Source organism: Nerophis lumbriciformis, linkage group LG34 (genome assembly GCF_033978685.3).
Source record: "Nerophis lumbriciformis linkage group LG34, RoL_Nlum_v2.1, whole genome shotgun sequence".
Taxonomy (NCBI): domain Eukaryota; kingdom Metazoa; phylum Chordata; class Actinopteri; order Syngnathiformes; family Syngnathidae; genus Nerophis; species Nerophis lumbriciformis.
This window is the reverse complement of record NC_084581.2, coordinates 9,381,717-9,447,500: the sequence shown is the minus strand read 5'-3', so window position 1 is coordinate 9,447,500 and position 65,784 is coordinate 9,381,717. Positions and strand designations below refer to the sequence as shown.

General features: G+C 40.6%; 3 protein-coding genes across 4 annotated transcripts in view; 1 reads left to right on the top strand and 2 right to left on the bottom strand.

The window, feature by feature from the left end:
• The window catches only part of chgb (chromogranin B), a 16,477-nt gene extending 14,403 nt beyond the window's left edge, over positions 1–2,074 (top strand). The window contains exon 8 of the mRNA XM_061929587.1: positions 1,756–2,074. Within this exon, the coding sequence (XP_061785571.1) occupies positions 1,756–1,836 (81 nt within the window). The 3' untranslated portion in view covers positions 1,837–2,074. The remainder of the gene's footprint in view (positions 1–1,755) is intronic.
• A 3,529-nt stretch (positions 2,075–5,603) lies between these two features.
• On the bottom strand, positions 5,604–21,587 carry trmt6 (tRNA methyltransferase 6 non-catalytic subunit). Its single transcript, XM_061929186.1, has 12 exons — positions 21,267–21,587; positions 20,864–20,994; positions 20,671–20,780; positions 11,730–11,821; positions 11,570–11,653; positions 11,364–11,488; positions 11,091–11,261; positions 10,281–10,429; positions 10,115–10,200; positions 9,686–9,788; positions 6,156–6,242; positions 5,604–6,070 (listed from the first exon to the last, which is right to left on the bottom strand). Exons 1-12 carry the CDS (start codon positions 21,374–21,376, stop codon positions 5,909–5,911), a joined length of 1,410 nt encoding a protein of 469 aa, XP_061785170.1. The 5' UTR covers positions 21,377–21,587; the 3' UTR covers positions 5,604–5,908.
• A 458-nt stretch (positions 21,588–22,045) lies between these two features.
• On the bottom strand, positions 22,046–50,685 carry fermt1 (FERM domain containing kindlin 1). Of its 2 annotated transcripts, XM_061929185.1 has the most exons (16): positions 50,547–50,685; positions 48,009–48,163; positions 47,550–47,647; positions 41,928–42,063; positions 41,719–41,856; positions 40,490–40,673; positions 40,270–40,372; positions 40,091–40,198; positions 33,973–34,104; positions 33,731–33,780; positions 32,848–32,972; positions 32,638–32,744; positions 24,553–24,777; positions 24,362–24,486; positions 24,148–24,289; positions 22,046–22,498 (listed from the first exon to the last, which is right to left on the bottom strand). In XM_061929185.1, the coding sequence occupies exons 2-16, from the start codon at positions 48,157–48,159 to the stop codon at positions 22,325–22,327; spliced, it is 1,998 nt and encodes a 665-aa protein (XP_061785169.1). In that variant the 5' UTR covers positions 48,160–48,163; positions 50,547–50,685; the 3' UTR covers positions 22,046–22,324. The 2 variants fall into 2 exon arrangements, with proteins under 2 accessions (XP_061785169.1, XP_061785168.1); XM_061929184.1 differs by having other exon boundaries at positions 24,362–24,777.
• Between the last annotated feature and the right edge of the window lie 15,099 nt (positions 50,686–65,784).

Here is a 65,784-nt window from a genome sequence, read left to right as displayed (position 1 = left end):
TTAAACACTTCGGAAAATAATAGCCCTCCATCCATCCATCTTCTTCCGCTTATCCAAGGTTGGGTCACGGGGGCAGCAGCCTAAACAGGGAAGCCCAGACTTCCCTTTCGCCAGCCACTTCGTCCAGCTCCTCTCGGGGGATCCTGAGGCGTTCCCAGGCCAGCCGGCCGACATAGTCTTCCCAACGTGTCCTGGGTCTTCCCTGTGGCCTCCTACCGGTCGGACGTGCCCTAAACACCTCCCGAGGGAGGCGTTCGGGTGGCATCCTGACCAGATGCCCGAACCACCTCATCTGGCTCCTCTCGATGTGGAGGAGCAGCGGCTTTACTTTGAGCTCCTCCCGGATGACAGAGCTTTTCACCCTATCTCTAAGGGAGAGCCCCGCAACCCAGTAGAGAAAGCTCATTTCGGCCGCTTGTACCCGTGATCTTGTCCTTTCAGTCGTAACCCAAAGCTCATGACCATAGGTGAGGATAGGAACGTAGATCGACCGGTAAATTGAGAGCTTTGCCTTCCGGCTCAGCTCCTTCTTCACCACAACGGATCGATACAGCGTCCGCATTACTGAAGACGCCGCACCGATCCGCCTGTCGATCTCACGATCCACTCTTCCCTCACTCGTGAACAAGACTCCGAGGTACTTGAACTCCTGTTATGCAAAACACAAATGCCCACTGCAGAGGGAACTGTTTCTTAGGAGAATATTTATTACTGTTGGAAATAGGGATTCGCCAATCAATTGGCCATCAATTGCCATCGGCCGATTTCCACGGAAAAGTGCCAGTGCTGATTAATGCCGGTCACAGAAGCCGATTCCCTCTGCCTGATACTCTACTTACTTTAGGCCCCACGGCTGCCAGGAGGCTAGCAGTTAACTATGTACTTACTGTATCGCTATACACAATGTAGATCCACTGCCCTAAGTTAGTAATCATCACCTCCAGATATTGGTCCGATATTAGCAAAAGAACAAGGATCGGATAATATAAGCTTGCATCTACAATCTTCGCTATAAGCAACAAAGTGTCTAAGAAAATGTTGTTAATGTGATCGGTATTGGCGGATCTCACTCATGATCGGTATCGCAATCGGCAGCACACATCTTTTTTAGAACATTTAAAAAAAAATAGTTTTTGCTTAATAGAGAACCTTTAAAGACACTTTTAAGCAAGGTTGAAGCAACAGAAGCTAAGCAAAAACCGTTTCATAACATGTTGTTCTGAGGGCAGGCCTGTAAACTATGTTCCATCTCTTGCTCGCTGACCCGGGAAGCCACAAAGCACATCCAGCGGCTCCACCGTGGATTCACTGGGGGAGAAAATGCAGCAGCTCATTATGGAAATGTCCAGTATACTACTACTAAATGTCAGGCCATGTGCATCTGTGCGTATCACGACTTGGCCCCAGAACCTGCACAAGAACACTTGTACTATTTGTGTGTACGAGCACATTTTTGCATGGAAATGTTTTCTCGCTTCGCTTTGGGCACAACAGCTTTTTTCTAATTTTTTTTTATGTCTGCCGCAGCCTTTGCACACCAAGATCACCACATGCTTACGACCTCCCGGGGCCATCAAAGTCATAACGCGGCCATTAAAAGACAAACTGTGGCTCACTTTGAGGCGGCACGGCGGAGCATGTTGCTAGTTGAACAATTAAAAAACAGGAGGCAACGGCTATCGTGACCATATGTAGAAGCCATCTGACAAATATAACACGCTTCATGTTTTATTTGCTGACTTGTATCTGTTGCAGGAGAAAGCGCTGGGAAACCTGGCGGCCATGGACGCAGAGTTAAAGAAAATCGCTGCCAAGTTGCACGACAACAGCAAATAATGAGCTTTAAAAGAAGAACAAAAGAAGAAACTGCTGTCTAAATGTATTGTCTGCCGTGTTAAAAAGAGCCTTGCTTGTTTTGTCGTATTTGTGCTATTTCAACGTGACCTCCTGCAACGAGCATGGGAATGTTTTTTGATGTTTATATATATATATATATATGAAAATGTATTCGTTGACCACATTGTGTTTTGAATAAGTATGCCATGTTTGTGATCAATAAAATGTTATTCTGGGACCCAACACAAACGTTTTTAACATTCCCCACAAAAAAACAGTAGGATATAGCCGTTCAACCAACTCAATTAAAGCACATTTGAACAGAAATGGTGAAAAAAAAGATTCATTGTTTTTTAGTCTCTTTTCCCAATTTTTTAACCAAGAAAATGAGGGCATTGAACTTCCAGACACTTCACAGTATTCGTTGGGTGTTTACCACACTAAGGGGCGCCACAGGACATCACGTGAATCTAGGCAGCGTCAGAAAAATAACGATTTGGTTTTTATCGGATAAAAAGCTAACAAATTAGGCTACATGTTGAATAAACCATGGAGAGTTCTCAGTAGAAAGAGGGGATGGAGACTAGAGTGAAGCTCCCGGCAATGGCAAAGTTAGCACATAAAATACATCTGTATGACATCCTTTGTAAATATTACTATAGTGTACATTGCTTTAGACTCAGACAGACTATTGGAGGTGAATTGAATGAGGTTTTGTTCATTTTATAAAGCCTACTAACTAAAGCTATTAACTTGAACAACACGTCAAAAGAAACATGGAATGAGTTGTAGTTTCCACTGTGCGATTTTTTTTTTTGTCCCAATATGTCGTCTTTAAATGCTACACTTAAGGAATGTCTTCCCTATTTTTTTTGCTGTTAATTGATTCCAGACCACAATTATTTTCATAGTATAAAAAACGGTTTACGGCCTTCTAAACACAATGTTTTTAGAGCCCTCTGTAGACATGAAATACCACCCCTATACTACAGTCACCTTTACACTCGTACCCAATATAGTAGACTTAATAAAAAACCAGACAAGCACTCTTGAGAGCGCAGACCTCTGCCAGGCCCTAAACCTCCCAATAGTAAAAAAGTAATGAATCTAGACTGGAACTTTTTGAGTTATCTACAGTGGAATGAAAGAAACGGAGTAAACCCTCTTTGTCAATCAGGTGCTGTCTTTGTCTCGGTGGGTGGAGGCAGGCACCTAAGCATACACAGAATATGAGGCATGTGATGTAAATGTAAGGTAACACAGTAGAAATTATGCGGATCAACCACAAAATCTAATCACTTGTTCTGATTTGTGACATTTCCTGAAAAGTTTGATTAAAAATCCACCCATAACTTTTTGTGTTACATTGCTAGCTGACGAATGAACAAACATAACGATAACATAACGCCCTGGTAGAGGTAAAAAGAACATCTAGGGTACAGTGATACTTATAAGACAGACATACTGCACAGTAATATAGTTTCTCACAAAGCTTTTAAAGATAACCACTAACCTGTGATAATACTGCAACATGTTTGATGATCTTCAGTGCAATAAAGTACAGCATCTAGAGATTTGTTCATTTGAGATAATTTAGCCATTTTTATGTTAGAAAATGCTTAATTTAGGCCAAACATACATAAAATGTGGTTTATAATACATATTTTTGACTAATCACAGGCCATAGCGAAGAACTGTGACATGACTTTTTTAAAACACATTTTCAAAAAACGTAATCGAACGAAGCCGCAAAATTTGTAGCATTGGGGGGCCGAGAGATGACTGTAAGCCTCATTTTAAGCATGAACAATAATATGTATTTTATCAATTGTTTTAAGCATGTGTGTGTGTAAGGTACAAGGTACATTTGTGGCAGTGAGTGTTTACAACAGCACTTTTTGCACTTAAACCTTGGAATTGCACATTTTAATATTCTTAATCTGTGTACTGTGTTTTGAATGAGTGTTAGTGTTAATTTTAACATTAATTTGCCGAGGGACTAGCGATGGAAATTAGCCATTGGCTATAGTATCACATATTAAAATGTAAAATATTCAACAACAGGTATTGTCCTTTTTCAATAAACTACAAATCCTGTTTTCATGAGTTGGGAAATTTTGTTAGATGTAAATATAAACAGAATACAATGATTTGCAAATCATTTTCAACCCATATTCAGTTAAATATGCTACAAAGACAACATATTTGATGTTCAAACTGATAAACATTTTTTTTTTTGCAAATAATCATTAACTTTAGAATTTGATGCCAGCAACACGTGACAAAGAAGTTGGGAAAGGTGGCAATAAATACTGATAAAGTTGATGAATGCTCATCAAACACTTATTTGGAACATCCCACAGGTGTGCAGGTTAATTGGGAACAGGTGGGTGCCATGATTGGGTATAAAAACAGCTTCCCAAAAAATGCTCAGTCTTTCACAGGAAAGGATGGGGCAAGGTACACCCCTTTGTCCACAACTGCGTGAGCAAATAGTCAAACAGTTTAAGAACAACGTTTCTCAAAGTGCAATTGCAAGAAATTTTGGGATTTCAACATCTACAGTCCATCATATCATCAAAAGGTTCAGAGAATCTGGAGAAATCACTCCACGTAAGCGGCATGGCCGGAAACCAACATTGAATGACCGTGACCTTCGATCCCTCAGACGGCACTGTATCAAAAACAGACATCAATCTCTAAAGGATATCACCACATGGGCTCAGGAACACTTCAGAAAACCACTGTCACGAAATACAGTTTGTCGCTACATCTGTAAGTGCAAGTTAAAGCTCTACTATGCAAAGCGAAAGCCATTTATCAACAACATCCAGAAACGCCGCCGGCTTCTCTGGGCCTGAGATCATCTAAGATGGACTGATGCAAAGTGGAAAAGTGTTCTGTGGTCTGACGAGTCCACATTTCAAATTGTTTTTGGAAATATTCGACATCATGTCATCCGGACCAAAGGGGAAGCGAACCATCCCGACTGTTATCAACGCAAAGTTCAAAAGCCAGCATCTGTGATGGTATGGGGGTGCATTAGTGCCCAAGGCATGGGTAACTTACACATCTGTGTAAGTTACCATTAATGCTGAAAGGTACATACAGGTTTTGGAACAACATATGCTGCCATCTAAGCACCGTCTTTTTCATGCAAGACAATGCCAAGCCACATTCAGCACGTGTTACAACAGCGTGGCTTCGTAAAAAAAGAGTGTGGGTACTTTCCTGGCCCGCCTGCAGTCCAGACCTGTCTTTCATCGAAAATGTGTGCCGCATTATGAACCGTAAAATACGACAGCGGAGACCCCGGACTGTTGAACGACTTAAGTTCTACATTAAACAAGAATGGGAAAGAATTCCACTTTCAAAGCTTCAACAATTAGTTCCCTCAGTTCCCAATCGTTTATTGAGTGTTGTTAAAAGAAAAGGTGATGTAACACAGTGGTGAACATGCCCTTTTCCAACTACTTTGGCATGTGTTGCAGCCATGAAATTCTAAGTTAATTATTATTTGCAAAAAAAAAAAATAAAGTTTATGAGTTTGAACATCAAATATCTTGTCTTTGTAGTGCATTCAATTGAATATGGATTGAAAAGGATTTGCAAATCATTGTATTCCGTTTATATTTACATCTAACACAATTTCCCAACTCATATGGAAACAGGGTTTGTAAATCTAATCTAAATAGGGCAACGGGTAGATTGCAATACTCATCAGCACTACCGTACATTGTGAATTCACTGCTGTTGAGGAAGCAAACTCTTATAAAAAATCTTTTTAATTCTGGGAGGTTTTAGTCAGGATGCAAAAACAAACAGATCACAGAAATAAAAATGACATAAAATTCCACCCTAGAAATAAAATACTAAGTAGCTGCATCTGTTTTTTTGGACATTTCTTACGTAATATTACAAACTGAAAATAAACTGGTTTGCGGCAGACCAGCTCCGTGATGAATCTGAACAGACTCTGCTTGCCTGCACTGCTTCACGCGTGTCCACCAGGCAGCTCCGCCGAGGCGATCACTAACGTGCCCTGACGAAAAAGTCGGGTCCTTTAGGTCGTTCAACTTTCCGTAATTTTCTGTCTTTTTGGCGCCGGCTCCTCCAAGAGCTTGGTGGAGCTTGTGGTAGGAGCAGACCTCTCCGTGGCCACCGTGATGCCTGAGAGGAGGAAGCCCCCGCCACCACTCATCAGCAGCACCGGGTGTGTCCTGTTAGGCAGCACCTAGGGGGGGGGGGGGAAAACTGTTTGTCACAAGTGTACTTATTCTACCCCAGTAGCAGAGTTGGGAAGTGCTCCAAATAATCACCTGATAGTGCCTTAGCCAAGTGTCAGTGAGTCGGAGGTTGACAGTTCCGCCTTGCTCCTTGAGTTTGGTGAAGCACTCCACCAGGGGCTGCAGAAACAACATCATGTTTATTTAAAGGGATGGTCTTACTGTTACTTTGCTTATGCAAAGTAACAGTAATAGTAACTTACTATCACTTTGCTTATGCAAAGTAATAGTAACTATGCTAAAGAATGATGTCACAGTGAATTTGATGACTTGGCAGCAACCAGCAGAGGTATATATATATATATATATATATATATATATAATCTCTCCACTCTTTCCTCCACCACCCTCTGCTGGTTGCTGCCAAGTTGTCAAATTATATATATATATATATATATATATATATATATATATATATATATATATATATATATATACATACACACACGGTATATAAATATATATACATAACCTGCTCAGTGGCCTTGTGGTTTGTCCGCCCTAAGATCGGTAGGTCGTGAGTTCAAACCCCGACCGATAGATGGATAGATGTTGATAGTAATTGAACATAAATTGTATTAATTGTAATTATATTTACTACTGCCTCTACAGTGGACATCTTTTCTATCAGTTTGGAAAATGCAGTTTCTCATTAAAGTTAAGTCCCATTTTAACTTTTAATATGTAAATACCTCACAAAATTGACGTTTAGCTTCATTTTTTCCGGGTGATGGTAGTTTATTAAGTACAGTAGCTTCGGTGTGCATCAGGTGATTTCTTTCGGCATGGCGCGCCTTGACCGAGTCTGTTTTGGCTTGGAACGCCGGAGATGAATGTGGCGCACTTTATTACCTCTGCCTCAATTGTTATGTTTTCACCAGGGTTTGTTTGTCTGTTTCTTAGCAACATAAACATTTATATTAGGATTTTCTTGCTTCCTCTTTCTTTCTCCTGTGCGAAGCTGCACAGAAGATTCCGGGAGATGTAGTTTATTTTAGATCCGCCAAAGCAAAAGTGCTGAATGCCAGGAAGATTAACCAACTAGGTATAGTGGATTTTATTTTGTATGCCCAATTTTGTAGCGACCTGTATGTTAAAGTTAAAAAGTTTTGTGATTTCAAACTGAGTGCACCACAGGGCTAGTGACTGTATGTGTGTATCGGCAGGGCAGCGACTAATGAGGACAGTTAAGCTTGTTGTTGTTGTTTTGCCTTTGTTATTAAATAGAAAGTTAATCCATCTACCTTGTTATATTTTTTTGATATAAAGTATTGTATAGCGCTTCATATTGTGTTAAAAAATGTACAAACTTTTTATAATATACGGACCTTATTCATATTTACATTGTTTCTGATGGAGAAATGTGTTTAAATACACAAGCTTTTCTATTTAGGTAGTCTGTTCAAGAACCATCTTCCACTGTATCTTTATTTAATTACAATTGGCTTGTGTATCTTAATGTAACCATGTGTAGCACTAAACTTCAGGGTTCAACACTGAATTGTTACAATAATTGTTTGCTTTTAATTTCCTTGTGGAATAAAGCCTACAGTGTGAAAAAAAACAACATGTTTTTTTTAGTGTTTCCAGCTAAAGGAAGGTCATTTCCCACACGGCAAGCTGTGGTGGTAATAAGACCTACCCTAAATAATGACCCTCATTTGACAAGGACATACCTGCCAACTTTTGAAATCAGAAAAACCTAGTAGCCAGGGTCCAGGGGCCGCAGGCCCCGGTAGGTCCAGGACAAAGTCCTGGTGGGGGGTTCAGGCTTCGCCCCCCGACGCAAAATGATTATTAGCATTCAGACAGGTTAAAATGTTGCTAAAACCATCACTTTTCTATCAGTCACAGTGACTTTTCAAAACAAAAATATTACAGCAAAAATCATATGGGTTGATTGACATGTTTATTCTGTAAGATAACTTCAATAGTTTGAAATTATTTTGACAGTTAATGCCAGTTATCCTGTCAACTTTTCACAAGACTTTAATTTGTTAATTGAAAGTATAAACAGTATAAACACTTTTTACAGTAAACAAATGGTAAAACAGTACTAAACAATTCCATTAAAAAAAAAATTGGTGTCATTATTAACTTTCTGTCCAAGCTTGTATAATCTACTGCCTTGTTCAATTGTAAAAAATATTCTGTGCCTAAAAGTCACATTTCTATCACAATTATCATACTGTAAACATGGTAAGCTAACTTCATTAAAATTAATAGTCCTGTCAATAGCATGGAATTACAATTCAAATGTAGTTTTTTTGTAAGCCTTTCAAAAGAATTCAAAATATGAAAAATTAATGAAAATTAATTTAAGCCATCAGACACTTGAAAAGTGGAACATCACATCTCTAATGTAATCATTTTAACTTTTCGACAGAAATAGCACTGCAAAAATATTAAGGACATACTTCTGTATTTTGGTAGTTATGCTGTCAACATTTAACAAGATTTCTTCAACTTGGACTTGAAATCATAAATAGTATAAACACTTTTAACAGTATAACAGTACTAAACAATTCCAATAGATAACATTGGTGTCATTACCTTTTTGTGGCTAAAATCCAAATTTATTCTATCAGATTGATCATACTGTAAAAATGATATGGTAACTTTATGATAAGTTTACTTCATTAAAATGTAATTCAATAGCATCATAGAATTAAGAAGTAATAGAATAGTATGATAGTTATATGTTACTTGTTTTGAACATGTTATCGTTATCACAAATAAAAAGATATACTGTACACAGAAATTATTTTTGATTTGATTTATTGTTTATGTAATAAAAGATTTACTTAAAATGTTATGTTTTGTGAGTTTTGTTATGCTACGAACTGTACTTACCGGCGATGTAAACCGAAGGAGACATTTCCGTAATGAAAACTGCAACACCCTTTTTAGATCCCATCATCACTGCAGCATTATCGGCAGCAAAGCAAACCAAATTCTGCCAAGGAATTTCGTTTGAGTCTATTTCTTCCGCGAGTATTTTGTAAATGTTTTCGCCTGTGGAAGCCGTATTGCATTCCCTCAAAGACAGAAGTACTGACAATACTTTTCCAATGTCGTCATCGAAATATCGAACACAAGGTGCAATTCGCGTAGTTTTCACACTTTTTGGAACGGATAATTATTCCCGGATAGGCTTTTGAATATTCTTCACGGAATGACTGCAGTTTTCTTTTCGGTTTAAGACTCGTTTGCGATTTTTCTCCGGCTGATTCCATGATCGTTCGCTCGTTTGGAAACAATGACAACTGCATGGTGCCTCGTGCTTTGCAGCGGTGCTATAAATAGCCTCGCGCATGGCATTCGAAATGGCTCGATAGGAAGTTACGGGAAGCAGTGTCGATTGTCATTGTTGTTACGCGATTTCGTGAATAAAACTTTTTAAAAAATATTTTTTTTAATGAATGAAAAACCGTATTTTTTATCACTGCAACCGTAACCCGGAATAGGTTGATGAAAACCGTACTATTTACGGGAAAACCAGAGTAGTTGGCAGGTATGCAAGGAGATGGGCGGTCGTTGTAAAACACTTATCCTGAGCTCACCTCTTTGTATTGGGAGTAGACCACAAAGGGCCTGGAGGGAGCCAAGAACCTGAGCAAGCCCATCAGGGTGGGACACGGGTGGAAGCGAGAGGCGATGACCAACCTGCGCATAAAACACATGATCACAGCAAATTAGTCCAGAATGAAATACACCAACATTGTTATTGGAAATGTGCAGTTATGCTGTAATTCACCCTCAAGTCTTTACTATCTAAGCGAGGGATACGATTTAAGAAGGGACATTATGATGAAGCTGCTATGATGGGGTAGAATCAATAAGCTCCATTAATCACAAAGAGCCTTTAGAGCAACACGTCTTCAAGTTGATGTCTGCAGATTTGTCCACCTGGCAGGACACTGACTGCATTCCTCAATCAATTTTTTATTTCTGCAGAACTAATTGAATTAACTGCGACTCATCAGACCAACCCGTCTGCGTTCCTGCCCTGAAGCTGGGCCGCCGCTGCTGCCAGTCGCTTGCGCTTCTCCTCCTGCCTCACCCTTTTCAGCTCAGCCTACAAACACAACATTTGACTTGTCCTTATTAAAAAATAAATTAAAAAAAACAAACAATTTTGGAGCGGCATCTCCTTACCTTGGCCTCTTTGCCTCGCTGAAGCTCTTCTTGTAGACTTTGTTCCCTGGTCTCGTTCGTCACCATGCTGGGGTCTTCTGGACTGTCCCTCTCTTGTGTCTCCAGCTGCGTTGTTGTCTTCTGTGCCGCCACATCGGGTTGCGTTGCATCTGTGGTGTTGCAGCAGGGAAGACATTTAAACTGCTTTAGTGGAAAAATTTAATTACTTTACTACTTAAAAAAAGTTTGAATAAAAGGTGTCCGAAGTGTTTCAACAACAGCTTGTTTTTTGTCGGCCCTCTGTGTATTTTCTAAAATAAAAATGTATTAATTTTGAATGAGATTTTACACTAACTTGCACACACCACATACAGTGTAATCTAAAGCTTTGCCCAAGTGTTTTTTTTTGGCCATTTTACAAAACAATTCTAGTTTTGCTAGGTCAGTATGAGTTTAGAGAAAGCAATGGGTGGTTTGCAACATTTATGAAGTATTCACAGCTTTGTACAACAGTACATTCCTCACCACCCCTCCCTCCTGCTGAACAACAAGAAAATCAACAGACAAGGTGAATTAGATTTTATTTTTAATTACTGTAGCAACCGGCTGTTAAAGTTAAAGAGTTTGTGAGGGGTGACACCAACACCATTACCGCCACCCAAAGGACTGGAGTGGAACAACAACTACCTGGCAGGCCAATTAAAAGAATCAGACACATCATTTGTACTCCATCATTAGATTTTGTAGGTGTAATAGAGATGACCAAAATGTATATCTTTTATGTATTTTACTTTCATGGTGCATGCCCTCACTCTGTCCTCCAGATCTTACCAGTGCTGGGGTCCTTGGCGCTGGTGTCGAGCGTGCCTGCCAGCAAAGCGTTGACGTGGCAGATGGGGAAGTCATGCAGCGTGTCGTGGAAATGAGCGGGGAAGCCAAAGCTCTCCACTCCCGCCCTGACCGGCCCACCCCCCGGGTACATTTGGATCACTGAGCCGTAACCTGGATGGAATTAAATGTTAAATCAAAGGTTGTAAAAAGACAGCACATTCTGTATTATATAAAAATAATAGCCGCAGTCTATTGGAAGAACACTGCACTTGCCTCCCATTCTTTCCATAACGGCTCCCAGCACGAGGCCAGCGCACGTTTCAAACACCAACACTTTGCTACCTGCGTGGATGTTGGCCAGGGTCAACATCTGGGCCAGTGTGTCGTATCGCAGGTGACTACATCGCACAAACGCATAACACACTATATGTCACACCACTGTATGTCATGCAAACCTCGTCACAACAAGCTAAACTCACCAGATCTTTCCCGGCTCTCGTCCATGATACATGAGCGCCAGGATGCGGCATGTTGGCTTCAGAATGGTCACAGTACTTTCATACCTGCGATAAATACAAAACCAGTATATAACATCATATTGCATCATTATTATCACCATTTATAACATGTGAGCTTTACTTTTTCTTTTTCTTCTTAATGTACTTGTCCTGAGCGTATTCCGTCTTATCCCTGAAGGTGGAGCTGTTGTCTATAAGCTGTTGAATGATTTCCTGTGAAGCAAAATACACATACGAAATAATTAAATGTATGACGATGATGCATGTCTAAAAAGCAGAAAAATGTAGTAAAATGAAATGAAAACAGTCAGAACAGTTAATAGTCAATTGTTGACTGTATGTTGATTAAATAACTGTGTTGTCCCCTAATTATAGTGAACATAGTAAAGTGTACCCAAAGTTTTGACTGGTACTTATCAACTTCAATGTATTAAACATGTATTGGGTTTTTTTTTTACAAGAAGGGGGAATTTGGGCCACACTGCCAAAATGTTTTCCCCAAATCCTAAAATTACAATTAAAACATACTAGAATTATGGGAATACAATTGTAATACAATAGGAACAAACATGCAATATTAAAAAAAAGAAAGTATTTATTTCGAGAAAATTATAGTGATTTTAGAAATAAAATTGTTGTAATTTTAGCAAGTAAATGTCAGAAACAATTTAAATATTTTTGGCTGTACACCTTGCGGGGCGGCAGCTTTACACACACAGGAAGCACAGACAAACACTGACTCTTGAGACTCACTAGTAAGAAGTGCCGCAAAGTATAAAAAATTAGGAGGAAGAAAATATGATTACAAAGCCAACTGTCCCGTTGTAGTAATATTTTAGCTTCAAATTGTATGGGTATTACATGCCCATCAACAGAGACGATGGTTATGATCACATGATGGCAATAAACAAAGACAATCTCCGACCTAGATTTTCCAACTGGAAAATAAATGCACTTTTAAGATGTTCAATATTTAAGTACAATGTATGCTTACAGAAATTAGTGTCCATTTTATTTTTTTGTTTGTTTATTTATTTATTTAGGATAAAGTTATTCACCTTCCAATGGCAGTACAATGGTACATTCTATAGTAATGACAATTAAAAGTTTGTATATTTTAAAATGGTGACTTGCATTATTTTATATTATAATTACATTACAATATGAACAACTATAGTTTTTTATCAATTATTTATTCAGTTTAAGAGCATGATGTACACAAAAGCTCTAAGTCTCTCTTAGGGATGACACTCGAAACCGATTTTCCCGGTTGTTCGATAAGAAAAGAACCGAGTCTTCGGACTCGAATCCCTTTTTGAGAACCGGTACCCGTTATCGAGACCACTATAGTAAAGAAAAAGAGTTGGTTCTTTAATCGAATCCCTGGGAACGAATCTCGTCCCGACCAGAAAAGCCCCGTGGAACATCACAAGAAATGATGTCACATAGCTCAGTCATTAGGCGCAGATAGGGAAAGCAGGAAAAAGCGCTCCAAGGTGTAATAAAGTTTAAAACAAAAAGGTATAATCCAATGAATAACTTTACTGAGAGATTTGAGCAGGGTACAAACATATGACCAACACTTTTACGACCAACCGGAAACATAGCAACCAGGCTAGCAATGCACCTTCTTTACGACAGCTGTCGCAACTTTCTTAAAGCAACCGCAGCACATACATATATATACACACAACATATATGACATGATCTCCCTTTTTTAACTTTTGTTTTTCTTTCCTTGTAAACAAAACAAAATCACACTGTATATGTGTTGTCTGTCTAATTATAAATAATGCAGACGAGGCGTGTTGGCTGAGTTCTTGACGTTTACTTTCACAGCGTGCTCATAACCTCATTCTTAGCTGCCGGGTGGCGACATGCAACAACACTTTTCGGGGCTACCGCGCATGCTCGTCACTCCCGTTGCATGCTGGGTAGTGTAGTTGTTATATTCCCTAGCTCATAACATCACATATTTCCCCCTATAAAGAAATAATGTTAACTCAATAAAGCGTATTTCTTTTTTTAGCTTTAACTTTTCATTTTTTAGCATTGTAACCACATTTGCAAACAACTTTTCACTTCATAGAATTTTCTTTCAATAAAGAAATAAAGTGCAAAAATGTCAAAGCATCATAACAAACAGTTATGTCAACTAGCAGCAGAAGTGCACTTTTTGGAGAGCTGTATTATTTTCAGTTTTGTGCCCAAGGGACTGATTTTATTTAACACTATATTATTATTTATACACCTATAGTGATCACAGAGACAGGTTGTTTTTGTGTTACTGTATATATATGTTTTTCTGAAAAATCCCACTTAATATACTTTGGGTAACAACAGTCAATATTTATTTTATTTTTTTAGGGGGGTAACAGTCAATATTTATTTATTTATTAGATTTAATTTTTTTCTTATATAATAAAGTGAGCTTTTGTTAAACCAAATATAGTGTGTTTTTTTCCATATACAACAACCTATCTGGACTCGATAAGAGAATCAATAAGGAATCGGTTCGATAATAGGATTCGATAATAGGCTCGAACTCGATAATTTCTTATCAAACATCATCCCTAGTCTCTGTCTGCAAAAAGCCAAATATTTTAAAGTGAATTATAGCATTTTCTAATTTGTGGCACCTTGAGATGAGAATATGTTGATTGACAGTTATTTTTTGCATTTGTATGTATGAAATATTTTAAAAATCTCTAATCGGATCTCAATTGCAATTTTTTGGGAAAGAAAGTTCGCAATTACGTTTTTCCTCAAAAGTGATTAGATAAAACATTTTTTGTTGGTTTTTTTTGTTTACAAAGTCCAGCAGTAAGTCTCTGGATACAGGAAGGCTTTGAGGGCAAAACCAAAATGATTTAAATGGGCTTTTGTTGATTTATTGTGCACTGGCCACTTTAATTTGTTTAAAAAATGTATGTAGAATTCAATACAAAATCTGATTTACAACAATCCTAGCAAATTCTGAATTTAATAAGCTGAAACAATCAATTAACACACAATTAATTACCAAAGGGTTTTTAGATACAGGTTTGTTTTTTTAACCACTTTTAATATCCATGTTTTTTGTTATTAAGTTTTACCCCATTCCTGTTTTTAACTTGTTTGTCCTGTAAAGAACCTTTGGCATCATTGTGATGTTGTAAGGTGTTGTAAAAATAAAACTTTATTCATAAGCGTTATAAAAATGTATCATCCCTGGTAAAGAAAATCATTTCACAACAGTTGTCCAGATTGAGAACAATCTCCAGGAAGTAAGTGGTGTGTGTCAAAGTCAACAATCAAAAGATGATACTTCACCAGAGTGAATACAGAAGGTTCACCACAAGATGTAAACCACAAGTGAGCAAATAAAAAACATGGAGGCCAGATTAGAGTTTGCAAAACAAATTTTGGAACAACATCCTATGGACGGATGAAACACAAATCAATTTGTACCAGAGTACAGTATGAAGAAGGGAAAAAAAATATTCAAAACATTGCAGCTGCTCATGGGTGAAGCATGGTGGTAGTAGTGTCATGACGTGGGCATGTATGGCTGCCAATGGAACTAGTTCCTCTGTATTCATTGATGATGTGACTGCTGACAAAAGCAGCAGGATGGATTCTGAAGTGTTTTGGGCGATTTTATCTACTCATACTCAGCCAAATGCTTAAAAACTTACTAGACGGTACTTCACAATGCAGATGGACAATAACCCAAAGCATTCGGTAAAAGCAAAAAATTAGTCTGTTAAGAGAACGAAGTGGGATGTTGTGCAATGGCCAAGTCAATCACTTGATGAGCATGCATTTTACTTGCTGAAGACAAAACTGAAAGTAAAATGTCCCAAGAACAAGGAGGAAGAAAAGACATTAGCAGTAAAAGCATGGCAGAGTGTCAGCAGGGACTGCAAAGGATTTGCAATCAAAGTGAAAGTTTCGATTTATGATTTTGTACTATTACTTTTGGTCCCTTAAAAATTTTGAGTCACATTTACAAACTTTCTACACAATTCAGCTTATTTGAATAACAATACTCCCAAATTAAAGCCGAAAGTCAGCAGTTAAAGAACATCTAATCTAGTTTTACTTCAATTCCATTGTGGTGGTAAGTAGAGCCAAAAAGAATAATATTGTCTTCATCCATCCATCCATCCATCTTCTTCCGCTTATCCGAGGTCGGGTCGCGGGGGCAGCAGCCTAAGCAGGAAAGCCCAGACTTTCCTCTCCCCAGCCACTTCGTCCAGCTCCTCCCGGGGGATCCCGAGGCGTTCCCAGGCCAGCCGGGAGACATAGTCTTCCCAACGTGTCCTGGGTCTTCCCCGTGGCCTCCTACCGGTCGGACGTGCCCGAAACACCTCCCGAGGGAGGCGTTCGGGTGGCATCCTGACCAGATGCCCGAACCACCTCATCTGGCTCCTCTCGATATGGAGGAGCAGCGGCTTTACTTTGAGCTCCCCCCGGATGACAGAGCTTCTCACCCTATCTCTAAGGGAGAGCCCCGCCACCCGGCGGAGGAAACTCATTTCGGCCGCTTGTACCCGTGATCTTGTCCTTTCGGTCATGACCCAAAGCTCATGACCATAGGTGAGGATGGGAACGTAGATCGACCGGTAAATCGAGAGCTTTGCCTTCTGGCTCAGCTCCTTCTTCACCACAACGGATCGATACAGCGTCCGCATTACTGAAGATGCCGCACCGATCCGCCTGTCGATCTCACGATCCACTCTTCCCTCACTCGTGAACAAGACTCCGAGGTACTTGAACTCCTCCACTTGGGGCAAGATCTCCTCCCCAACCCGGAGATGGCACTCCACCCTTTTCCGGGCGAGAACCATGGACTCGGATTTGGAGGTGCTGATTCCCATCCCAGTCGCTTCACACTCAGCTGCGAACCGATCCAGTGAGAGCTGAAGATCTTGGCCAGATGAAGCCATCAGGACCACATCATCTGCAAAAAGCAGAGACCTAATCCTGCAGCCACCAAACCAGATACCCTCAACGCCCTGACTGCGCCTAGAAATTCTGTCCATAAAGGTTATGAACAGAATCGGTGACAAAGGGCAGCCCTGGCGGAGTCCAACCCTCACTGGAAACGTGTCCGACTTACTGCCGGCAATGCGGACCAAGCTCTGACACCGATTATACAGGGAGCGAACCGCCACAATAAGACAGTCCGTTACCCCATACTCTCTGAGCACTCCCCACAGGACTTCCCGGGGTACACGGTCGAATGCCTTCTCCAAGTCCACAAAGCACATGTAGACTGGTTGGGCAAACTCCCATGCACCCTCAAGGACCCTGCCGAGAGTATAGAGCTGGTCCACAGTTCCACGACCAGGACGAAAACCACACTGTTCCTCCTGAATCCGAGGTTCGACTATCCGGCGTAGCCTCCTCTCCAGTACACCTGAATAGACCTTACCGGGAAGGCTGAGGAGTGTGATCCCATGATAGTTGGAACACACCCTCCGGTTCCCCTTCTTAAAGAGAGGAACCACCACCCCGATCTGCCAATCCAGAGGTACCGCCCCCGATGTCCACGAGATGTTGCAGAGTCTTGTCAACCAAGACAGCCCCACAACATCCAGAGCCTTAAGGAACTCCGGGCGGATCTCATCCACCCCCGGAGCCTTGCCACCGAGGAGCTTTTTAACTACCTCGGCAACCTCAGCCCCAGAAATAGGAGAGCCCACCACAGATTCCCCAGGCCCTGCTTCCTCATAGGAAGACGTGCTGGTAGGATTGAGGAGGTCTTCGAAGTATTCTCTCCACCGACCCACAACATCCGCAGTCGAGGTCAACAGAGCACCATCCCCACCATACACGGTGTTGACACTGCACTGCTTCCCCTTCCTGAGGCGGCGGATGGTGGTCCAGAATTGCTTCGAAGCCGTCCGGAAGTCTTTTTCCATGGCCTCACCGAACTCCTCCCATGTCCGAGTTTTTGCCTCCGCGACCGCTGAAGCCGCACACCGCTTGGCCTGTCGGTACCTGTCTGCTGCGTCAGGAGTCCCATGAGCCAAAAGAACCCGATAGGACTCCTTCTTCAGCTTGACGGCATCCCTCACCGCCGGTGTCCACCAACGGGTTCTAGGATTACCGCCACGACAGGCACCAACTACCTTGCGGCCACAGCTCCAATCGGCCGCCTCGACAACAGAGGTACGGAACATCGTCCACTCGGACTCAATGTCCAGCGCCTCCCTCGGGACATGTTCAAAGTTCTTCCGGAGGTGGGAATTGAAACTCTCTCTGACAGGAGACTCTGCCAGGCGTTCCCAGCAAACCCTCACAATGCGTTTGGCCTGCCAGGTCTGTCCGGCATCCTCCCCCACCATCGCAGCCAACTCACCACCAGGTGGGGATCGGTAGAAAGCTCCGCCCCTCTCTTCACCCGGGTGTCCAAAACATGAGACCGCAAATCCGATGACACAACTACAAAGTCGATCATGGAACTGCGGCCTAGGGTGTCCTGGTGCCAAGTGCACATATGGACACCCTTATGTTTGAACATGGTGTTTGTTATTGACAATCCGTGACGAGCACAAAAGTCCAATAAAACACCACTCGGGTTCAGATCCGGGCGGCCATTCTTCCCAATCACGCCTCTCCAGGTTTCACTGTCGTTGCCAACATGAGCGTTGAAGTCCCCCAGTAGAACGAGAGAATCACCCGGGGGAGCACTCTCCAGTACTCCCTCAAGTGAATCCAAAAAGGGTGGGTAATCTGAACTGCCGTTGGGCGCGTAAGCGCAAACAACAGTCAGGACCCGTCCCCCCACCCGAAGGCGGAGGGAGGCTACCCTCTCGTCCACCGGGTTGAACTCCAACGTGCAGGCTTTGAGCCGAGGGGAAACAAGAATTGCCACCCCAGCCCGTCGCCTCTCATTGCCGGCAACGCCAGAGTGGAAGAGAGTCCAGCCCCTGTCAAGGGAACTGGTTCCAGAGCCTTTGCTGTGCGTCGAAGTGAGTCCGACTATATCTAGCCGGAACTTCTCCACCTCACGCACTAGCTCAGGCTCCTTCCCCCCCAGCGAGGTGACGTTCCACGTCCCAAGAGCTAGCTTATGTAGCCGAGGATCGGACCGCCAAGTGCCCTGCCCTCGGCTGCCGCCCAGCTCACATTGCACCCGACCTCTATGGCCCCTGCTATGGGTGGTGAGCCCATTGGAGGGGGGACCCACGTTGCCTCTTCGGGCTGTGCCCGGCCGGGCCCCATGGGGACAGGCCCGGCCACCAGGCGCTCGCCATCGTGCCACACCTCCGGGCCTGGCTCCAGAGGAGGGCCCCGGTGACCCGCGTCCGGGCGAGGGAAATCTGGGTTCCTTGTTCGTGTTCTTCATAGAGGTCTTCGAGCTGCTCTTTGTCTGATCCCTCACCTAGGACCAGTTTGCCTTGGGAGACCCTACCAGGGGGCATAGAAGCCCCCGGACAACATAGCTCCTAGGATCATTGGGACACGCAAACTCCTCTACCACGTTAAGGTGGCAGCTCAGAGAGGAGTAATATTGTGTTGATGTCCCAATATGTATGGACCTGACTATACATGAGACGCCTCAAGGATTGCCCGAATCACACGTCAAGCTGTCTGCCATCTTTGCATTAGTCATTTGTCAATACTTCAGCAACAAGACTGCATCACTGCAAGCCGCATAATTTATATAAATTAATAAATTTTCATATTTTTGATAGAACTACATCATGTAACCGCTCCAAATGGAGACTATATGCAAGCGTCACCATTTAAGTAAAAAAAAACGAAATCCTCCCCATAATTGCTACAATAAGTGTGCTACATCGATAACTATGAATTGAGGTCTAATATGATTATTGACAGCCAAGCAAATGTGTGATTTCTTCATAAAACATATTGTTGTCACATTAGCCACGTGTACATGGACAACATTTATTTATTCTGTTTAGAATGTTACTGTGTACATGGAACCTGAAAAAAATGATCCGATTATGACGTGCATTTTCATGCATCCTTAAATTGGAATACTTTGACACGCGCAGAACCTAACAAATGGAAAGGTGTGTCATTGTTTGTGCTATGGCACCATCTTTTGTACTAATTCGCTCACTGCAGGTGCTGTAGAAGCAGGAGACTTCCACTGTAAACAAACATAAATTTACCATTTTTCCTTCAGTTCACTACTTTTGTTTTACCCTTTCTTTTTTAAATGGAGCTGTTCTGTGCCTTTAACGTTGTGAAATGTACGGGTTGCGGCGCCTCTTCATGTTACGACATTCTGTGTGTGTGTTTGAGGCTAGCAGTTAGCACTTGGAGTAGCTGTAATGTTGTGGATAAAACAGCTTGTTAAGACGACAACTGGATCCCTTCTTTTATTGTTACATCGACACATGACACTCCAGACCAAAGCAACAACCTCAACAGCATATAATGCTACGTTTGTATATGTTGAATGGGATGAGATAGCAGCAAGATAATTCCTTCATTCCGAGACTATTTAATTTAGTCCCCCTTCCACCACCAAAGTATAGCTGACATCAAAGACATTCGCAGTAAGGATAACTTCAACCCGATTTTCGGAAGAAAGTGTTTTCATGCGCTACAATCCAAATGACTATTGGCATAAACCACCCGTCTCAATCGGAATGAAATACTGATTGCAGGGGCAATCCTGACTGCCATTAGATGGCGGCCGCGGGATCTAGCAAAGCAATGGGGGGACACAGGCGTCGCTGGCTCTACAGATGTCTATGGTCCTGACACTACATTTATTTTTGGTAAAGACATCACATTATGCCTTTCTTCCATCATGTTTTGAAAACTACAGCAGTTAGGGCCTGAAGTAATGGCTCCCTCAGCTGTTCACCACCAAGTAATGTCCATCACTCAGTTACCATTTGCTTCAAGACTACACAATGTAACATTTAATTGTGAGAGCAATCGAATTGCACACGATGGGAAATAATGATTAATCACCTATACATATCTTAACCCAGTTTGACTTTTAAATAAAGGCTACTGCCACCTACAGGTAAGGAGTCTTTCCTGGTGGTGCAGTTACATGTAAGGATTAGCAACAGTTCCATCCGTACCTGACCCTTTAGACCTTTCTCCTTCAGCGTCTCAATGTCGTCCCTCGTCAGTTTTTGGGATTTACCATCATCTACTATGTTCCTGTTGTCCATGCCCGCCTCCTTTGCATCTGAAAGGAAACGTAATAAAAACGTTGGTTTCATAAATAAAACAAAAAACATACTGGGGGTTTCTAGTCAGATCCAAACACACCATTAGAACTTTGAGTGTCCTTTTTTGTTGGAAGCTGAAGATTTCCTCCAGGCAAGATTTCAAAAGAGGTGTTGTACAAATGTCCCACAGCGCTGTCCAGGAAGAACCACTGCTTCTCAAACACCACCTTCCTTTGTTTGAAAGACATACACAGGTTTAGTTTTTTATGTTGATTTGCAGTCATTACCATTTATAATCATTTTAGACCTAAACTGGTAAAAATGTATTAGCAGGTCTCCAGCACAGAAAGTTCTCATTCATAACTCTCACTGGAAAACAGGTAGATTGCATAAACCCCCTACTATACTAAGAAGGTTTTATCCTACATAGCGAATACTAACGCCGACCGTGTTGTCTTTTCCAGCGGACAAAAACGGCATACAGTGGATAACTTTGGACTTACTTTCTGGACTGTATTTGCACAGCTTTGAAGATATCTCCTCGCTTCAGCACAACATGGTCGCCCTCGTTAATCGTATGCATGGCATCATCATCATCCTGCTTGTCCGTCATAATTAAGCCAACCGGGCGGCTAAATGAACGGCTGAACGCTCAGTGTTGAAAATGGGTAGATAAAGGCGTGAAGTGTGTCTCAAGGAAGAGCACAGACGTGTATACTAGTACCCCCACGTGTTTTAGCTCATACCGTACTTCCTTAGCTTTCCAGAAAGGCGACTGTTCGAATGATGACGGGTCACACTTCCGCGTTTCAGTATAACCAACTGTGATTGGTCCATTTTGACAAATTTTCGGTTGGCCAGCCAATAGCAGCCAAATGCGATGGTCTGCCTTGGAAAATGTAGATTTCAGAATATTTAAGGGACATGGACGTCGTTTCAAGGAAAGTACAGCTAAAACTATTTATTTGGTGAACTTAATATATGGTTAATTAATAATTGTTTAAAATGTATATGTAACATTTCGCTTTCACCTTTTTTGTTTATTTCTTAAATTATTGATTTCACTATATATATATATATATATATATATATATATATATATATATATATATATATATATATATATATATATATATATATATATATATATATATATGTAACCTGAATACTTATTCTGAGATAAATTAAAATTAAAGAGCAAAATGTACAACAACTTTAAAATCCATATCTTTATATATGCAGAAAACTATAGAATCCTGTGAATGTAACAATGGACAACAAGGTAATTACAGAAAAAGATTTATTCTTACAACAATCTCTTCATACACAGTTTGAGGCTGAGATCATATTTACATAAACAACAATGGCTTTTGAGTGTACATTAAAATGCTTGAATTAGATAAATAACAATTCATGACACTGCTGTTCTGTTGACTGTAAAACATTCTGACTTTATCCCTATGTTTAATACAAAAATACTTTGATATCATACATCGTGTTGTTTCCTGGTCCATATTTGGATGATTTAAAAACTACATAAAAGAACAGAACGTTGTCTTTCTTATTCTTGGCCTCCAGTCAGTTTGTGGAATAGTTCTTCGTCTAGCGTCTCGTTCTGGTCTTTGGAGCGTGTCGATAGGAAGATGTAGCCTCCGATGAACTCGTGCACCACTTTGCAGTCGCAACTCAGACAACAGAATGCTATCGTAACGTTCTGGTCAAACTCGATGGTCACCTGCAATCACACACAACCTCAGAGGTTCGTACATACTGAAATCCAATGTTCCCTCTAATGTAAGATCCTGCGCATTTGCGCATTGCTCACGCGTCCTCTGCTTACAGCTGTTCAAAATAAAATATAATAATAATAAACACATTATTTATTCTGTACGATTTTGCAATGCAACAATGCTAGTGACATGTGACAATAAGTGGCCATAACAGATAAAATAATGTTTGCCAACACTGTTCAATTATTCTAACGTCCGTCGAGACGCTTTAAGGAGGACAGGCAGTCCACAATCACTTTATTGAGCAAAACTGAAACAGAAAGTTACAGTAACGTGCACTTTGTCCCATGCTTGTACTACAGCACACATTTCATTGCGCAACATGTGAATGTTTTACAGAGACCTAAGGCGCAATTCAAATACCCCTCCTCCACCCTTGTTTTTGCCCTGCCTCCATGGTTTTGCGCGTTTACGCCAATCAAGAGGTGTTCCAATCATCCACCAGGTAGGGGGGAAGGGCGAAGTACCTACCTCACAGCGATGTGAGCTCGCAGACCTCCCTACACTATCCAGTGCGAGGAAAAAGAAAGCAGACCAGAAACCCAAAGAAGTGTACAAATGTAAGTAATAAGCATAATTAATTTTTTTTTTATAATAATGACACTGTTGGTTTAGTCAGACTTCAAACCTTTGCCACTGCACATAAATATTGGCGTAAGACACTACACAATGAAACACCTATTGCATACCGCAAGCTGATGCGCCAGATCTTGCATATTAAGCCGAAAACAATGTCTTCAAAACAGTCTTCTTCTTAATAAAGACAGGCGAAATAAATTAAAAAGAGCACAAACTGAGCCGAACATCACGAGTGACAGCCTCTTGTAAGTAAACAAAGATTTGTCGCATCTGCCTTACGTCACTGCTGGCAAACAGCGAGGGTTAATGACGTAGCAAGACTCGATTGACGTCCGTACGCCCCTACTTCGCCATGGCACTAGATGCAAGAGCCAAGGGGCTCTTGAAGTAGAAGAGGGTAGGGGGAGGAGGGAGGATTTAAATTATTTCCAAAGCAGGACCCCCACCCACACACACACAATACTAGTACATAGCTCTTGAAATCAAAATTATTTTGTTGTTTTCATTGTTAGTAGGCAAAATCACCTATAGCAGAAAAAATATGTAATGGAAATGACTGCTGTCAATTAATTATAATAATAAGACATTTAACTTGTAATTATTCAGGTTTGGGACAAGTGTGCTGCTGGTGTGGCCACATTGTGCACCTCTGATGTTGCTCTCATGTGGTTTCCTGAATGCTCTCACGCACAAAAAATTAAAGGGGAAAATTGCAGATGTGGGAGGCACTTTGATGAATTTTGTACATGAAAGATGCTGAAACTAATCCAATGTGGGTCAACACAGCTAAGATATCTGAACAAATCATTCACATTGTTGTTTTATAACTGTAAAGCACATTAGTGTAAGATCTAATAACTATTCAATCAATAATCACTGTTAATTAATTACATTAAATACATTTAATATAAAATGTTGCAAAGGGGCAATAAATTAAAAAAAAGACCTCTGTGCAGAAAATGGCCCATAAGTCAAACTTATGTCTACATTGTTGTTTACTGTGTACATCACTCACTTGTTTTATCTCCCAGTTGACGTTCCACTGCTTCATGTTGGCGAACCTCCACGTGGTGATGGGCAAGCCGGTGGACATGTCAAAACGGATCAGGCGATTGTATGAAATGCCGAGGATCTCATCCTTCTTGCTCCCCTTGAACCTGGCACACATTGCAAAAAGAACATCCTCAAGTGATGTCATGTTGAGTAAAGCGGGTTGTGTCGCAACCTACCTGACAATGTAGTAGTTGATGCCAAACTCTGGCAGCGACTGCCAGGCCTGGATAAAACGCATCTTGGCCTCCACGAGGGAGAGCCGCTCTATGTTCTGATGGGCCTCCAGGATACGCGCGGTTAGCTTGAAATAACAGTTATGGTTGTTACAATGACAACAATGACGCGACATTGACTGACTTTTGCCAACCTGTTTGGTCTTGTGCTTCTTGGCGTAGCGCGGCGAGACAAAGCACTCTGCGTTCATCTTCATGGCATTAAGGTCAGGGGCTGCCTGGCCAGGAGGGGGCGCCAGGCTCTTCATTTGCAGAAAAGACTGGATGTTCCTCACCTCTGACTTGTACGAGCTGTAGGCCATCGTCTTGCCTTTGGAGGCCAGGATGCACGCCGCTTTCCACTTGGCGTACTGTGTCTCCTGCAACGCCACACATTCATTTTAAGGGTTAAAATTGTTCTGGAAATTACATGTTTTAACTAGGGGTGTCATCCATCCATCCATCCATCTTCTTCCGCTTATCCGAGGTCGGGTCGCGGGGGCAGCAGCCTAAGCAGGGAAGCCCAGACTTCCCTCTCCCCAGCCACTTCGTCCAGCTCTTCCCGGGGGATCCCGAGGCGTTCCCAGGCCAGCCGGGAGACATAGTCTTCCCAACGTGTCCTGGGTGTTCCCCGTGGCCTCCTACCGGTCGGACGTGCCCTAAACACCTCTCGAGGGAGGCGATCGGGTGGCATCCTGACCAGATGCCCGAACCACCTCATCTGGCTCCTCTCGATGTGGAGGAGCAGCGGCTTTACTTTGAGCTCCCCCCGGATGACAGAGCTTCTCACCCTATCTCTAAGGGAGAGCCCTGCCACCCGGCGGAGGAAACTCATTTCGGACGCTTTTACTCGTGATCTTGTCCTTTCGGTCATAACCCAAAGCTCATGACCATAGGTGAGAATGGGAACGTAGATCGACCGGTAAATTGAGAGCTTTGCCTTCCGGCTCAGCTCCTTCTTCACCACAACGGATCGATACAGCGTCCGCATTACTGAAGATGCCGCACCGAACCGCCTGTCGATCTCACGATCCACTCTTCCCTCACTCGTGAACAAGACTCCGAGGTACTTGAACTCCTCCACTTGGGGCAGGGTCTCCTCCCCAACCCGGAGATGGCACTCCACCCTTTTCCGGGCGAGAACCATGGACTCGGACTTGGAGGTGCTGATTCTCATCCCAGTTGCTTCACACTCGGCTGCGAACCGATCCAGCGAGAGCTGAAGATCCTGGCCAGATGAAACCATCAGGACCACATCATCTGCAAAAAGCAGAGACCTAATCCTGCAGCCACCAAACCGGATCCCCTCAACGCCTTGACTGCGCCTAGAAATTCTGTCCATAAAAGTTATGAACAGAATCGGTGACAAAGGGCAGCCTTGGCAGAGTCCAACCCTCACTGGAAACGTGTCCGACTTACTGCCGGCAATGCGGACCAAGCTCTGACACTGATCATACAGGGAGCGGACCGCCAAAATCAGACAGTCCGATACCCCATACTCTCTGAGCACTCCCCACAGGACTTCCCGAGGGACACGGTCGAATGCCTTCTCCAAGTCCACAAAGCACATGTAGACTGGTTGGGCAAACTCCCATGCACCCTCAAGGACCCTGCCGAGAGTATAGAGCTGGTCCACAGTTCCACGACCAGGACGAAAACCACACTGTTCCTCCTGAATCCGAGGTTCGACTATCCGGCGTAGCCTCCTCTCCAGTACACCCGAATAGACCTTACCGGGAAGGCTGAGGAGTGTGATCCCATGATAGTTAGAACACACCCTCCGGTTCCCCTTCTTAAAGAGAGGAACCACCACCCCGGTCTGCCAATCCAGAGGTACCGCCCCCGATGTCCACGCGATGCTGCAGAGTCTTGTCAACCAAGACAGCCCCACAGCATCCAGAGCCTTAAGGAACTCCGGGCGGATCTCATCCACCCCCGGGGTCTTGCCACCGAGGAGCTTTTTAACTACGTCAGCAACCTCAGCCCCAGAAATAGAAGAGCCCACCACTGCTTCCTCATAGGAAGACGTGTTGGTGGGATTGAGGAGGTCTTCGAAGTATTCTCTCCACCGATCCACAACATCCGCAGTCGAGGTCAGCAGAACACCATTCTCACCATACACGGTGTTGATAGTGCACTGCTTCCCATTCCTGAGGCGGCGGATGGTGGTCCAGAATCGCTTCGAAGCCGTCCGGAAGTCGTTTTCCATGGCTTCCCCGAACTCCTCCCATGTCCGAGTTTTTGCCTACGCAACCGCTGAAGCCGCACACCGCTTGGCCTGTCGGTACCTGTCCGCTGCCTCAGGAGTCCTATGAGCCAAAAGAACCCGATAGGACTCCTTCTTCAGCTTGACGGCATCCCTCACCGCCGGTGTCCACCAACGGGTTCTAGGACTACCGCCACGACAGGCACCAACTACCTTGCGGCCACAGCTCCAATCAGCTGCCTCGACAATAGAGGCGCGGAACATGGTCCACTCGGAGAGTGTCCAGCACCTCCCTCGTGACATGTTCAAAGTTCTTCCGGAGGTGGGAATTGAAACTCTCTCTGACAGGAGACTCTGCCAGACGTTCCCAGCAAACCCTCACAATGCGTTTGGGCCTGCCAGGTCTGTCCGGCATCCTCCCCCACCATCGCAGCCAACTCACCACCAGGTGGTGATCGGTTGAAAGCTCCGCCCCTCTCTTCACCCGAGTGTCCAAAACATGAGGCCGCAAATCCGATGACACAACTACAAAGTCAATCATGGAACTGCGGCCTAGGGTGTCCTGTTGTCAAGTGCACATATGGACACCCTTATGTTTGAACATGGTGTTTGTTATGGACAATCTGTGACGGGCACAAAAGTCCAATAACAAAACACCACTCGGGTTCAGATCCGGGCGGCCATTCTTCCCAATCACGCCTCTCGAGGTTTCACTGTCGCTGCCAACATGAGCATTGAAGTCCCCCAGTAGAACGAGGGAATCACCCGGGGGAGCACTCTCAAGTACTCCCTCCAGCGAATCCAAAAAGGGTGGGTACTCTGAGCTGCCGTTTGGCGCATAAGCGCAAACCACAGTCAGGACCCGTCCCCCCACCCGAAGGCGGAGGGAAGCTACCCTCTCGTCCACCGGGTTGAACTCCAACGTGCAGGCTCTCAGCCGGGGGGCAACAAGAATTGCCACCCCAGCCCGTCGCCTCTCATTGCCGGCAACGCCAGGGTGGAAGAGAGTCCAGCCCCTCTCGAGAGAACTGGTTCCAGAGCCCTTGCTGTACGTCGAAGTGAGTCCGACTATATCTAGCCGGAACTTCTCGACCTCGCGCACTAGCTCAGGCTCCTTCCCCCCCAGCGAGGTGACGTTCCACGTCCCAAGAGCTAGCTTCTGTAGCCGAGGATCGGACCGCCAAGTGCCCTGCCTTCGGCTTCCGCCCAGCTCACACTGCACCCGACCTTTATGGCCCCTGCTATGGGTGGTGAGCCCATTGGAGGGGGGACCCACGTTGCCTCTTCGGGCTGTGCCCGGCCGGGCCCCATGGGTACAGGCCCGGCCACCAGGCGCTCGCCATCGTGCCCCGCCTCCGGGCCTGGCTCCAGAGGGGGGCCCCGGTGACCCGCGTACGGGCGAGGGAAATCTGGGTCCTTTATTTTTATTCTTCATGGAGGTCTTCGAGCTGCACTTTGTCTGATCCCTCACCGCCACACATTCATTTTAAGGGTTAAAATTGTTCTGGAAATTACATGTTTTAACTAGGGGTGTCCAAATCCAATATTGGTATCTGATAAAATCAGGTATCAGATTATAGCGGCCTTCATCTAAAATGTCCAATACAAAAACTACGATACAAGAAGTCTGTTTTGCCCCTCCTAACGTTTCTTCTTGCTAATTGAGAAGACATGTTGTCATGAGAGCTTCTAAGAGACTTCAAAACACTGAAAAATTGAACACACAGAAATAAAGTACCGTATTTTCCCCACCATTAGCCGCACCTAAAAACCACAAATTTACTCAAAAGCTGACAGTGCGGCTTTTAACCCGGTGCGCTTTATATATGGATAAATATTAAGATTCATTTTCATAAAGTTTCGGTCTCGTAACTACGGTAAACAGCCGCCATCTTTTTTCCCGGTAGAACAGGAAGCGCTTCTTCTTCTACGCAAGCAACCGCCAAGGTAAGCACCCGCCCCCATAGAACAGGAAGCGCTTCTTCTTCTACTGTAAGCAACCCGCATAGAAGAAGAAAAAGCGCGCGGATATTACCGTACGTTTCATTTCCTGTTTACATCTGTAAAGACCACAAAATGGCTCCTACTAAGCGACAAGGATCCGGTTCATGAAAAGACGCAATCTCTCCATCCTCACACGGATTACTATTTCACAGCAACTGATATTCCTGTGAACCGCACTGTGGATACTGTGGATACAACGGGAGCACGTACGGTGAATATTCGCACCACAGGGAATGAGAAGTCGTCCTTCACTGTGGTTCTAGCTTGCCATGCTAATGGCCTGAAACTTCCTCCCATGGTGATATTCAAAAGGAAGACCTTGCCAAAAGAGAACTTTCCAGCCGGCGTCATCATAAAAGCTAACTCGAAGGGATGGATGGATGAAGAAAAGATGAGCGAGTGGTTAAGGGAAGTTTACGCGAAGAGGCCGGGTGGCTTTTTTCACACAGCTCCGTCCATGTTGATATACGACTCTATGCGCGCCCACATCACAGATGGTGTCAAAAAACAAGTGAAGCACACAAATACAACACTCGCCGTCATTCCGGGTGGATTAACCAAAGAACTCCAACCGCTGGATATTGGTGTCAACAGGGCATTCAAATCACGACTGCGAACGGCGTGGGAACAATGGATGACCGAAGGCGAACACACCTTCACTAAGACAGGCAGACAGCGCCGGACGACATACGCCAACATTTGCCAGTGGATCGTAAATGCCTGGGCAGATATTTCGGTCACAACTGTGGTCCTAGCTTTCCGGAAGGCAGGATTCACTGAACTGCTGAACAGTGACACTGACTCCGATGACTTCGACGAGACGGAACCGGCCATTTTGGATCTCACATTTGCCCAACTTTTCAATTCGGACACCGAAGACGAAGAATTCGAAGGATTTACGAATGAAGAATAACTTCAGAAGGTGAGCGCTATGTTTATTTTGTGTGTTGTGACATTAACGTTCAAGCAACATTATGTTGCTATTGCTCTGCACTATTTTGAATTTTACTATGTTTGTGATTGCACATTTGCGTACATTTTGGGACAGAGTTGTTAGAACGCTGGTTTTTAATATATTATTAAAGTTTGTCTGACCTATCTGACTGTTTTTTTGACATTCCCTTTAGCGCAGCGTAGGCGCGGCTTATAGTCCGGGGCGGCTTATAGGTGGACAAAGTTTTGAAATATGCCATTCATTGAAGGTGCGCCTAATAATCCGGTGCGCCTTATAGTGCGGAAAATACGGTATGTCAATGTACCTTACATGAGATACCAAAGAACTTCCATGTGACCTTCCACCATTAAAAAAAATGCATTTATAACCAATACACTAGCTCTATGCTAATTTACATTGGATATACCATATAAATGCTATTAACCAGTAGAAGTGTCCCGACATGATATTAATATCAGATATTGGTTGGATATCAGCAAAAAAACGGATTATATCGGCTTGCAGCGTGCTCACTTGTGCAAAGCTGGACAACCAGTTAACATTTCCTTCAATAAGCACACAAGGTTAGTCTTTTCTTGTATATTAGTCAAGTCATTTACAAAAGGTAAACATGGTAGGCTTTGGCTACTAGGAGCTAGCAGCTACACACAAGCTAAACATACATAATGAGTAGGGCTGTGAATCTTTGGGTGTCTCACGATTCGATTCAATATCGATTCTTTGGGTCACGATACGATTCAAAATCGATTTTTTTTTTCCAATTCAACACGATTCTCGATTCAAAAACGATTTTTTTCCCGATTCAAAACGATTCTTTATTCATTCAATACATAGGATTTCAGCAGGATCTACCCCTGTCTGCTGACATGCAAGCAGAGTAGTAGATTTTTGTAAAAAGCTTTTATAATTGTAAAAGACAATGTTTTATCAACTGATTGCAATAATGTAAATTTGTTTTAACTATTAAATGAACCAAAAATATGACTTATTTTATCTTTGTGAAAATATTGGACACAGTGTGTTGTCAAGCTTATGAGATGCGATGCAAGTGTAAGCCACTGTGACACTATTGTTAATTTATTTAATTTTTTTTTATAAATGTCTAATGATAATGTCAATGAGGGATTTTTAATCACTGCTATGTTGAAATTGTAACTAATATTGATACTGTTGGTGATAATATTCATTTTTGTTTCACTACTTTTGGTTTGTTTTGTGTCGTGTTTGTGTCTCCTCTCAATTGCTCTGTTTATTGCAGTTATGAGTGTTGCTGGGTCGGGTTTGGTTTTGGAATTGGATTGCATTGTTATGGTATTGCTGTGTATTGTTTTGTTGGATTGATTAATTTAAAAAAAAAACAAAAAAAACCGATTTTTTTTAAATGAGAATCGATTCTGAATCGCACAACGTGAGAATCGCGATTCGAATTCGAAGCGATTTTTTCCCACACCCCTAATAGTAATAATAATAATAAGTGTCCTTAATTGAACAATATTGCTGCCTAAAATAATGACATTTGTCAATATAAACAAGTTAAAATAATTATAGTTGCATTATTACTTACACATACAGTCTCCAAGGCAGAAGCGTAGTGGAAAGTATCCAGTAAAAAACGTGTCTGCATCATTCAACTTACTGCGTCATGAGCTTAATTTAATGAATTATTGTGGTCACTCGGTGACAAAAAACAATTACTACTGTAATTCAACTTAAAGACAGCATACCTCCATTCCAGATTGGTAATAATAACTAGGTTAGTGTTTTTCATACAGCACCTACCATTGTTCTCTGTTTGCCAAATTTCACTTGATCAAGCCTTTTCTAACGTTCCACACTACAAAATAATGAAATATGTATTATTTTTGCTGATATTGTATTGGACCAATATTGGTATCAGCCAATAGTCAGGGATGCAATATTAGTATCGTACACCTCTAGTTTGAACTCAAAGACAACATCTCCAGGTGGCCCAGACGCTTGAACACGAGCATTTAACATACCTATTTGCTTAACTGCAGAGAGTACCAAGCTTTTCTTTAGGACTAGCATTATTCCACCTTTTTCCAGGTCGCTTTTCCATATGCAAGACTCTGACACAGAAAAAGTCGTCCTGCGCATATTCGGCCTTCTGAGGCAGTATTTGAGCCTTAACAGAGGCTGGATGCTGCCTGTATGCAAGTAAAGGCCGGAACAGGGGCATTTTAATCCATTTTCTAGATTGGAGTTCTAAAAAAGCAGCATCAACAAGGAATGAGAGAATACATATGATAAATATTCTGTCTTTAGAGGTAGTATCAAAGTCATAACTGACACGGAGTGATGTGTACACGTATACACGTATTTCTGGGCACAGACAAAAAAATGCCTTAATTTACTGTATGAAGTTAATATTGAATATTATATACATGCAGCATTTTTCCACGAATAATACGGAATTTAAGTAATAATAAAAAAAATTATAATATTAAAGTCCTTTTTTATACATGTTCCATGCTGCACTTTCTTTCAACTTGAGCTTTATGTATGCCATCTTGCCTGTGCAGGTGGTGTGTGTTGTTGTGTCTACTGTAAAACCCATGACACAGTTGTGAAGTGAAGTGAATTATATTTATATAGCGCTTTTCTCTAGTGACTCAAAGCGCTTTTACATAGTGAAACCCAATATCTAAGTTACATTTAAAACAGTGTGGGTGGCACTGGGAGCAGGTGGGTAAAGTGTCTTGCCCAAGGACACAACGGCAGTGACTAGGATGGCGGAAGCGGGGATCGAACCTGGAACCCTGAAGTTGCTAGCACTGCCACTCTACCAACCTAACTATACCGCCCCGTTGTAGTAAGAAGTTAAAAAAAAATCTATTCAGGGTGAGGCCATTATACAAGTGGACAACACCCCCCAAGATTAATAGGGGAACGGCGTCTATCAGAGCAGATAATAATACATTACAGTAAACCCTTGTTTAACGTTGTTCTGTGGTAAATAAATTTATAATAAAGTAGAAATGATTAATTATAAATTGGATATTTTTATAGATACAGCATAAAAAAATGTCTAATTGTACGCCCCGAAGGACTTACGGTGTCACAGCGGATGTACACCTCGTTCATGCCGTCGGCCACTGGGAGGAGCAGCTTGATACCAAACTTCTTGTCCGTGACGTTGACGTCAGGCACGATCTCGCAGCCTGTCAGACAAACACCAGGATAACATACAGACTTACATATACTGCACTGTACATACACACAGATGCATTATTTCCATTACTGATAGTTTCTCGTGTCTCTGACCTCGAAGATGAAACTGCTCAATGGGTTCTCCACTGGCGGCCTCCTTGTTCTTGTAGTAGGAGATGGTGGTGTCCTTGAATACAAACCAGTACTCTTTATAAGGCCGGAGCGTCAGTCTTCTTGGTCTGAGTTAAGAGACACACAATAACTAAAATGCACAAAATGTTACATTCAGGCATAAGCAATTAAATCCTGTGAATTGTTTGCACTACTACTTTTAAAAAAGGTTTCTAGGCCATTCCACCAAATCGCTGCCATTTGCTTGCCATGTAACATTCTCAAAATAATGATAATATTAATAATCTGTCCTTTTTCAACTCTAAATCTAAACAAAACACATATTAAACTACTCAAAAATAATGACTTTATTTCCTTTTCTTACAAAGGAGGATGAAGATGGTTTATTTAATTAGCAGGAGTAAATTGTAGCAGAATTGAATGGCTCCCATAGGCTCCATTGTAAGCAGACTTTTGATCGCATTTATTTAATATTTAGAATGCATTAAAAATAATTACATCCATTGTCATGTCTTTCATAATGGTTGTGAATGACAGCCAAAATTCCAAATAAAAGTGCAGTTCCCCTTAAAACATGTGATCACATCAATGTGCCAAACACTTTGCTTCATAAAAATGTATTTTAAAGTACACTTTTATCATGCATTTATATATTTTATTTCCTAGGGATGCAAATGTCTCTGATTCTGTGGAATGGCTCTTGCATTGTAAAGTGTTTCTATCAGTGGTAAACGACTAATAACAATAAAAAAATAACTGGGATTTATATAGCGCTTTTCTAAGTACCCAAAGTCGCTTTACATGTAGAACCCATCAATCATTCACACCACAATAGACGCAGCATACAGGATCCAGGTGGATTTACCTAAAAAGCCGCAAAGAATCTGCCAGTTCTGGAATGTCTGTAATGTCTTCCTGGAGGTGGAACAAACAACTGTGAATTATCCTATATCCTCTTGAGGCAAAGCCATGTCAAGACATGCAATCAATAAACGCGTACCAATCACCTCTTGGGCAAAAACAGCTGTTTTTTCCTACTCTCAAAGCGCCAATGACAACAACAAAAAATATTTGAAAGGATAGTCACAGTGTGTGAAGTATGTCTACCAGGAGTCTGTCTGTGTGTCCGCCTTCCAGCGTCACCTCCAGGTTGGAGAGGGCGGCTTCTACTTCGTCCATTTCTGGCTCGTTGGAGTGGTCCAGCGGTTCAGTGGACATGGTTAGTTTACAGATGTGATACTGGATAGATGAGAGAAAGCACATTTTAAAAATGCTGCTTGTACAGTTCATGCAGGTGATATGATGGCTGCAGTTGACCCTAGAACAGATTATTTTGTCTGTCCTACTTTTTTAATTATTATGATATTTTTTATACAGTCTTGGTTATCATACGGCCAAACTTTGCACGTAACAAATTAGCCTGTTTACCTGTATATGACTCTGCAGTATAGAATGCCCAAACAAAAAATCCCATGCCTTGGTGACTCAGGCTCTGTGAAATGTTTATGTAGTATGACTGTAAAATAAGTGACAGCACTTCGATAAAGAAAGTGAGAACCACTATTGAATTCAATGAAAAAGAGTATGTGGGTTTTGGAATGGGTACGGAATTGGTACAAACCGAATTTGGGGTACCGATTCGCGTAAAATCAAACTGGAGTAATATTTCAATACCTTTGTTATTCATGACCTCACTTCCGGTTGCAGACTCGTCACCAGCTCAAGCACTCGGTGGGCAAACAGGCATATTTGTTGCAGACTTCCTCTTGGTAATGTTATGCTTTTCCATGCCAACAAAGCACGTATACCAGATAGAAAGTGCTCAAAAGCAAGGCCCCATCCACTTTTCAAAATGTACAAGCTTGATACTAATTTACATTAAATATGCCATAAACATGCTACTGATTAGCATTTGTTTCTTTACACAGTGATTTCAACACCTCCAATTTTGTACTACGATGCACGTTACAATCAAACAGCTAGTGTCTAATAAGTTCAATACTGACAGTTTAATACTTTGTAAGACTCAACAAAAGAGTCAGCAACACACCTAGGACAAACTGAAACAAATGCATACAATTGCGACTCAAGTGTGAGGAAACATGATATGGCAACTGGAAAGTGCAGTTATCAGCTCACTATTAAATATTACATGTTAAATGTTATATTTAGTACCATATGAAGTTAATGAACACACACCAAAACACATTGGATTGGTACCCGTATCAGGGATTTACATTATTTCTTATAAGGGACGGAGTGGTGAAGTTGGTAGAGTGGCCGTGCCAGCAATCGAAGGGTTGCTGGTTACTGGGGTTCAATCCCCACCTTCTACCATCCTAGTCACGTCCGTTGTGTCCTTGGGCAAGACACTTCACCCCTTGCTCCTGATGGCTGCTGGTTAGCGCCTTGCATGGCAGCTCCCGCCATCAGTGTGTGAATGTGTGTGTGAATGGGTGAATGTGGAAATACTGTCAAAGCGCTTTGAGTACCTTAAAGGTAGAAAAGCGCTATACAAGTATAACCCATTTATCATTTATGAGAAAAAAATTTGTTTGTAGGATTCTGTCTTTGTCTGACCTTTTGGAACAGATTACTAACATAAACTAAGGTACCTTTTGCTTTTCCTTTACTTTTAAAATCTCAACTAATTCCAGAATGTATTAATCCTTCGACCTTTCACTGCATGCTATCAGCCCCATTTTCTGCTTTTATTTCTCTGGGGGATTTTACTCAAGCCCTAACTGATCCTCACATGAATATCCTGTCCGCCAGCATGAAAAATATTATCAAGGATAAACATACTGTATACCGATCCGCAGTCACTAATCGATCCACTCTCTTTCAGAACAATGAGAATTGTTAGCGTGTACTACAGTACTGTTACAGTCGTTGAGAAGGTCTGATTCTTCCAGTGTCATCAATTTCACAGTGCTGAGGATGCAGTATGTGGTGGCTCTCCAGGTAAACCACTTTAGTAGCAATTGACCTTTCTGCTGTTACAGCCGAATGCTATAAAGTAAGTCTCAAGAAAGCAGGGATGTCGTCAAGAACTGCTGTCTACGCTAGACATGAACACACACTGATGCCAATGAATGACAAAACTGCCATTTGTCTTGATGTCTAATTGTCACCATGCCACTAAATTTAAGCAATAATTGTATAACAGAAAAAATACATTACAAAGAAGACGTACAACTAGTATGATTACTTATTTGTACTATTCTACATTACTACCAGTGAAACACGAGACTAGGAATGGGTACCTTCCACATTTGAACCAATACAGTACCAATTACCGGTACCTGAGAATCGATACTCAACGGTACCAATTTTCGGTACTTTATTATGTGATCATGTGTTAATAAATGTTCATTCTTGACTAATGACAGTATTATATTTAACATTTGCCACTGAGCTGATAATAATACCTCTGCTGTCCAGTTGTTGTACCTTGTTTTCTTACAGTACTGAGTCTCACTTGCAAGTATCATATAGCAGACTTTGCATGCAGTTGCAATTCCAAAAGGGACAAGCGATAGAAAATGGATGGATGGAAGATGGAAGTAGTGTATAGACTACGGCAGAGTGGTGTATAACGAGAGTATGGCCAACTAAACAACAGGTGCCATCTTTGCTACCAAGGACGTGTGCGGTTGTGCCCGGATGCATCCAATAGTTTTTTCTGAAGAAATAAACCAAAATACTATGTCTAGATATAGTTCTAAACATACTCCAGCTCATAAACGTACAATAAAACATGCTTTTATTTTGCGAAAGTATAATTTTGCAGCCGTATTTGACGCATTCTCCTGCTACATTCCTTAAGTGTATTGTCCCTTTCAATAAACATAAAAAAAATACACAGAACGACCAAAAACAACAACTTATTACCCTCATTTTGCCAAAATCTTATTAGCTATGGACAAACAATCACAAAGAAATTATGACTTTTGTGTGTAGAGTATGTCAACTGTGGTGGTGATACTGCAGTGATAATAATAATAAAAAAAACAATTATATTCTCATGCACTTTTAATCAAACAAGATCTGAAAGTGCTACACAATTAAAAAGATGAAAACAGGATGGAGAAGACAAAACATACTCAATGAAATCAAAAATACAAGGTTAGAAATCACATTAGTAATTAGCCTTTCTGAATAAGAAGGTTTTCAGGCCTCTTTTAAGAGTCCAGGTTCTTAATAGCCCTCAGCTGAATTGGGAGGGAAACAGACCATTTTCATAACATGGTACGTGAATACGGTAAGTGTAGTTTTGTACTTATTTCCCCATATTTCTGCACAATACTCAGATATGGTAACACTGACGAGCAGCTGAGAATTTAGAAGGATTTTTGGTCCACAACATATTTTGCTTTAATAACTAATGACATATTTCTTGCCACTTTATGTTGCATATTTTTTTAAAAGATTTTCAGTTCACTTTCTCATTTATTATTATGCCCAAAATGTGGTTTCTTTTACTCTTTCGATCTACTCTGTCTATTTCTATTTGTGTTTAACTTTCTTTTCTGCGGTTACCAAATATCATTATTTAATTTTTACTTAAATTCAAAGATAGTCTGTTTTTGTCAAACCATCTTTCTAATTTATTAATTTTGTCTGTTATTATTTGTATTAACTTCTGAGTGTTCTCACCTGAACAAAACACAGATGTTGTGTTGTGTGTTTACCTTGCACAAGACACTGTAGTTGGTGACTCTCCAGTGTTGACGGCAAACTTTCACTTCCCATACTTGTCTTCTTTCCGAGTTGTGGGGAAAGCAATGTAAAGGTTTTCCACAATTCTCGCGGGAGGAGCAGCCCCATGCTGCACAACAGGGCATTTTCACACATCAAAAAACTGACGGGGAAGTGCCGCAAACACATTGCATCAGCTGAAAGTTGGAAGCAATGGTGGCGCCCTGTAGTCACGTGAGTGCCTTTTCACCAATCACTGAGGAGATCGCCTGAAACCAGGTTGGCCATACTCTCTCTATACACGATTCTGTACTACATCATAGACATATGAGGGCGGCATGGCGTAGTGGGTAGAGCGGCCGTGCCAGAAACCTCAGGGTTGCAGGTTCGCTCCCCGCCTCTTGACATCCAATTTGCTGCCGTTGTGTCCTTGGGCAGGACACTTCACCCTTGCCCTCGGTGCCGCTCACACTGGTGAATGAATGATGAATGAATGATAGGTGGTGGTGGTCGGAGGGGCCGTAGGCGCAAACTGGCAACCTCGCTTCCGTCAGTCTACCCCAGGGCAGCTGTGGCTACAAATGTAGCTTAGCACCACCAGGTGTGAATGAATGATGGGTTCTCACTTCTCTGTGAGCGCTTTGAGTATCTAATAATAGAAAAGCGCTATATAAAATATAATCCATTATTATTATATACACTAGACGCCTCACGGATTGGCTGGAACAGGGCTGCCTCTCCCTCTATACGCAAATCACGCGCTATGTCGAGGGTCTAGCGGTGGGGGCCCCATTAAATGCAAAATGATTGCAAAATTAATGAATGACATGACTTTTCATATGACATTTTACCGCAAACCAATTTCTACCCCCTTCCTGCTCAGAATGTAATAGAACATTTCCCCGCATAGTTTAGTTCTAAAGATGCATCAAATTAAATTCAAGTTTGATTAAAAAAAGTATAAAAATAGTTTCTCTCAAAATACAATTCTATTCAGGAGTGGCCCTGAGCTGGATCATATGTGACGCTGCCTGCCATCTTGCGGCAGGCATTTGTCAGGACTTCAGCAGCAATACCATATCACTGTATGTCATATAAATTATGTAAATGAATGGCATTTCATATTTTTTGACATGCACTACATCATTTAACTACCATACTCCAAAAGTAGTTCAGTTTAATTATTATTAAAATATTATTTTCTATTTCCTCTCCATGATGACTACAATAACTGTGCTACATTGATAACTATAAATCAAATTTTATTATAATTATTGACAGCCATCTAAATATGAACGTTAATGCGATTTATTCATAAAACACATTGCTGTCCGGTTGACAGGGCGGTGTTGACTCCCGCAAGATTACAAGAAGCAGTGGGCGGATCCAGGTGCTGTTGTCGTTGTCAGGAAGTAGTCTTTGTCCTTAAGTTAAATATGCCAGTCTTGTCTTTTAGGTTGAATCCTACAAAGTGTTTGTATTGTAATTATTACAGACCAGCTGGTTGATTTTAACATGCATCTTAGTTGCTTTGATTACCAAATTTGGAGGTTTTGATACCGCCATGTAAAAGTGCTAATGCTAATTCGTAGCATATATATGGCATATCCAATGGCACATCAAGATAGGGCATTTTGAAAAGTGGAGCCTCACGTTTGAGTGCTTTATATCAGACATGCTTGCTTTGTTGGCATGGGAAATTGCAACATTACCAATCTGCTACTATTATGCCTGAGCCGGTGCAGAGTCCGCAACCGGAAGTGACGTCACATGCAACAAAGGTATCGAAATATGATATCGTATGAGCTTACGTGAATCGGTAACCAGCAGTACAGACGGAAATCTGTCGGTAACTGGAAAAGTAGTCATCATTATTCTATATTGCATATTGGTGCTGTGGTTACTGGTATATTCATTACAAAACTATGTTTCTTACAAACATTGTATGCACATCAGTTTTGGGACACCCGGCCATGACATCACTACAATATTCTTCACCTTTTGTTTATTAAACACACTAAAAACAATTTTAACATAGGCCCAAACATGCAAGGCAGTTCAACATATATCTTAGAAAAAAATATTTATATCTTTTTTTTTTGTAATCTTTGTGGGTGTGAGTGATGGGACCCCTGACCTGTAAGGAAATGGACCAATCAATGGAGCCCTTACCTTCCTTTGCAGCTAAAACGGCTTGGAAATAATTTCTAAAAAAAATATTATATGGCTGTGAGGTAAGGGGCCACTGATCCTCCACACCCACCTCATTCAAGCATGCCATGCAGAGCCTACTTGAAAGCATATAATTATAAAGATATAAAGATGAGGAAATAATGACTTCTGATTAACTAATTTGCTGATTAAGATCAAGACGTGTTTCTATTTGTGCCCTCTCATATACACTTCAGTCCAATTCAAGATATGCAAACACTGTGCCACCTCGCGATGATGACACATGCATTACTCCTCTCAAAACAGACAAATACACAGACACACCTGGCTAATTACTCTGATTCATACTCACCTGCAGGGAAGCAAACATCAGCATCTCTTCCTCAGTGCAGTCTATCTCCTCCAGCAGGATGGACCAGCGACCCTGCTCGTACAGCTGCGTTATCCTAACAGCATCGTACTGGAAGACGCATCAAACACGGAATAAGGCGATACACTGGGTGTATTACATCACATTGAGACCTTTCTTACTTTAGGGTTGAGGTCAAAGAAGATGTTGTATTTGAAGCGCAGCAGCAGCTTGTCGTTTTCTTGAACGTCTTGCTCCATGAGGGAGCGAGACGAGTCCAGCCAGCTGTCAAACATAATCACATGCTCAGACTTAACATACAACAATTTCCCTTGTGGATCAATAAAGTTTGTCTCAGTCTAAGTCAACTCTGCCTGCAGAAAGAACATGTGACATATCTACCCGGCGTTGTTGATGGCTTTGTCCACCAAAGACAGAGACTGGTAGAGTTTGGCCAGCTCAGCAGGAGGCAAGTTGGGTTGGGAGTCGGCAAGAGGGTTCTCTCCGAACCAGAGGCTGGTGGCGGACACTGGCATGCCGTTTTCGGGGTCGTATGTGGCCGTCATGGTCTTGCTGTACATGGGGCCTACATTAGAGATGACAGGAGTTGACATTGAAATGGCAAGATAGTGGTTGTCTCAGCTTGAATGCACGCCTAGAGGGTTCCTGATGTGCATTAGTGACCTTTTGATGCTCAAACAGCCACATAACGCTTTTTTATGAGAAAATCTATATTTGTTTGTTTGCTCCGCATTTGTGAAAAGAGGCACTCAAATGCTTGACAAAAAAAAAATCCTTTCTTGGGCTTTGCTACACGTCTTGAATTGAAGTCCAGAGCTCTGCAACTAGTCAGTAGCTGACTGATGGATGTGGAAGCTGTAAATGTTGTTATTCAGGGAAGAGGCTAACCTAGCATGATGTTGCTGTTAAAATGTGAGTGTCGGCACGTAGCTGACTTAGCTATGCTAGCGTCGCCAACGTTGGCGTCTTCCTATCCCACTCTTTATTGTTACGTTGTTGTATGTGATATATGGCATTTATTATGTTAAAGAAGTGCAGAATTACAGTGTTAAATGTGGATGAAGTAAACAGCCGTTGACAAATACAGCTCATTAGCATTAAAGCTACAGACACACAAAGCAAGGGCTTATTTCAAGCACTTTTAAACTGTCTAACTTCCAGCATCAAGGCTAACACTTCTAATACACTATTGTAGGACACTCATTTTAAACTGCTAAATACTTATACTGTATCTCATCAAATCAGGTATTCTCAAACTGTGGTAAACGTACCACTGGTGGTACACCGGTTCTATCTAGTGGTACACCAAAGAATCACTTAATAAAAATGTTTAAACACAGTGCTGCTGTTCAATGTGTGTAATGTTACAGTGACCAACAATATTAAATATACTTGTTAAATAAAACCTTTGCCTTGTTTTTAATGAATATTTAGGCCTGCTACGATACTGTCTTTTAATGTTGGTCATTATCTTTGGGCACCTCCTTGAGGAGCCGAGTGTTTTCTGAGGTGGTACATGGCGAAAAAAGTTTGAGAACCACTGCATTAAATTATGCAGGTGTACCTAATTATGAGGACAAGAGTGTATGTTGATGTATTTTTGACAGCACCTGAGCCCCCTGGTCCCCCGCTGACTAAATCAATGTCCCAGATGTCCTCTAATGGAGAATTCTTGTCTTTCTTCTTCTTCTTTTTAGAATGATCGTCTGGGGGCTTGAGGAGGGACAGTTCCTCTGACCGTCTGATGTCTGACACGGAGACAGGAGTGCTTTATCCATTTATTTTTAACCACATGTAGTGAACTTAGGGTGAGACTTACTGAGTGTCTGACAGATCTCCGCCACTGCCTTGAAGACGACGCAGGAGAAGCCGATGATTATTTTGATGGTTTTCATGTTGGGCAGTTGCAGCAAAACGCTTTTGTGTTGGGGGGTGTAGCGCAGGTCTGCATCAGCCTGCAGGGAAAGGCTGCTTTATTACCATGACAGATGTGTTGTTTTGTCATAATGATCATACAGAACAAGAATATCACTCAAACTAGCCGATATGTCAAAACTAGGGGTGTCCTGAAAAAACTTTTTTTGATAATTTTTCATTGATATTGGAGCCATTTTTTCTTCTTGACATGCACTTCATAATTTTTTCCTAATAAATGCACATCATCAAAATTGAAATTGCACTTTTAACATTTGTGCATTGATAACAATTAAAAAGATCATGGCATCCACACACCACCACTCTCATGTTCACTCTATTGCAGTGGCTGTGTGGAAACTATGTCTACATATATAAAGTTCTAGACACTTTTTTGTATTAATTGTACTCCAACATTTAATCAAATTAACAGAATATAAATCAAAACTTTTTTCTAATCAAATTATTCTTCACATTATTAATTGTTGAAGCACTAGCCTTGAGTATTGGCCGATATATCTTCACAAATCTTTGTTTTGAAGTGCGGAATGATAGAAAAGGTTTGATCAAATGAAATTAGTCAAACAGAGAACAATGGTAGGTATGAAAACACTAACCTATTTATTATCAACTGTCTGGAACTGACTTATGCTGTCTTGAAGTTAAAGTGGAGTGGCATTTTTTTTAATGACACTTAGTGGCTACAATTACTCATTAAGTTACGCTCATGGTGTAACATACAACTATAATTATTCAATATTTGTTTATACTTACGATAAACATGGGCTGTTTTAGACTACAATTGTGTTCAATTAATGCAGTACTTCTCAATTATGTTCTGTTAAGCCCCACCCCAGGAAAAAGAAAACATTTTGCACCCCCCACCCCACTCTCTACTGTGACGATAAATAGTATCAACTGTCTATAAAAAGTTTATAAGTACACCTCTGCCTTACATTGTATCTTTTCTAACATTAAAGAAGACAAAAAAGAAAAAAGATTTATAAACGTACAACATAGAATAATCAACATTTTTAAAGTGCATCAATTTGCCTAAAAGTCTTTTTTTAATCCTTATTTAAACTATAAACAGATTTTGACTGAATTGAACTATTATGTAATTATGATATATATAATTGAATAAACAAAATAAATAATAATACATTCAAATTGATCAGCAACATTAACTCAGGAGCACAATACATGAAACACTAAACAAAAATAAAACAATTTGTGCACATTTTTTTAATGTAAATGTGGAAGTCAGGATTAATGGCTACAATAAGCACATTTTGCGGTTCACAGCTTTCTGAAGCGGGATTTGAAGTATGATACTGCATGTTTCTGATAAAGCATGTCACACCTGCCCCCCGACATCGTACCGCGCCCCTCCAAGGGGGCCCCCCCCCCACTATTTGAAATGGACTGAATTAATGCACCGGTCGCCCTGGGGGGGTCCCCACATCTGCAGTCCTCTCCAAGGTTTCTCATTGTCCCATTGGGTTGAGTTTTTCCTTGCCCTGATGTGGGATTTGAACCGAGGATGTCGTTGTGGCTTGTGCAGCCCTTTGAGACACTTGTGATTTAGGGCTATATAAATAAACATTGATTGAATGACACTTATTACGTATGTCGAGATTTTGTGCTATTGCGTGCCTGGCTGTTGTGTAGCTCCTAGTACCCCATAGCCTACCATGTTTACCTTTTGTACAGTGCATCCGGAAAGTATTTGCAGCACTTCCCTTTTTCTACATTTTGTTATATTACAGTCTTACTCCAAAATGGAATACATTCATGTTTGTCCTCAAAATTGTACAGCCATAACCCCATAATGAAAATTTGAAAAAAAAAATGTTTTAATTTCGTAAATGTATTAAAAATAAAAATCACATGTACATAAGTCTTCACAGCTTTTCCGTAATACTTTGTTAGTGCACATTTGGCAGAAATTTCAGCCTCAAGTCGTTTTGAGTACGATGCCACAAGTTTGGCATACTTATTTTTGGGCAGTTGCGCCCATTCCTCTTTGCAGCACCTCTCAAGTGCCATCAGGTTGGATGAGAAGTGTTGGTTTTCATCCAGGATGTCTCTGTACATTGCTGCATTCATCTTTCCCTCTAACCTGACTAGTCTCCCAGTTCCTGCTGCTGAAAAACATCCCCGCAGCATGATACTGCCACCACCATGCTTCACTGTAGAGATGGTATTGGCCTGGTGATGAGCAGTGCCTGGTTTCCTCCAAAAATGATGCCTTGCATTCAATCTTTGTCTCATCAGACCAGAGAATTGTGTTTCTCATGGTCTGGGAATCTTTCATGTGCATGTTGGCAAACTTTTTACGAAGAAATGGGTTCTGTCTGGCCACTATACTATTGATTGGCGGATTGCTGCAGAGATGGTTGTCCTTCAGGAAAGGTTATTTTCTCTCCACAGAGGAATGCTGTAGCTCTGACAGAGTGACCATCAGGTTCTTGGTCACCTCCCTGACGGGACTAAGATCAAAACAACACTTTGCATCCAACCTGATGGAGTTTGAGAGGTGCTGCAAAGAGGAATGGGTGAAACTGCCCAAAGATAGATGTGCCAAGCTTTTGGCATCGTATTAAAAAAATACTTGAGGCTGATTGTATTGAGCAAAGGCTTGGAAAACTTATGCACATGTGTTTTTTTTAAATTTGTAATACATTTTCAATTTAAAAAAAACTTTCACATTGCCATTATGGTGTATTGTGTGTAGAATTTGGGGGACAAAAATTAACTTATTCCATTTTGGAGTAAGGCTGTAACATAAGATAAATTGTGGAAAAAGTAAAGCGCTGTGAATACTTTCTGGATGCACCGTAAATGACTTGACTAAAATACAAATAAAGATCAACCTTGAATTCTTATTGGAGGACATTTTCTGTAGAGGTTAACTAACTGTACGGCTTTGCATAAATAAACATGCTGCTGGACTGCTTGTATCGCAGTGCTTTTAAATACAAGCCTACATAATCTAATATTTGTTTCTTGCTGATATCGGACCGATATCCAATATCAATATCGGATTGGGTCACCCCTCGTCAAAAGAACTAAAAAAGTCATTAAAACATCAAAGGTGATGGCGGCTCAAGACTTTCGCACGGTGCTGCATCAACATGGACTCTTTTAATGACAGGTGACATGTTTCCTGGTAATTCACACTTGTAATTTCATACTTAAAGGAGAACTTCACTATTTTGGAAATGTGCCAATCATTCACAATCCCTATGTAAGACAATAAAACATGTCTTTCTTTTTTTATGCATTCTAATTTGTAATATACAGCAAGTACGAGGCGGCTAACAATGCAGCTAATGGGAGTTAAGCCCTTTAAAAAACATCTAAAAACCGCCAACAATACACCATTTACATGTCGTGAGCTGCATATTGAAGTATTAACGATTTTGTTATCATAATCCCTAACGCTAAGGGACTACTTTTTTTAGCGGCGCCGTGATCACAGAAAGGTAAGTAGCTACTGCAGCTACTAATTTACTAAGCTAGTGAGCTGCTGCTTTGCTTCTGAGTTGATAAAAGTTCATTATAAATCATGCATCTCACTTGTATAGTAGAAGGTTTTGGCCATAAACCGAGAAGTTGGTCAACTTTGACATTCAATTTTGGCCCGGACATCGCGACAAAAAGACACAGATTTTGCGCCCACCTTTTTAAAAAAAAAATCTGCGCGACGATTATAAATAATTATTCATCTAAACGGGAAGATATGAACATCCCATCAGTCTGCCTCCAAGTGAGAGCAGACATTGTTCAGTAAGTGATTGTTTTATTATGTTCGTAGTTTGTATTTCTTGTTTAGCGCTTAGCAATGCTGCTACTTGCTGGATCTGCTTATCACTCAGCTTCTAAATCTTGTAGCTCTTTCTTTCTGCGTGGCGCAGTGGGAGAGTGGCCGTGCGCAACCCAAGGATCCCTGGTTCAATCCCCACCTAGTACCAACCTCGTCATGTCCGTTGTGTCCTGAGCAAGACACTTCACCCTTGCTCCTGATGGGTGCTGGTTAGCGCCTTGCATGGCAGCTCCCTCCATCAGTGTGTGAATGTGTGTGTGAATGGGTAAATGTGGAAGTAGTGTCAAAGCGCTTTGAGTACCTTGAAGGTAGAAAAGCGCTATACAAGTACAACCCATTTATCATTATTTATCATTTTTGTATTAAGTAGAGATGCCGATAAATGCGTTAAAATGTAATGTCGGAAATTATCGGTATCGTTTTTTTATTATCGGTATGTTTTTTTTTTTTTATTAAATCAACATAAAAAAACACAAGATACACTTACAATAAGTCCACCAACCCAAAAAACCTTCCTCCCCCATTTACACTCATTCACACAAAAGGGTTGTTGCTTTCTGTTATTAATATTCTGGTTCCTACATGATATATCAATATATATCAATAATGTCTGCAAGGTATACAATCCGTAAGCACACATGATTGTGCGTGCTGCTGGTCCACTAATAGTACTAACCTCTAACAGTTAATTCTAATAATTTTCATTAATTACTAGATTCTATGTAACTGTTTTTATATTGTTTTACTTTCTTTTTTATTCCAGAAAATGTTTTTAATTTATTTATCTTATTTTATTTTATTAATTTTTTTAAAAGTACCTTATCTTCACCATACCTGGTTGTCCAAATTAGGCATAATAATGTGTTAAATCCACGACTGTATATATCGGTTGATATCGTTATCGGTAATTAAAGAGTTGGACAATATCGGAATATCGGATATCGGCAAAAAGCCATTATCGGACATTCCTAGTATTAAGGCTCAAAAATATAAAGTTCTGATCTTACATGAAGTCTGCCATGATTAGTTACAGTTCTCGTAGGAAAAAGCGAACGTTGTGATGCGTTGGTGAAATTAATGAGCCGACATATGCTTAAAATGACCAAAATACGGTAAATATTATGTATTATTGTAAATGTGCCTGTTACCACATTACATATACACTTACCGCATGTAAAAATGTTGATAGATATTTTTGGTTGTATTTTAGAGCGCATTATTGGCGAATAGAAAGAATATCATTGGCTTCGTTTTTAGCTACATTTTGCTAGCATTTATTTATGAGTAATGCATAAAAAAAATAAAAGAATATGTGCTTGTTTCACATAAGGATTGTGGATGATAGACAAGATTCCCCTTTAAGAGAACAGAAGATCATCACAAATGCAAAAATACCACCATGTTATAAAAAGGAACATTTTTGTAAGTTGGTCCTACAATGGGATCTTTTCTGCATGTGGATGAAACATATTTTTAAGCTATATTTCAACCATCTGACATCATACGGAGACTGTTGGTCATTGATTTTACAGGAAACTAATGTTTAGACCTTGCGGGTTCATTTTATGTTAGCTGATAAATTTCAAAGTTATGTTCGAGGTATTGTGAGTAATAAAAACAAAGTTTCAGTAGCTATATTTCAAAGTACCTTCAGAGCGGAAAAATAGTCCATTTGGCATTCATGATGCAGCAAACTACCTGAATTCCATATTTGTCCAAGGTCCAGTGGGTCCTCAGCAGCCAGCAGTTCCTTTGCTCCCACCACAATGCATGATCTGACCAGTCCTGAGGAGCCTCTGAACAAAACATCACATCAAGTATGTACAATCACTGCATATACTACTTATTAAATACATATAAGAGTCTTGTTTATGAATGTTCTTGACATTATTATGCATTGTGTGAGGACTACAAGTCATTTTCAACTCTTCAAACAAGCCTGCTCATGAGTACTTGCGCCTCCATGTTGACATATCAGATTTGAACCTGGCTGAACTTTGTCCCCCGGGGCAACACGGCCCATTGTGGTAAAACAATGGCACTCCAGTGTGGAGCAATTCAGGGCAAACAAGGGTGTGGCCTCCTGACAAACAGCGCTGAAGTTTAAACGAGCGCAGAGCGGAGTGGCTCATAAAGTGGTTTTCAAATAACACGTACTGATCTTCTCCACCAGCTTCAGCATGAGGCCGCCGATGTGCAGGTCACCCTTCACCCGCAGTTTAAACCTCATGGACTCGTCGCCCTCTTTTTGGTCCACGTGCACCGTCAGCTCCCATGAGGTTTCCCCGTACTCGGCGGCCGTGATCATGGCTCTGATTGGCACAGAAAATACAAAGATAGTAGAACAGCGCGAAGACAAAAATATATTCTAAAATAAGAATAACAAGTAAACACTAACTACAAATAAATTAAAATGAAATCAAACTATCAAAAAATAAAATGCATAATACACAGGATAACCTGTGTGCGTACAAAAAACCCAAGTGTAAATTCCGTTTATCTACGTGTTTTTTCTTCTTTTATTGATAAATGTTGGGCAGCAGCTGGGAAGTAGAGTGTTGCCTGAATATCCATATTAGAAATAAAGAGCATTAAAAAAATGGGCTGTGATTTTACAAGTAAAAAAGCACCACTTTACAACATATTTTTTAATACTATGAGTAATAACGCTTTTGACAGTACAAAAATAATTGCATTAATAAAGAAGAATATGCAAGGAGCGATCAAAAATTATATTTATTCTTTCCCAATTTTTAAGAATGTCTTAAGAATCAACTTGTCTCTATTGAATTGTATCTTATATTTTTTGATGTATTCTTTAACATGTGCTGTTAGACTTAGACCAGGGGTGTCAAATGTAAGGCCCGCAGGCCGGATAAGGCACGCGAACAGGTTTTACGCGGCCCGTGGGATGAGTTTGCTAAGTATAAAAATGACCGAAATAAATTTAATATACTAGATGTCGCAATAGCAATTATTTGTATCTTTGTAGATTATGCTACACGTAAAAAAAATTAACCACATGATGTTAGTGCACCAGTCGAGGAAAATGAGCAAACTACATAAATAGCATCCTGTAATTTGATTTTGATATTTTTTTTTATCTTGATAGATTGAAAATTAACACCAATGAGTTGACTAATGAACATTATCACAAAATTTATTTAGAAAGTATAAATAACGACAAATAAAGGTGAAACACTATTAACCGCAACATGTAAGTGTAAAAAAAAACAACATTATAATTTGTACATTTCCAGAATGTGCTTGTTCTATTTTTAAACAAAGAAAACAATCTGAAGTTATCTTTATTTTTGTTTTTACCAGTCTGGCCCACTTGGGAGTAGATTTTTCTCCATGTGGCCCCCGATCTAAAATTAGTTTGACACCCCTGACCTAGACAAAAGACTTAGACAAACTTTATTGATCCACAAGGGAAATTGGTCCCACAAGGGAAATTGTTATAAAGTTTTCACAGGTTAAAGGGGAACTACACTTTTTTTTAAATTTTACCTGTCGTTCACAATCATTCTGGACGACATGAAAACTGATGGATTTTATTTAATTCATTCTACATATTTAATAAATTCGATCAAAAGTCAGCTTACAAATTCCCACAAATCCATCCATCGTCATGTCTTTCATAATGATTGTGAATGATAGGCAAAATTCCCCCAAAAAGTGTGGTTCCCCTTTAAGTAAAATGCATTGTGATGCATTATCTAATTTTGACATTTGCTCTTTAAAATTGTCAATGTAAAATAATTGTGTCAATATGAGCTCTCTTTTCCTGTAGACATACCAATTTATACTTGTGACGGTTACATTTTCCACACATTACGTCATTCCTGCACAACTCCTGTTTTTCCCATCATCAGGACTAATTTGTATCACTTTATACTCAAAATATGATCATTCTTTCCTAGTCCGTGTGGCCCTGACTTAAATTCTGCACCCATGCAACACGACTCAGCAGTGTAGATGTATTTCATATTATTCAATGATAAACTGGGGGATGGATGAGCGGCGTGGGGGGAGGCAGGTAATGAGGGAGCAAAGAGGAGGAGGATCAGGAAGGGTTGAGCTGTGGAATGCATGACGAGCATGGACATGAATGGGCTGCACAGGAGCACCAATCTCTCCTTTTCTTTTGCTTTGGCTTGGAAGCTTGAAAATTAAAATCACAAAAATGTAGGAGTCATCTGTCACCACTGAGGACGTCTAAATGAATACATTTATTTTTATTCTAAATTTTGAAAAAAACCAAAACATGTCATTTGAATTAAAATATAATATTCAATACAATAAATACAATATTCCTTATCCTTACAGACAGGTGCAATTAGAACTACCTAATAAGGCTGTATGACAACCATGTTACAGATAAACATGTCCAGCTTTGAATTAATTAGAGTGGCCATTGCTATTCTTCCCAGACACCCAAGAGAATGAAAAAAACCATTTTAAACCAGCTACTCTGCATTTATTTTTAATCCACTTTAGTAGCACATTTTTGTACATTTGTGGCACATATGACGTAGAACAAACCATAACAATAGACGCATAGTTTGGTGGGCTGGTAAAGACCCCCAAAGGAGTTAATGACGTCACTTTTACTGAAGCTTAAAGTGTTCCCCCACATTACCACACGGAAACCAACGCCTAACTCCAAAGATTATGTTTATAAATTCTTACCTTGTTTGAACGCGTCTTCTTGCTAACGGAGGAGGTCTCGTGAGAAGTGGCGAACTCCTCCCAGGTGAAGCCACGCCCCTCCTTGACACCCAGGTGTCTGACGTGCGTAGGCGGAAGTGGTCATTACTGACGTGCGATACCACTGACTTTCTTCCCAATTCGATACCGAGTGAAATTCAGGCTGGTATAGGCGCTATATATATATATGTATATATATATATATATATATATATATATATATATATATATATATATATATATATATATATATATATATATTAGATACATATTTTTTCCCACCAATCACTTTTCATTTAGTCAGTAGAAAATTATGTTGTTACTTTACACTGTGTTCCTGTTAAAGATATACATTATCTCAAATAACTAAAGTATCTATATTTAGTTTTTCAAACTCGATATTACTCTTTGGTATCGGCAGTAACGATATTTCAGTATTGATCCGCACGTCACTCGTGGTCATCTTTGAAGCGTCGCTTCCGGCCAGGAGTAATCAAACTCAATTAAGGTTTGTCAACAACAGTCACATTGTTTTGTCTTATAAACCACAAAACGGCATTTTATACTGTAGCTAACATCGCCAGGAGTTAGCACCGTTTTATATATATGGTTAGCAGCGCTTGGATGCTAACAACAAACCTTTGCATTTAAACGTTTCATTCACGTTACGTCAGTGCCAATAAATCCACAGTCGGTGGGACAGTGGCACTAAAAGGTTGCAAGACTCACGATATAAAAATCAATTCTACGAACCAGCAAATTTGTTAATTATTGTGTGTTAGGTTGCAAATTGAGCATAATTTCAGCTGGGCTCCAATTCAATTCAACTTTGTTATCATTGAGATAACAACGAGGCGAGTTTACTCCTGACCTTTAGGAATGGACGCTATTGTACAGATATTGACTTATTCAAATAAAAAAAAAAATGCAGTTTGTCACAAGACTTACAGTGGTCGATTTGGATATTGTACCCCTGTAATACTATAAATCAGGAGTGTCAAACGTACGGCCCGCGGGCTGGATCAGGCCCGCGAACAGGTTTTATCTGGCCCGCGGGATGAGTTTGCTAAGTATAAAAATGAGCCAACATTTTTTAATGAAAGAAACTACTGTTCTAAATGTGTCCACTAGATGTTGCAATAGCAATTTTTTGTATCTTCGTAGATTATGTTACATATGTAAAAAAATAAATAAACCAGACAATGTTAGTGCACCAGTCGAGGAAAATGAGCCAACTACTTAAATAACATCCTGTAATTTGATTTTGGTATTATTTTTTTATCTTGATAGATTGAAAGTTAACACCAATGAGTTGACTGATGAACATTATCACATAATTTATTCAGAAAGTATAAACGACGACAAATAAAGATAGAATACTATTAACCGCAACATGTAAGTGTAAAAAAAACAACCAACCACATTATGATTTGTACATTTTCAGACTGTGTTTGTTCTATTTTTAAACAAAGAAAACAAACTGAAGTTGTCTTTATTTCTAAGTTATCGTGCCGTAATTTTACCAGTCCGGGCCACTTAGGAGTATATTTTTCTCCATGTGGCCCCCGATCTAAAATGAGTTTGACACCCATGCTATAAATCAATGTTTTTAATGATGTGAAAGCCATGAACGAGTCGTTTTTTTTTTTATTGAACTCACGAGTACTCGTGAAAAAAACAGATTTTCTGTAGTTGTCTCTTTATCATTGACTCTGTTTCCTGGAAACGACAGCCAATTCATTTAGTCTTTAATCATAACTGAATTAGGTTAGCAGGTTTGAAATGATGTTTTCCTTCATTTTTTCCTGCTGTGGTTTCTTGCCTGAAGCTATACGCTTTGAAAACCTCTGCTCTAAACATGTGCAGATACCACATCAGGTGTCTCCTGTTTTTTTTAACAAACCCACAGTCAGTGTGACAAATAAAAAAAAACAACCTTAGAAGATGAATCAGCTCTTCTTTCATAATGCCCACATCCTTCTTGAACTGAACTAGTGTGAGTCACATATCACCGGTTCCTTGAACACACCACTGGAAAAGAAGGCTTGTTTTCCTAACCGTTGGCATTTGAGGTGTTCATTTGTATGTAAACGCTGCACTATTCGGTACTTCTGTCACAATATGGGTTAGGAAAACTCTAAGATTATTAAATAAGCTTATGTGCTTTGCAATAATAATATTCATAATGTAAATTAATTATGACTCTTTGCAGACAGTTGACTCACATTCAATATTCCCAAGAACTAGTGAGTTATCATTAGTCATACTGTCACAGGAACATGACGAACAACCATCACTTTATAGGTTTACTCAGCTTTCTAATTAATCTGACATAATAAAAAGAGACACATATATATATATATATATATATATATATATATACAGTACAATTGGAATTGGGGGTTAAATAACCAAAATCCTTCGGCCACCGTTGCTGCTCACTGCTCCCCTCACCTCCCAGGGGTGATCAAGGGTGATGGGTCAAACGCAGAGGATAATTTCACCACACCTAGTGTGTGTGTGACAATCATTAGTATTTTTTTAATCAAACATTGCTTGAGTTTTGTTTTTTGAAAAAATGATAAGGGTTGCCGCCACATGATGGTGCTATTAGACCAGGTTTAAACCATGACCATTGTGATCAAATAAAAAAAATATGAGCAGACACTCACTGTGGTCTTCTTTATTTATCATTGGCAATCTTTATTACAGAGTTAAAAAGATGGCTGGGTGGCTGACATTTGCGGTCCCACTTTTATGGGCTGTAATTAGCAAAATGTATCCAATTTCAGTTCACAACCATAGGGGATTTATTAGACATGTTTATAGAGGTCAATAATTTGTATTTGTTTGAAACAAAACAGAACTGACGCCCAAGTGGGAAAACAGAGGCTTTAGAGGAGCCTCAGGATTAGCGAGTGTCCAAGTCTGCAAACAGCTTGGTAGCACGGTAGGGTTTCAAACCAGCGGGCTGCAGCTGCAGGACAGTCTCCCCGACCGCTTGACCATTTGCACCGCACCCTGCAGCAGATGAAATGAGACGAGTACGCGTGCGAGTCTGTTTAGTGTGTCGTGCTGGCGCATGAGATCATCCCAAGGCCTTGTGCAAGAGGAAATGTAAATTCCATGAGAAAGAAAACAAACAAATAAACCCAGAGACTTGTACGCTGTGTGGAAAATAACAGCACTTGGACCTGTCTAGGCTGGGATGTTGTCGCACCGCCATGACACCTGCAGAGAGTGCCAGGAATCGCCAAATATTGATGATGAAATGCAATGCTGTTCTGAGACACGATCAATTACGTCTATGACCTGAACCTACTGGGAAGGCGGGTGGGAAACAACATCTGTGGGGGCCTTTCTGTATTTATGGAAAGAGAAAACCTCCCGGTGACCTGGGAACACGCTTACCCAATTAGCAGCCTCGCCGATGGGATCAAATGGAAGTGAAAACATGCGCTGCCGTGACGGCGACGTATCACAATGACCCATTCATGCCGCCCGGGCCCATGCTTCTGGGATGAGGTGGGGGTTGTTGGGGGTGGGGGGGGGTTATTCCAGAGTGGGGTGGTGGAATGGATGTGAGGGAGTCGTGAATTCAACAAGGAACTACCTCACCGCTTTCTTGATGGCTCGTCGGGAGGCCCAAATGACTCAATATGGGTGCGGAGGTAAACACGGTTCAAAAAGTGTTGTTTTTATAACGTTAGAACCAAGGCTCACCTCAGACCCCCCTCCTTCTTTGGACGCTCTCACCTCTGCAACCCAGCGCGACCGCTGGCCTGGTCCTGTGGGAATAGTGTGGAGGAGGCCTGAGAAGTAGCAGTAAAAGAGAAGGTCTTGACAGTTCCGGGCTCTGGGGATCTCCAACCGCTGCCCTATGGCCCCCAAAGTGTTAAAGCTCAGATTCATTTTCCTTCCATAAATACGCTTCTAGTCTCAGCCCGCGATTCTTGATGTCCATTTATTTTTTTCGGAAGCTTTTGACCTCTTCATTGGTCATCAAATCCTGCACAAACTCAACAAAAGTCAACCAAAGATAACACTCAGGGCAGCTTGATATGATTAAAACTTTTGAAACAAATAGATTAAAACCTCACAGTACCTTTCGATTGACTATTCTTTGCAATGCGTGTATGCGCCGTATAAAAGGCTGCTCTATTTCCAGGTTAATTGTTTATTTATATGAGCGTAGCCAAAGGCACGTCTATTAATGGAACCTTTACTTGCTTTTCTAGGTTTCCTCGAGACTTATAAAAATGTTCGGCAAAGAGACTTCAAACAACAGACAGAGATGTTTTTGGAAAGGGTTGACACCAAAACGAAGTTCATTGTATCTTTACTTACTTTACTCTGCTCAGCCCACTCCTATACTTGCTAATAATCAATTTTCTTTTTGCAAAAGTAGGTCCTACATGGCCTACAGCGATACCTCGTCTTTTGTTAGTAATCTGTTCCAACCGGCCAGGTGGAGACTGAATCGTACAAAAATTGAAGCAATTCTTTCCATAAGAATAATACAAATGTGTTTCAGACACCCAAAAATATCAACACAAAACTCATTTTATTGAGAACTAGAAAAGCACTCTGACAGCACAGACCTCCGCCAGGCCTTATCTAGTAAAGAATCCTTTAAAAAAATCCTGAATTGAGATGGTGATCCAGATCACCCCCAAATCTAATCATTTCTTCCCAAAATCTGTCCATAACTTTTTAAGTTTTGTTGCATACTAACAGACAGATAAACACACCCCAGTTATTAAATTAACCACCTGGTGGAGGTAATTAATAGAAGGATAAATAAAATTACCCAGCAGGCACAAGAGATTAAAATAACATTGCGAACTTGTTGAATTAGGTCCTGACGTTGAGCAACTCAAACCTAACGCTAGAACAACATGCTTTTTGACAATGTTTAATCAATGTTGAGTTCTAAAGTTGGTTTGACCATTGAATTTTAGTCATTTTCCAACCAATATTTTACAACACAAATACAGTGTTGAAACAACATGCTTTTTGACAATGTTTATTCAATTTCAGGTTGTGACGTTGATTTGACCATTTAAATTAGGTAATTTCCCAACCAACAACATGGATCCAATGTTGTCTCAATTTACAAATACAACTATTTTGCATTGTTGTTTCAAAGTCAGTTTTAGAGGACATGTATGTATAATCAACATTGTATCAATGTCTTGTGCCTGCTGGGTACCATGTCTGTGCATGTTTGTTTTATTTGGCTGTCGCTTCCAAACAGACTGTAAGAGGGTTCGGTCTCATCAGCTGAGCCCATTTGTTCTATAGCAAAATGAAGTAAACAGAGTGAACACTCATCCACTGTCATCCACTCTTATTGTCTCTGTGGTTGGAGGTGGGGTCGAAATGTAACGTAATAGAAATTATCCGGATCACCCCCACAATCTAATCACTTGTACCTTATCCCATTTTGGACTTTTACTTAAAGTTTGATCAGAATCGGCCCATGACATTTTTTAGTTTTGTTCCTAACTAACAGACAAACCAAGGAAATACTTAACATCCTGCCAAAGGAAAATACTTGGGCATACAAAAATTTATTTGCAGCAATATAACGCAGTTGCTGAAAACCGTACACACCTTGGCACATTAGCTTAAATTAGCCATGCTTGCAATTAACAATGGAGAACGAGGGGAAGACTGAGGTCACCGAGACAAACTGAGGACTGTGGGCTATACAGTCGTCCTTTGTATATTGCGGCATACTGGTTCCACACCTGACCTTGGTAAACACATTTTCGTGAAGTAATATTGTTTTCGATAAATCAAATATTTTCAAAGATGGAGCAGAAAAAAACTGTTCTTATGTTTTTTCAAACATAATTCGAGCCCTTTAAACATGAAATAACGCCCATATAATCACCTTAAAAAAAGTTTCACCCAATACAATAGCCTTGAGTGTATTCTACTGTAGATTACAGTACTGTTCAACGGGAGCCCAGAAGATCCTTCAAGCATCATTGCTATGGCTGTCACCCGGCCATTTAAACACGGCCACTGTGGAAATACTTACCACATTCTGGGTAATTCCTCTAAGTTAGTATTGGGCTTCCATGTGCTGAAAGTTGTTCTGCAAAAAAATTTTCAACTTGTCAGTTGCAGTTATGACAATAAGCCGCATTGTTAGCATTGCGTCTCCCGCGTTGTCATTTCTGGATCGCTCAAGCCAAAAGCTCAGCAATGTTGTGTGGAACTAATGATATCGAAGGTGAAGTCCATCAACAAACTTCATCTCCACTCACCACTTTTGGACAGCTGCTCATAGCTGACAGCTGATATCAGTCTTGTTAGCATTAAGTGGCGTGCCGATTCCTGCTGCTGTTGTCTTTTATTTATTTATTTTTATTTTGAATTTGTGTGTGCTGATTGTCATTGATGTAGTAGCGCCGAGATTAGGTGCTGTGTTGTTGTTAGGATTGTTCATCCTTAACCACTTGGTGAATATCTTTAATCGATCGTCATACCATAATTATAGAAAATCAGACAAACACTACTCTGCAATAACTTGCAGTAACACTAAATTTAGGCAAAAAAAATCTAGAATATGCTTCAAGCAATTTTTTTGAAGAAACATTTGAAGTGCGATGTGGTGAGGGATAACTAATACCACAGCGTTTATTAAAGAAGCATCATTTTGCATTTTAAGGTACAATATAAAATTGACAAAAATAAACTATACGCTTATGTTACAGTATTTCCCTCTGGACGCTGAAGTATCATAGCTCACAGTCGCCACTTTGCTGCAGTAGATGAGTATTTTTGCGCTCTCATTCCCCTTATAGATAAAAGTTGTTTCTTTGCATTGGAAAAGTAGCAAATGTGCCATATGACAAACAAAAGCTATATGTGGGGGTTGTAGGACGATTGGAATTACATCGTTGCACACCCCCAACACTACTATCTGTTATTTCTCCATATCACTCGCCCGTGCTCGCGCCATCGTTAATACTATTTGTCAGCCGCTGTTTTGGAGGTCATGTTTATAACGCAAGATATCATGTGGTGCTTCTTTGGCGGAAAGTGGCAACTGGAAACCGGCAAGTATCGCTTTACCAGTTCTTAACCGCATTTTGTCATTTTTCTGCTCCGAAGCTGAGTAAATGAAGGTAAGAAATGGCCATCGTCCACCTCAGGCATGTTCTTGGCCGCTCCTAGCCTCAGAGACGCAAATTGTGCGTAATAACCTTCCAGTGCTCGCTCGTTCTTCGTCACTGTCAGCAGGTGTGAGGGGAAAGTCTGAGGTAGCTTTATGAACATCAGGTGTGTTGAATGAAGCCATATGCGGGCAGTGTGACTTTTATTAGGTTTGTCAAAGCCTTTAAAGACAGAGAAGGAAGCGGTATGTGTATAATGGCTTAAAAATACCACCTTTTCTCCGCAGGGCCTGGACGCTGAGGCAGTTTGCATGGAGACTTCGCACGGAAGCCATCTGATGCCGTGCCGCCGCATGCTGAGCTGTGGTGCAACGTGGAAGGAAAAGACCACCCCCCCACCCGGACATCACTCAGATGCCATGGCCGATCTTACAGGTAGAGTCTAAGAGGAAGCAAGTGCCTCCCACGCCCCCCGCTACACATTAACTCCCCTGACTCACCATGAATGGGTGCCATTTTCAAACATGTTAATGTGGGTAGCCTCTGCCTGTATCAGCTGATGCTGGTTAGTGTTGTCTTTGGCCCGACCTTAAAGGTCTGAGTCGGGGAGGGGAAACATACTGAGGGTCAGAAAAGGTTGCATAAACTCTTGCCGGGATAACTTTACCGACACTTTCCGTGGCCGGCCTTCTGTGAATGGATCCATTGTGGGCTCGCGGAAAGCAAACCCCAGTCAGGATCCAGTTCATTAGCACCTATACTACTGTTTGAAGCTAGTTGTTCATCCGGTAACTGAAGGGAAACCCCGCACAGACATTATATAGATAAACATATCTAGTGTGTGTATGTGTGTGCACGCTCCTGTATAATACTCCTAGGGATCTACAAGGGGGGTTTCCAGTGCAATTCACTTTAGGGCAAATACAACTTTCCATGGCGCAATAAAATGCATGGGGAAGGAACACAGGGTTGGTGGGGGGTGCAACTCTGAAGGTGGGAAACAACCTTGGGATTTTGCTGAAAATGTATTTATGGATTTGAAACTCGCATGTCGTGAAAGCCTCTGACCTCGTCTCTGTAAGTCCAAAGCATCATCGAAAGCATAGTAAGAAATGTAAGGACAGTCCATCAATTACAAGAATGTGAGCGCCGTTTGAGGAAAAAAAGAGCGAAGACAAGAAAAAAATTAGGAACATTTCTATCAGTATGAAGTGCTGCCACGCAAACCCCCAAAATAACATTTTTAAAATCAAGATTACATTTCTTGCAATTGTGTGCATTTCTACACTATATTTTACCTTTACATTTATTCTCATCTACCAACCTCTTTTGGCTGTCTTTTAGACACTTACATGTCTAATGCAATGTACCACAGATTTACATTTTTTTTGTAGATAATTTACTCATATTATCATCAATGAAAATGTAATGTAAAATTATAGAACATGCATGCATAGAACTCAGAAAACATTTGACATTTGGCAACTCTGTCTTGTAGCCACGCCTCCTCGGGTAGTATACTTCCACTGTTGTGACCTCTGTTTACAGTTCGTCACGTCAAAATAATACCTTCTTGCTGGCTACTACTAAATACTATACAACTACAACTGGTTTGGAACTAACGGTGTTCAGGTTGTAATCACCTAAATATGATAAGCTGCAAAGTGGACAGCCGTCAAAGCTGTGGTTAAGAGAGCGAACGGAGCAACAACAAGTATGCTAGCTTGAGGGTTAGCTAACTAGCGAACTTGTTTCCGTGCTGCTGATCGTTTACCTGTCCTGTAACTCAGTGTGGTATTTAGGCAAGAGGAACACCGATTACCTGCCGCTGAGGCGAGCGTTCAACAATTATTAACATTTCATTTAGATCCTATTTTTATTGATATTTCTTAAAAAAAAAACACAGATATTTTGATGTGAAAATTAATGTTTGAAAACGTGGATTTCCGCATTTTCGCACACATTTCACATGCCTGCAATTATGAAGAAAATATCGTTTGACTTATCCGAGTTTGTTGTTATATGCAAAGCAATGCAGCCAGCTTCTGTTGCAAGCAGTGGCGATCGCTCATTGAATGTAAGTGAAGCTAAACTTACCCTTTAAATATAATTAGATAATTTGTTGCATATTCATTGTTAAACTTACTTGTATAGTAGACATGTAACAATACACGTTTCATATCATTTTATCGTGACCACAATAATCACAAGTTTAATATTATTGTTCCAAGTTTATCTGGAGACGTCTTGGTAAAATGTTCTTTGTTTAAAACGACTTGCGACAAATCTAGGGCAAATTGGGGCCCAAAGAACACTTTTATTTGTGTGCCCTCTGCTATTACAAAATATTTTCACTCTTTTTTTATTTGTGTCAATTTATCTTTATACCTATTGTTTGACTCAAACTTTATTTTAATTGGATGCATGTTTTGGACTAAAACAAATTAATGAGAAAGAAATTGTTAAAAAAAATAATTTTTCTGTGTGCAAAATAACACATTTAAAAGAATTTAAAATATAAATGAGCAAACCTTCCGACCTTATATCCCACTGGGTATCAAACCCAGTATGTCTGCCTATACAAAACTAGTGCATTAATACCGCATGCCACGGGGTACAGTGATGATGTCATGGAAAACTTGCTATTATATTATAGCAGGCTAGGAATGAGCTTGCGTTAACATTTTATATGGGATGTGTCATTCATTGTTTTACATTTTGAATGCACCTTTTTACACAAAATTGAGCCCACCCATATTTTTGGTTTTATTTAGGAGTGCAACGATATTTGTTCGGTCTACCCAGCATGTGATAATATGGGTCGGCTAGGAAGTTAAGGGGTTCCTGGTACAGCTTCCGCCATCTTATTCACTGTTATTGTGTCCTTGGGCAAGACACTTCACCTACCTTGCTCCCAGTGCCATTCACACTGGTGTTTGTTTGTGGCAGGACTCTTCTTATTATTTCTTATTCTCAATGGAACTTTTCTGGATAAATCATGGTTGAAAAATGTGTCTTATGGACGGCGGATTTAAAATGTCCATATGATTTTTTTATTTTTTTAAATATTGCAGCACTGGATATAATGGAGTACTGGAGGAGTTATGCCATGGTGGAGGTTTGTGTGAATGTAGCTTAATTTCTTAATTTCTCCTAGCTGATGTCATCTTGTACTTCTTTGGATAGCATGCAAATTGAGTGAATACAGCTCACAGGTGGTTTTCCCTTACTATAAATGGGTAATTAATTTCATGCTGTTACATTTCTTAATATTTACACATTAAGCTTGTAAACTGTTAAAAACTTAGAAAACAAACAGAAGCTAATACAAATAATAACAGAAGAATTGAACAAATTAAAGAGATGGTTTGACAAAAACATACTATCTTTGAATGTTACTAAAACTAAAATAATGCTATTCCGTAACAGGAGAAGAGAAAGTCACACAAATACAAATAGACGGAAAATACATTGAAAGGGTAAACAAAATAAAATTTCTAGGTGAAAGGATTGATGATAAAATGAAATAGAAATCTCATATAAAATATACAACATAAGGTAGCAAGAAATACATCAATAATGAATAAAGCTAAATATGTATTGGACCAAAAATCACTTATTCTTTACTGCTTATTAGTGTTATTGTGAGTTATTGTGTAGAAGTATGGGGAAATAGATGGATGGATTAAGTAAACAAAATCAAACAGTGTGCTAATATGATCCAATTTAAAAAAACTGTTTGAACTCAAAGTGTTTACAAAATACAAAGAAGAAAAACCATGATAAACATTCTGAACTTATTGATACATCTATCTCACAGTATAAAATACAACTTATTTCACTAATTATTTATTTATTTTTAATAATGTTATTAATGGAGTATATTGCGATTAAATTGAGAAAAGAAAGTGAACAAAAGTGTTAGCAATTACAATGTAATGGATAAGGGGTATGATTAAATAAACCCTGCTTCTTCCTACTCTTTTTCGAACATGTTGAAAAGAGAAACTGGAAATTGCGATGTATCATGTTGTACCGTATTTTCCGCACAATAAGGCGCACCTAAAAACCTCCAATTTTGACAAAAGCTGACAGTGCGCCTTATAATCCGGTGCGCCTTATATATGGACCAATAGAGCATATACGGGAATAGAGCAGCAGCGACACTGACTCGATTAATGACGACTTCGACGAGACGGAGCCTGTTGGATGCCGTATTCGCCCAACTGTTTAATTCGGACACTGAAGAAGAAGAATTTGAGGGATTCGTGGATGAGAAATAAAGTGAGCTTTACATGTTTATTTTGTGTGTTGTGTTGTGTGACATTAACGTTTGAGCAACGTTGAGTTATTGATATATTGTTATTGCTTTGCACTATTTCGAGTGTTACTATATTGTGATTGCACTAACGTTTGATTTACCGTAACAGTATCAGACTGTTTTTTACGTGTTTATTTAATCAGGGAAAAGTTCCCCTCCACTCTGTGATATAAATGTTGCTATATGTTGTTATACCTTGCTGTTGTTAAAAGATAAACAAAACACCACGTCACTGACTTTACCTCGGGGAAAATAATAAAACAGCTGTTTATTCATTTTGGGAGTGAACAGAGTTGTCAGAATGCTGGTTTGTAATCTATTAATGAAGTTTGACTGACCTATCTGACTGTTTTGTTGACATTCCCTTTAGCGCAGCTCCATCTAATGGATGCATAACGTAACCCCAGCCTCTACTGTAGCGTCTATTCTATGCGCCTTATAATGCGGTGCGCCTTATAATCCGGTGCGCCTTATAGTGCGTAAAATACGGTAATTGTCTGCATGTTCGAAATAAACTCAAAACCAACCAACCAACTGTTGCAAAAACACTGCAAAATAAGACAAAATGATTGTTGATCTTATCTCTATTCCCTGAGAGGTTGCATAGTCTTTTGTAATCTTTCTGGGAGAACTCCCCATCGAACAGTGAGCTAAACCTCTTCGCCTCTTTTTTATGGCACGTGTGGGACGCCCTATTTGTACATGCTCGCAGCAAATTAGACCAGCAGCTGCGCGTGACTCTCTCATTCCATGTTGGCTTTTCATTATAAAAATATGCCGCGGCAAAACCTCCGGCTCGTTTCCAGAAAAAGATGTCGCCCCCTCTCCTCCTGGGAGTGACACCTCTCTTCGTATTCACAGTCTTTGTTCTTGGCATGAAAATATCTAGAAGAAAGTCGAGGATGGGGGGAGTAAATAACGGGATGAAGGGGTGTGGGGGAGGTGGGGGTGGACACAGAAGGACCACCGCTGCAGATGTTTTCCACATGTAGGAGGAAAACAAGCTGCAGCAAGATGCGAGGAGAGGGAAGTGAGAGGGCTGCACCTGTTGTGGGGCGATAGCAAGCCAGGAGTGAGCTCACTTCGTCTAATGCGTAAGACTGCTTTTGCTATCAAGCAACTCAAGAACATTTTTTTGCATTCATATGTTCCATATTTGCATACACATAACTTAGGAATTAAAAGACTACAAAATGATTTTATCGGCGCAAAGTGTCAAACGCGGACAACTCTTGAAAGAACCACTGAGATGCAAAACAGACCTTGACCGTTTGATTGTGTAAACTATGAAACAGTTTACAAGAAGACGACTTTCTTTGACCCTGTTGCAGCCAAAGAAAACAATCATAGAAGCCTGAAACTTACCACACACGTTTAAACAAAACAAAACAAAAAGCAGCTTAATTTGTCATCGTGTTTATTGAAAAATTTGAATAAATGCAGACAAGCCAAGGCCAAACCGACTTAATTTAGATCATCACTGCTTATATCTCTGTCAACGAAAGTGGCAATTAAATCTTAAATCTGCACGAGGGATGTAAGGATATGAACATTTCATAGTATGGTTAATGTCACCGAAATGATCACAGCTTATTTTGTGGTAGTTATGGCCAAAAACACCTACATTTGCGACAGCATTTTCAGAAAGTTGCGGTGAAAGATTTTTCCAATATTATTGAATTAACTTGTTATTTTATGAATTTGTTATGAATGTTTTGAAAAACACAAGATTTAGACAAAAATTGGAAAACAAATATTGTATTGATGTTCCACTCGTTTGTACCCCACACATACTTAAAAGTAGACACTAGATAGCAGTAAAGACATACTCAGAGCTCATTGTCAAATTACTGTTTGTAATAGATGTATTATTTATAATTTAGGAAGAAATAATACTAAAGGCTTCTTTATTATCCACTGTCTGCTCTGTTGTCCAAATGTTGCAGACAATCTCCCTGTTTATTTTATGCATAACAAGTGTTTGTCCATCTTAAACATTTGTTTATGTTCCAATACATTTAACTCTGCACGTTAAGAACATTTGTGAACTGTTGAGAGCGATCTATAGTGATAATTTTTGTTGGTAAATGAGAGACGATGAGAGGTTATCGTCACACTTCAACATCTCTCTCATGTAAATGCTGCCTCTGTGCTGGTTAGCGTTGAAAATGAAAATATGTTCTTAATTGCCTTACATTGGGTAAATAAAGTTGAATAACTATGTAAATAAATTTAAATTAGGAAGTGAGTGTCAAATGTTTTTATACTCCATTACTCAGAAGGCTTAGCGCTGTAGATAGGGAACCAGAAGTAGGTCTGAGCTAAGCGGGAAGACACTATATGTGCTGTTTGAGCAATAAAGAGTTGATATATTGTCACACATGGGAATTCCTAATGTTTACCCAAGAAACAAACTATGGATACTTTTAAATTAGACAGTTGATGTGCGCATTTGAGCACAGTTTGGAGATAAATTAGTTTGTCAAAAAAATGATGCTGATTGGTAAGAATGTGCGGGCAAGTTGCATTGGACACATTTGCAATGCCGCTCATAATTTGTGGGTCTTGGTTGAATTTGCGTGATTGCGACATCCATAATCTTTGGAAGGACTGACTAAATCTTTTAACCAAGTTTTATTTAAAAAAACAAAAAACAGACAATATACTTTCTTCTGCAGAAGAAACAATAAAACATGTTTTGACTTCATAAGTTGTTTAATTACGTTTATATTCTTTCTTTTTAATTTAATAATATTGATCATAATTAACAGGTGTTGCACATGTTCAATTCCGGTTTATGTGACGCCACGCGGGTTCACTTCCTGTTATAGACAAGTCTGCGTATGGGGCTTCATATCTACTACACTTTCCAAAGAGATCACAGTTTATAATCTTAGTTGCTCAGAAAGCAATGTGTTTGTACAAGTTAGTTTAGATTGTGTATAGGGCGTTTGTAACAGGGAAAGACACTTGTTTTCATGTTAGCATTTAAGATAGCTAGCAATTAGCGCGTACGCTGTTTCTCCAGGATATGAGCAGTATCACCAAAAGTTTATCAATGTGCGGTTTTACAATAATTCAAACTTGAAATTGTAATACTAACCGTCGGAAATTTTACCGTGGTTATCATTATACCGGTAATCTCATCAAAATGTAATGAGTTGTCTCTTCGCTGTTGCCCCATCCTCAAAACATTTTTGTTAACTTTGTTTGTCTCTGCGGCAAACAAATCAAAAAGCTTCAATAGAAACATTGCCTCCTTATCTGAAATGTTTTTGGGAAAATATCTAAATCAACATTTCGCACCTGCAAGATTTTCATCGATTAGTCAAGACCCCCTTTATTCCTTGCTACACTTTGGAAAAGTGGTAGGTATATATCATTTCTGACAGCGTGACAGGTCAAAAGCAAAGTCCTGCCGCGGAATTGAGTTCTTAAGCTAATCATGCATGATTGCAGCTTTGCAAGCCAAAACACACTGTGTGTGAAAGAGGCTGTTTTCATCGGCTCGCTGCTACAAGGCCGCTGGCCGACAGTAACCTGTTCTCCCAAGGCGTCCTACTCAAAAAACATCTCTACCGGACCGGTCCTGCGGCAGGTACCGCGGCCTGACCGGATCTCCTCGAGACACCATAGCAAGGCTGGCAGCACATGGCTTCGTGGTGTCTGTTCAACGTGACCAGCTGTCGGACACAAGGGCATCTCTTGTTGTCGCGAGCTGTTTGTGGCAGGGCTTTCTCGTGGAAAGTAGCAAAGACCAGCCAACATT

Bases quoted from the DNA above. Each gene is read 5' to 3' on its own strand.
- trmt6 (XM_061929186.1), bottom strand. From the start codon at position 21,376: ATGACGGACAAGCAGGATGATGATGATGCCATGCATACGATTAACGAG. The intron at 11,822-20,670 runs GTACGGATGGAA...TTTGCTTCACAG, and splicing joins AGAAAGGTCTAAAGGGTCAG to GAAATCATTCAACAGCTTAT. The intron at 9,789-10,114 runs GTTGGTCTGATG...TTTTATGCGCAG, and splicing joins CAGGGCAGGAACGCAGACGG to GTTGGTCATCGCCTCTCGCT.
- fermt1 (XM_061929184.1), bottom strand. From the start codon at position 48,159: ATGATCACGGCCGCCGAGTACGGGGAAACCTCATGGGAGCTGACGGTG. The intron at 40,373-40,489 runs GTAGATATGTCA...TATGTTTGACAG, and splicing joins AAAGCCATCAACAACGCCGG to CTGGCTGGACTCGTCTCGCT. The intron at 40,199-40,269 runs GTAAGAAAGGTC...TGCGTCTTCCAG, and splicing joins TCTTTGACCTCAACCCTAAA to TACGATGCTGTTAGGATAAC.